This window comes from Spea bombifrons, chromosome 1 (genome assembly GCF_027358695.1).
Source record: "Spea bombifrons isolate aSpeBom1 chromosome 1, aSpeBom1.2.pri, whole genome shotgun sequence".
Taxonomy (NCBI): Eukaryota; Metazoa; Chordata; class Amphibia; order Anura; family Pelobatidae; genus Spea; species Spea bombifrons.
The window spans coordinates 150,326,432-150,398,520 of NC_071087.1; the positions used below are offsets into that span (position 1 = coordinate 150,326,432).

At 35.9% G+C, this 72,089-nt stretch overlaps 1 protein-coding gene across 2 annotated transcripts; it reads right to left on the reverse strand.

The window, feature by feature from the left end:
- Window positions 1-44,034: 44,034 nt before the first annotated feature.
- ISL1 (ISL LIM homeobox 1) lies at window positions 44,035-53,055 on the reverse strand. 2 transcript variants are annotated; one of them, XM_053448073.1, is made up of 6 exons: window positions 52,801-53,055; window positions 51,765-51,954; window positions 49,852-50,111; window positions 47,852-48,138; window positions 46,316-46,483; window positions 44,035-45,447 (listed from the first exon to the last, which is right to left on the reverse strand). In XM_053448073.1, exons 1-6 carry the CDS (start codon window positions 52,826-52,828, stop codon window positions 45,331-45,333), a joined length of 1,050 nt encoding a protein of 349 aa, XP_053304048.1. In that variant the 5' UTR covers window positions 52,829-53,055; the 3' UTR covers window positions 44,035-45,330. The 2 variants fall into 2 exon arrangements, with proteins under 2 accessions (XP_053304048.1, XP_053304047.1); XM_053448072.1 differs by having other exon boundaries at window positions 44,035-45,462.
- Window positions 53,056-72,089: the final 19,034 nt, after the last annotated feature.

The window sequence follows — 72,089 nt, forward strand, 5'->3', positions numbered from 1 at the left end:
GAAGACATTTTTCAGAGCATTTGCTCTGAAAAAAACCTCTTCTTATAATCGGGCAAATACAGTAATCTTCATTATATCACAGAATGGATATGAATTCCATGGTAACTTGGCCTACTGCCCATTTCCCTATTTCTTCACTATTTTAAATAAAGATTATTTTATTTATTTTTTGCTAAAAATGTCATAGCATAAAACAATATTGGATTGTTTTATCTTTTTTCTTTTTCAAAAGTGAGAATGACATTTGGACATAAATAGTGCAGATAGCAGTGCTCGGGAGCAATGCGAAGACTAGATAATACAGTGAGAGGTAAAAATACACGGAGTTCACAAAGAAGATAATTGCTTGTCTGCCCGGCCTACGCACCAAGACACTTCAATTAGTTGCCTGATAACTGTGAAAGACAGAACAAACTCCAAAGCCGTTTACTCATTTTAAAGAATTATGCAAGATACCCCAGAAATCACACATAAGTGTTATTAAATAAGAACCCTGTCCAAAGATAATTGACGCTGACTTTGACTGAGTTACAGCAGCATCTCAGAAAAGGTTAACCCACATAGATGTTTCATGTGCATTAAATACTAAAAAGAACAGAAACCTCCTCCATCTTGCTTCCTCTGTAACTGTTTCATTACACACACACACACACATATCCCCATTTATTGATATGTATAGATCAGCTTAAATTCATTACTTTTTCAAAATGTATTATATACTTTATTAAAATGTGACATACACCGATAACCAAAATATGTAAACATATGTCCAATAAAATAAAAATTTTAAAAAAGACATTACTTTTACAGAATTTACTGAAAATTGACTAAACAAAAAAGAGATGTGTGAAGTGCAATCCGGCCTGGGCTCGCAAGTTGCTACAGGTGTACTGATTTAAAGTGGGGTGTCACGTTGCTATTCTAATTCCTGCTACTTTGCAAAGCATATTGATCCTTTTTAAAATGTGCCTTTATACTTTATGTGAGAGCTGCCATTTTTTGCCACATCATAGGTTGCTGTTGTGTCCCAGATTCATCACATTTTTGGCCGTCACTCAGACTTTTGTGCTGTTCTATGGTGCCACATTAATGTCTAGTTGGGTTTCAGGAAAAGATAGCAATGTTCTTCAACTGCAAACCGTTTTAGACTGCCACTAAAAGGAATTAAACTGTCAACCTGGAGCAACCTATTGGGGAAGGTAAGAAGGCAGGGAGGATCAAGGGAAAAAAGAATGGGGTTCAAGGAAGAGGAGCACAGAATACCTATAAAGAAACTCTTCAAACAACTGAGCACCTTCTATGTTTTCTTCAGGTGTATAGAGACTTTAATAGTGGAATCTTCATGTAAGGTAAAAAAAAAGAGTTAAAACAACATGTCTTCTTTATGGCTCTTACATCAGGATCTGATTCAAACATTTTCCGCAGATTTTATTTGAGGTTTCATTCAGTCCAAAATGTGTGCTTCTAGCACCAAGACACATCTTGAACTTTCCAAAAAGAGGAAGAGATGATAGATTTTCATTTACCCAGCATATCCATGGTTATTTCAAAAATGAGAAATGCTGATGCATTATGCCATTGTCTTGTGTTGGTTTTTGTATAATAAAGGCGGTTACTATGGCGAAATAATGCCTGAAAAGTATTTTATTACTAGGTAAGGCTAACATGTCAGAAGATTTCGATGGGTAGACAGTGGGGTTATATTTATATAGAGACCAAAGGAACAAAAGCAATACTAGTGGTCTTAATGCCAAAGAACCAAGTAACAATAAGAGAGAGATGATGACTCTACAGGGGGGAATTGTCATGCAGATACTGATAACAGAATGCTGACCTGTCCAGGTGGGAGCTGTTCCAAGGTGGATTTCTAATACATATCCAGTATATTGCTTAATTTAATCAGTAAACACTTTTACATTGGTTAAGTTGGTGTACTTAACTGTAAAATGTGTGTTTTTTGGGAAGTAAAGAATTCACTTTAAGTTTACAGCAGGGGAGAATGTGTTGTCACATTTTTAATGAAATGTTAAGAATTACAAAAAAGATATCAGAATTATAAGAGTAAAATAGTACTAAAGAATACTGTATTTTTACAAATAAAAATTGGAACGAAACCTATAAGCTAAGCTAATGCTTTATAAAAACTAATTTTAAACAGATCATATATTTCCACAAGCCATTTGCTTTGACCTTTTTTCGGAGTCATATTGAAACGACCATATTAAAGACCCTCATATTCTCATTTGCCCTTTTGTTCGGTTTGCCATTGCCTTTTGAGAGTTACTTGGTGTTGTACCCTCTTTCTTTTTCTACAAAGCATAAGAAAATGTCACCTGGTTAAATAAATAGTTCCAAACAATACTTTTGTTTTTAGATTTTTTATTTTGGTGATTGCATACAACTATTATTTTTACACAGGGTAGAAGATAAATGGAACAGTCTCCCATCAGATGTGGTAGAGGCTAATACAGTGAGGGAATTTAAATATGCATGGAATCGGTATAAAGCTATCCTGAGTCTAAGACGAGATCAAGGACTGATGAAGAGTTGGGTCTTACTTCAGGAAAAATGGACAGACTGAACGAATGGCTCTTATCTGTCATCAGATTCTATGTTCTATGTGTCTGTGTGCGTTGCATCCTGGGAAATGTTAGAAGGAAGGGATGGTAGACCTTTGACTCCCGTAAGGAAGTATAGCCCCATCGATTTCTGTTTGGAAGGAAGTTATTTTGTTCAGATATGCTATAACCGCTTCCCTATGAAACACAATAATTGTTTATAAGACACAAGGATTGTCATTGAGTTGTACGAACTACACTACAGTGTTAATGTTAAATTGATGAGGAATTGATAGACTGCATTATTACGACATCCGTTTATATTTTTCACATAGTCTCTTTTTTCATGTATTTTCACAAAAACCATAATTAACCTGCAGTTAAAAGCAGAAACACCATCTGTGAATGAATCCAGCGCCGAAAATGCTACCATGGAAAGATATCCAGTTCTTGCAAAATAACCTTAAGTAGTAAAGGGAAGACAAGTATTACAATGACAAGAGAAATAGTAGAGGCCTCGGGCGCTGGACATCTCTCAACAGTACAAATGTTGATTTTAAAGACTCAGAAGACATGTTGCAGTAAGAAAATCCCTGTAAAGAAAACGAAAGTAGACTAAAAGGTTAAAAGTTACACAATAACACGGAAATTCTCCTACAAAACAATGGTTAAAAGGACTCCTGCAGAAACGTACCGAGAGACTTATTCGAAGGCAAATCGGTTTTAAGGAGATTCTATTTAATTGTCCGACTGGAGTAACTCAAGTAATTAAAAGGTTCTTCAACTTAATGTAGGAAGTAGTTATGTTGTAAATCAGAGGGCCGTATAGGGCAGGGGCAATAATGGAGTTTCATGTTAGAATTAAAAAGTAGCATGGAGGTAAAGGTATTCTACTCACCTGACTGCAGAATGAATGTTCTCAGGTCTAGGTGTCTACCTTAACGTGGATTCTGACCATCCAGGGCTATAGTAAGTAATTTTAGCTGTAGAGGTCCCACAAGAAAGAGACTGTAATAATAAAAACAATCAAAAATATGACTTAGTATATGGAAACAGAGACTGACCGAACCTGTAAGGTTATTGTCTGATGTGTTTTGCTCTTGGTATCATTGACATACTGAAGCCACTTGTGTATTTACACAGTTTGGCTCAAATAAACCGCATTTTTCTGATGAATTTGGATTTCTTACACAACCAATCCTCAGGAAAAAAATAAAAATAAAAAAATAAAACAATACTGAGACCCCCCATTCAGAGTTTCTGTGTGTAGTGGGGCAGCCACGTCCTCTACTTCCAGTAGAAGGCTTTACATGTGACTTTCGTTACAGATTTCTTTCTGGAAACAGTGAATGCCACTGATTAGTCAGTGACCAATAAGCGGCTCCTTTTTCTGTATAACAAATCTGAAAAGTGTATCCAACAGGCCCCCTTACTTGGCTGCCTACTATCACCATAGAAAGTATATACAGTATATATTTCGACAGTGTCTAGTCAGGATGATGGTTATGGGAGTTGTAGTCTACAAATGCATGGGTGAAAACTATGTGATTTCTAGATTATCTAGAAGTTTAGATGATATTTCTAATTATGGTATTTGACCCAATCTTATGTGTGCTTACCTTGCGATATGTTGTGTACTGTCACCTAAATGGGCTTCATGTGCATCTATAGCTATGTCCAACCATACATATAGGATAAGTTTACTGAGAGAGGATTGAGGCTTTTAAGAAAGCTATGTTGTTTTGTCCCCTTTATTTGATTCAGAATATATGGGAACTAGTGATTTTTGAAAGAAGAGTAGATTTGTGCATTCATTTTCGTACAAATGCTTTTTCATACCGAATTTTACTGTTTTACTGTTTCGTCCGTTCATCCGTATAAAGAACCAACGAATGCAACATTGGACAAAAGAAACGAAAAACGGATGTGCGCAGTGCAAAATATTTGTTCATCTGTTCCGTCACTGCGTCCTCCCTTTCAACTACACTAAGAGGAGGAGTATCTCGTCATTTTGTCTGTACTAAGAGGAGGGACAGTGAGTGAGTTGATCTTCGCTTGTCCAATCAGTTCACTCCTGTCACATCATGCTGAGAGCTTGTCCAATGGCTGTGCTGCATCTTTAAAATAAATAAAAGCAGACTAGTAATGAAGAGCCTATATAAGAGCAGAGCAGGCAGGGGATCCGTTCATTTCACTGAGACTGTTTTATGTGACACTGCTGTGCTGCATCTGAGCTGAGTAAGCTGAGCCTCAGCCTGCCATTTCTCACAGCATCAAAGACTCTCTAAAGTTTTGGTATAATTAAGATCATTAATTATTTTTACTAATTAAATTAAGATCATTTCACCAGTCCACTATTATCCTTAACCATTCCTTCTATCCATTGGTTTCAAATTCCCTATTCAACTTCTTCCACAATTTCTTGTTTCCATGGCAACCGGACAAACGACTGGGGTTTCCAAAATGGAAGATGTTGAACGAATTTCATCCAAACCAGAGACAGAGACGGACTCATTTTTCTCTCCGAAAAGGAAAAGGAACATGAATTTTCCGCCGGCACTAAAGTCTACTAATTAGACTGTCCAACATTATTTCTGATAACATCACAGGGTCTAGGAAAAGTTAACAAATCACAATATCTACTTTATATAGAAGTAGTTAGAATTGTATTCATTATCCTTTGAACATCTCACTATGCTCCATGGACAAAGCAGATGTACATTGGTTGTCAGGCCCCTATGTGAACCGAGAAAACATGCAATATGACTGACATGGTGAAACTTTAAAGTTAGGAAGACGGGATATCTGATGGATGATTAACAAAATAAACATCATTTATCATCTGAAGCCTTTCACGATGACAATCAAACCTTAACCCACCCACTGGGTATCAGTTTTACTGCAAAAAAACTTTACATTTTCAAATTAGACTATCCATTTCTGCTGTAAAAGAAATGGATATCAGCCTGAAAAATCTGCTTTGCTCTTTAAGTTACTAACTATATCACTAATGACAGCAGGGGCAAATACTGAGGATATCAGTAAATACTACAAACCTTTAGATCCCATGACTTATATCAGCAGGACTTTAAAGATAGCAAGATGAAAAAGACAAAAAAGGAACTCAGCCTTTGCCAGTTTGCCTTTGTGCAATTAAACTTTGGGTTTCATTCAACCAGTCCTGGTCTATGGCCAATGATGACTACTAAATATAATACAAAGATGTATGGGTGCAATAACTGATCATCCTACCGGAAATAAAGTGTTATATAAATGAGGTTTAATAGACAATGGAGATGATACAGTATATATATATATAGTATATGGATAAAATGTTTCAGAAAGCAACAGTCACACCCAAAAGTAGCTCTGTGAACTCTGAACCCGAGAGAACGCATCTATTTTATGACTCTGAGAAACATATAAAGTGTCCAGGACTGAGATTCCAGGTACACGGCTATCTTTTCAGTGCTAGGATCTTGTCTCTATGCCACATTAAGAAATCCAGGCACTTTGTGACAAGTAGCAGCTCCCTACAGCTAAATATATATTCTATTGTTATCATTCTGTGATTTAGCCACCGTAGCACATATCTCCATATTGCACCGTCACACTTCTATTTTAGATCTGTCTCTCTAAAACTGTCACACATTCATTATGTTGGCCCCAATGAAGAGGACGGGAAGTGGAAAGGAGAGTTTATCTGTCTGATCAGGGTCTGTTTATATGGGCCTATGTGTGATTTAATACACAGGCTGGCAATTTTCAATTCTATATCACCAACCGTTTGTATGAGGATAATTGGTGTAAATGAGATTAGTGGAGGTCTCAGACATTGCAACGGCCCATACTATGTTTGGGCAAGTCTGGTTAGATGATGTCACATGCTGTTACTATGTGACATCAAGAAACAGTTCTGATAATAATAATACAATACGTCTCACATACTAGAAACAACATTTCCACATTATATCTTTATATTACCTTTTGTGTTGGTTTCCTATTCACAAATGACTGCTTAATTACTGTAGCATGGCACTTTTCTTCGTAGATTTTTTTGGTAATGGGGTACCTGTTTAATATCAAAATATAATGGTATTGAGATTGAATTTTGTGTAGATACACAACACAGGGAAATTGTAACAAAATTTGTAAAAAATTTGTAAAATTAGGGGTACTTTATTGGAAAAAGCTTGACAAAATGAAAAACTACATAAAATGGAAATTCAGGGGTATTGGATTTAGCATGATTAATATGATTAACTGATTTATCTTTATCCTTAACTCATTACTCACACACATTAAGCATCTCAAAACATTTTTTAACCTGGCAAACTGAATTTCATATATGTATAATAAGATGTGACTTTATCTAATTTTCCCCTTTTTTAAGTTACTGCTCTTTTTTGGTGGCAGATGATTAACACAGAAAGTGTCAAGAAAGGTGGGCTCAGGAGATCAGTCCAAAATAGCAAGTTGATCAGTTATGCTGTTTTTATTACCTTTTGCTATGTATCAGCTTAGCCCCTTATACTTAAATCAAAGTAATTACACAATTTTTATTTGAAAGCCAAAATCACAGGTTAAGGGTAGTTTTCTTATATCTATGGAGGTGCTCTTTTTCACAGTTATCTTCTAAAGTAGAGGGGTTCTAACTTTCTCTAACAAACTACTATTCATTAATTAATAAAATAGAAAGGAGTTGACCCACCATAGATTCTGAGATACAAGAGTTTTCCAGCAGTAAAGAGTTCAATTCATAATACCTCTCTGTTATTTATCCTTTAACCAATTTTATTTACGAGTACAAATGTTTTCCCTTAAGCCCAGTCCCTTATTTTATGAGTAAACCTCCCATGTTTTACCTTATTGAAAGCTTTTGTAGACTCTAAATAGACCACATCTAAGAATTTACTTTGACCTAAATTCCTGCTTACTCTTTCGTGGAACACAAAGAGCTTAGTTAAACCAGATCCATCCCAGATAAAGTAACTGTGACTTCCACTAATAGTTTTTTTCCCCTGGAATACTTGCCTGTGTGTTGTTCAGTTGTAAATCTCTTTCATGAACACCTAAACACTGAATGCCAACTGTTTCTAATAGAGGTGTCCGGCAGCTTCATCTGTTGGATCCACTATGTTCCAAGGCAAATGTTTCATCGCCAATTCACCCGGTCTGAAAAATAAATATGTGATAATCTCCTAACAAAATTAAAAAGCTCAACAAGCAAGGTAGTTCTGTGCTGTAATAGGATACATACATGGAATGGGGGTTGGGTGACCTAATTCATCTATTTCTCCAGGACTTGTCTGCATCGTTTGAGTTCTTCATCTATGTGGGACGTCAAGATCTAACCTTCCATTATACATGGCCAATCTGGTCCTTCTTGCAGGACAAGTTGGCTGGAGTTGGTGCTTCACAAGGCATAGTGAAATTACCCATTGTGCAGCTCTTCGGAATAATCTTAACAGTATTAAATTATATTTTTATTTATCATTAATCAGGAACACCACCATCTTAACCCCTTAAGGACAATGGGCGGTCCCTAAACCCATTGAAAACAAGGCATTTTGACCCCGTACATGTACAGGCTTTGTCATTAAGGGGTTAAATGGCCTGTTGCTTTGTTAAGCTGCTATGAGGTCTGCAGTAGAAGAGTTCATGCCTCTAAACAAAAGTATTTTAATATTCTGAACAATTTGATGGATTGATGAAATTGATTGTTGGAATTGACATTTTAATTCTTACCCTATTCTTCCTTGTGAAGAAGTGGTTCAAATGATGAGTATATTTTGCTGTCGATAAGATTGCAACAGAACTTCCCAAATAGATTAAGTTTCAGAAACCAAAAACATATTATTCATAAATTGCCATAAGGGAAGATGTTAGGAAACTCTAATTAGTCTGTTACCAGTGCTTTGTAATTTTGGGGAACTGCGCTTCTATTCATTTTCTTAAATAGGTTATTGGGCTGTGTACTCTTTATATTTGTAGTTTAAGCTTTTCTGGAGATTTTAGAATTTTTTTTAAATCCAATTTTTTTGTAAATAGCTTAAAATATTTTGGCAGTAACTCAACACAGGTTATGGAATCCCTTCATCGTTATTTATTGTCAGTTTCAGAAACATATAATTATATTTTGTAGATGAGTTAAAGTACATAAACAGAACATTTATATTGAAAGAGACATTTTTGGAGAATTATGGTAAATACAGTATTAAGACTTCCCCTATTTTTTACTTCTCTATGGCCATATAGCCTAGAGATTAGTCTACATGGTAGGGGCACAGGTCAGCTCCATGCCTGGAATTTACAGGGAAAACCAACAGTTATCACAAATATCATTTTTCTTCATTTTCTTTCTTCTTCATAGTTCTTTATGTAGTTATATGTACATACCAAAAAAAGAAAGGGGACCATCGGTTGCTATTGTTTTATTTTATTTTTTTTTAAAGCATGAAGCTGCCAGATATTTTTTTTCACCAAGGATGGAACAACTAGAGAAAAGTTCCCTTCCACAGAGCACCAGGATCCTAAGGGCTTTTAAATTTAAACTGCTCCTGGCCATAGTACTTTAAAACTTTTTCCTGGCATATAGAACATTAATGTGATTACTGCCTCCTAAGATACTACATCATCAAAACTATACCAAAAACACTGGTGGAAGAATATACTACATTGATTATTAAAGTATCATTGTTGACCTTATTTGCATGCGCCTACCCATAATCCCTTGTGGTTGTGGCAGCACCATGAGATTTCTGAGGGAAAAAACACGTCTTCTGGCTTGTCTGGTGTCTGTAGATGAGTGTTTAATAATACTTCTACTGCCCCCTTAATTTTAAGGGTTTTCCATCACCTTTACCCATCATAACTTTTGTTATTGGTATTTAAAGTATTTAAGGACACTATTTTGTTGTCATTTTCCTTTCTAATAAGGTCCATTTAGATACATGGGATTATTAGGAAAGTTCCTAAGGTTCCTGGGATTTTTGTGTTCATTAGGGTAACTGGATAGAAAAAACAAAATCGTTTTGGATGCAGGGCTGTGAAAAACATCTGAATCCATCACAAAATATCTTGGGAAACTGCCAGGATGACATTAATCAATGGTTGACATCATGGGGCTTTAAGAAAGGACTTGTCACAGCTCACATTGGCTCAAATGTTATTACAGCCAATGAGTCATGCCTTGAAATACTTCTAAAATGATATTAGGAGAGAGATAATATTTGTATATCACTATATATATATATATATATATATATATATATATATAATTGTTACACAATAAAAGTACCAAATAGGCAGCTTAAGTGTACATGGACTACCAACACAATAATATGTGACAGGGAGCCCGGTAACTAGCAGGTAAGCTTATTTATTATTTATTTATTATTATTATTTCTTGAATGTTCTGTATTTGTAATGAAGTTATGAAGCTCAAAATGTTTCTTCAGTAATAATTACAGTAAATAAAAAAACCTGCAAAGAATTTATGTCAATACTGGATATGTGCTTTTGTGCAGTTAAATATTTTCCAAACGATGCAGTTGGGAAAATAATCAAAGAAAAAATGTGTCTGTTGGTAAAAAAATATATTATTATATAGCGCCATTATATTCTGCAGACCTCTAAAGTCTAAATCTAATAATAAAATAGCCTAACATGCTAATGTAAGCTCTGTAGGGTAGGGGCCTCTTTTCCTAATGTATTCACATGTATTATACCCTGATCACTGCTACTACTACTACAGTACAGTAGCAATAGGTCATAATATATGGTACATACTGCTGTATGTAATATACAATTGCACTTATTGTACCACACCTTTATTATACTTTATTATACCTATAAGATATCAGATATGAACACACAGATATTCAAAGTTGTATCTACGAAGCAATCCCTTGCGTTTGACTGACAGTAATATCAATACAGAAGCATTTGCAGCCCCTTCCATTAACATACAACCTAGAAAATTAGCAAAAGTCATTTTTTTTGCATTTATCCATATTTTATAATGTTATCACATTTAACAATTTATAACATTTAAATAAACAAATACAATGCAATAATATGGTTTTTTTTTCCAGAATTTATTCAATTTTACTGAGAGAATGATGCTCATATATCAGGAGTGGGCCATGTGCTTAGTTTCAAAGATGGCAGCTATATGGGAAAAGATTACAAGCATATATATATACGTACATTCAACCTATCCGGCTATTAGACTTTAGTGTTGAACTGCCGACTGTAATTTAATGAAACCATAAATTAAACTGTCATACATAATTTGGTGATTATCCATATTATCCATTAGGGATATGACAAGTGCAAGAATTTTTGCTATCAACCTCAATGCGTTCAAGTTATAGAACAGATACATAATAAAAAAACTTATAGTGTGCAAAATTATTCTATCGTATAGAAGTCATTTTTTCACAACTGTATAATCCACTAATATTACATTTCTAAAATGAATCTATCACATAAGAATAAAATGTAAATTTAAAATCTCATGTTTTCTACTCATTTTTTGTGGCAAACTTAGGAATTATGATTTGGCCACTTGCCCAAGCAAAAGGAGCCTGTGCAAATTATTCACTCCTAGATTTCAGTTAAATATTCTTTAAAATAAACGACAGTGAGATTCTAAAGAAATAAAGATGGCCTCTAAATAATGTAGCTCAAAGGGTGATGTTCCACCTACTGTGCTGAACTTAACCCCTTTTAGGACATTAGGATCATAAATTCCATAAATAAGTCATTGATTATGTAAAATGATGTCATATTTTCTGTAATTAACAGCTAATTGTCACGTGGTACTACAGTAGACAGTCCTAACGGCTGTGATACTTAATTGCTTGCAAGATCTTTGTAGCATGCAGATTCCTAGAGTTTAGGTATTCGAATGCTTAAGAAGGCTACGGTATTCTTATGTGTACGTGTATATCTTCCTGGTTGGAGTCTGCTTACCTTTTGCTTCTGTAAGTCCAAATTGCTATGTTATGTGCTACCTGTTATGCCCTGTTTACCAAGAATATAATATATATATATATATATATATATATATATATATATATATATATATATATATATATATATATATATATCTACATATAAGGGTTAGCCTTTGTGATCGTTCCTTTAAGCAAAGACATGGTGCTATAGATAAGCAGTACAGTATGTGGGAATATGAGAAGACTCCAGAGGCTTTATGAAACACAGTAGCTGTCATGTCATCATAATCAGCAGGCATGTCCATCAATAGCTAGAGTCCGTCTGGAGAGGAATTCCTCTTCCTCAACAGACTAAATCAACAAATAGTGCTAATGGCCAAGCATGTGATGGCTTCGCTTTCCAGCAAGAACAATCAGCTGTTGATCAGCTGTTAATGTTCTCAGCCTTTCATGTATGCAATATTTTTACTCTGCTGTGGATCGCACCTGTGGAACTGTTACATATTTGTAATAATAGTAAGTGTTCATTACGGTAGTTCACACGTATTTACATTAAGGTGTTTGCAGAATACCGAGGATTGCCCCGAGATGTTTTAAAACACATTGAAAATGTTGCCTTTTGAAGAATGCCCAAGACAGAACTTGTGAAAAGGAAAATCATGTTTCTTTCTGTATTTATCTTGTAGGGATTTTAGAGAAAGTTTTTTTTCTTTTCTTTTTTTTTGTGTATGTAAAATTACGTGTTAAAACGCTTTTGCTTCCTCGACAGGCCCAATGCTCGTTTTAAAATCAATGGATGGTGAGAAGACTAAAAATGAAATAAACCTTTACGCATTTTTTTCACTATTTGCAAGAATCGATAATGTGAACTTCTAACCTTCCTGCTGTGGCTAGTAGTCTTTATACAGCTAAATATAACATACAGTATAAGGAAAAAGTGAACTACATTATCTACAGAAGAAAACCTGACAAAAATACATGTGCTTGTCCTGAAATTAAAGTGGAATTCACACAATATACTTTTTAGAGAAGTTGCAGGTTCTTGAAGCAGCAATCCGTCAGAGCTGGCGGAGCTAGGGCAATGGATTCATTTATGAAGGTGGTATTAACAAAAGAGGGGGCCGAGCTGGCCTACTGCATGGCAAAAGCAGGGCTGTGGTCAATACTGCACAAAGCATAAGGAAAGTCCTTACAAGTGTCCATAGTGATGCCTGTGAGGACCAAAGCATGAAGAGAGGAGACGTCTCTGCTCCAGCTCACACGCTACACACCATTCTTATCCACACATAAAGACCACCAGAAACAGGGACAAAAGTACAGACCAAGTGGGATCAAATTAGGTTGAAAAAGTAAAATGTACAAAAATGAACGCAGTGTATTTGGATTACATTACCTGCGCTTAACATAATTGTTATGATCCTAAATGCTTTTTATTCTGACAGTAAATATCACATTTTAACTGCAAATATATATATATATATATATATATATAATAGTCTAAAATAGTATAAAATAGTATTTCCTATGTTGGACATAAAAGCTCCTAAACTCCACATGTTACGTTGTTACGTAAGGAGATCATGAGAATATTCTTATATTCCATATGCACCCCTTTCCCCTCCAAATAAAAAATACCTATTTGGGAAGACTTCTTTAATGAGTGAAATTTTCCATTCAATTCCAGTATACAACTGTACCGTTTTTTCTGTTGTGTTTTTAAGCACAGTGTAGCACATTTGTAATATCTATGATATTGTTTGCCTCTCCATCTACAGCCAGTAATACCTACTACAGCCAATTTCAAATACCTCCCTAAATAAAATTTTCCTTGTCCCAACTTTGTTTTTCCCCAAATGCACAACCTTACATTTTTATAACGAGAAACCACTTCTACCTTCAACAGGAGTCTCACATCTTGTACACTGGCAACAAAACCATTTCTTACAGCTTTAGATTCATAGCACCTGCCAGGCCAAAAATTAAGCTGTACACTGAACCTTATGGGCATTCAATACATCTCTCTCTCTCTAATAATTTGATAAATAGATGTTTATTAACACCTTAATGACAAAAAAAATGCATTGTTTTCAATGGGTTTAGGGACCGCCCATTGTCCTTAAGGGGTTAAAGAAAGCAGAAAGGAAATCGGCCAGATGTCATAATAGAATTTCCTTTCCTTTTCTGCACCCTTTAATAAATTCCTGTATAATCAGCCATGACTCTGCAGGGGCTGTGATTCTGTGAAACAGATAGTGGAATAGATAAGACCAAATGCTATTATTGAGATTCCGATTAGTATAATACACTGGACAAAGTGTAGCCTTCTCCAAAAATAACAATCAATAAAAAACTGGCGAGAATAAGAAAGAGAAAACGTATTATGGCTTTGTTCAAAAGTAAATAGAAAGGAAAATGTATTAAAATGCAAGCTAATTACAAACATTCTTTTTATTGTCTGCTTCCGTTGTGTGATTAATTCAAAGGAAAACCTAATTTGTTTGCTATGTGCGCTCTTAGATCTTTAGAATGAGAACGTGACTAGTATACCAGGAACTTGTCTAAAAAAAGGTTCCACACCCCGAGTCATAACACACCACCTTAATATGCCCTTGTTCCTTTGGTTTGTTCCGAAAATAGGTCTCGCCATAGATTAAAGAAACTCATATGCATATCCCATGCATATTTAAAGTCCCTAATGGTATGAACATCTACTGCTTCTTCTGGGAGACTGTTCCAAGTACCTGCCTCCTCTCAGTAAAGTGAAACCATGATATTACATATAAACCTCTGCTCTTCTAGTTTTAGATTATGACCTCTTGTTCTAACATTTCTCCTCATTTGCAATAAACTTCCCTTTTGCAGTTTATTATATTTAAATGTTCTATTACATCTCCCCTGTCTTCTTCTCTCCTCCAAGCTATACATGTGTATCAACTTAATACATGAGCACTTAATGAAGGTGCCATGGTTAGAAGAAGAAAAACATCACTTTTCCTCCTTATTTCCACTTATGGGAATGTGACAAAGTGAGCTGTATTTCATCAAACTTGTTAAGTAAACCAGTAAACCATACATTTACTTTTAAGAGATCTCACAGGATTTGAAGTGAGAAAGTAACTGTATCAGGCTATACTATCAATACATCAAACAGAACAAAAATATGTAATTGTTCATAAGTATTAGTAGTAACAAATGTAAAGTAACTGTAAAGTAATTCACAGCGAGGGTGCTAGATAAATGGAGCAGCCTCCCATCAGAAGTGGTAGAGGATTATACAGTGATTTAAACAAACACGGGATGGGTACAAAGCTACTTTGAATCTAAGGACTGATTTCATATTGCGACACCTAACCCTTAAACCACCAGGGACTTTGGTGACATTGCATTCTAAATATATAGAAATTAGTATGTAGTTGGTCCACCCTTTGCAGCTAAAACAACTTCCTCTCTTCTGGGTGCAAAGTCAGGCACTGATGTTGGACGAGAAGGCTTGGCTCACAATCCCTGTTCCAGTTCATCCAACCATGTCTTTATGGACCTTGCTTTGAGCACTGGGGTACAATCGTGCTGGAATAGAGAAGGGCCTTCCCCAAATTGTTTCCACAAAATGGGAAGGAAAATGTCTTTTGATTCATCACTCCACAGAATGCATTTCCCCTGCTCCAGAGTCCAGAGGCGGCTGCTTTACACCGCTCGATCAAACGCTTGGTTTTCTACTTGGTGATATGAGGCTTGCATGCAGCTGCTCGTCCATGGGAATGCATTCCATGAAGCTCTCGTCGTACAGTTTATGCGCTGATATTAATGCCAGTAGAAGTTTGGAACTCTTCAGTTATGGAATCAGGTGAGCATTGGCAACTTTTAGGCACCATGCACCTCAGCGACCATACGTGACTTTACGTGGTCTTCTATGTTTCAATAATGTCACTTACAGTCAACCGTGGAATATCTAGCAGGGATGGAATTTCACAAACTGACTTATTACAAGATGGCACTTACAAGCCATTTGGAGGCAAAGATGGCAATGACAAACTGTTTGGACATTAAGATGGCACTGGCAAGTTGTTTGGGGGACAAATATGGAACTGGCAAGCTGTTTGGGTACAAAAGATGGCACTGACAATCTGTTTACACACAAAGATGGCACTGGTAACTTATTTGGGGGACAACAATAGCACTGACAAGTTGTTTGGGGAACAATGACGGCACTTTGTTTGGGCTCAAGGGTGGCATTGATAGACTGTTTAGCCACAAATATGGAACTGACAAGCTCTTTGAAGACAAAGATGGCACTGACTGGCTGTATGTGGAGAAAGCTGGCATCATGGAAAGTGGGTGACATGTTACTTGGTGAAGTCTCGGGCCCAAAGAGATTAGTTGCCAAAGAGAGTGGTTGCCATAGTATATGGGTGCGGTTAGAAATGTATACAAAAAACTAAATACTGTCTGCGCTTCTCACCCTAATAAAGTGCAGACAGTATTTTGTTTTTTGTATACATTGTACAGCCAACACACTGTATTTGCAGCATGCTCACACTGTTTGGTAGGCCTCATATTATACATTTGTATTATTTGAGCCTGAGACTAGCTTAGCGCACCGACATCTTTTCTTTTCGCGGTTAGAAATGTGTTTGCCAAGGCTGGGGTTAGCAATATAGCTGCACCCATCTGGGGGTGCCAAAAAAATTCTTGCAACAAGGCCCAATGACACAAGGGTCAGGCCTGACAAAAGCGTTAAGATTCTACTAAGCCCTTTTTATTGTGCCTCCCAGAGAATCCCTTAAAAAGTAATTTAAAAACTCGTTGAGCTACTTCTGGATCAGAACACAATGCGCTAAAGTCTGAATCTAGTAACCCAAGCACAAGGTGATGCCCTGATAATCGCTTGGAGATTAGTAGAATGTTTGGGTTATCCAATTTAACAGGTAATTTAGAAAATTAATTAATTAATTATGCATGTTCCCACTGAATAAGCAAAGTTACCCCACTACTGGACTATAGCTAATTCAAGATTCTGGTCATTCATTTGGATGAAGTTTGTTCTCACCCTTTTCATTTTATGGTGGGGTTAGAGCTAATGTAATTTTATACAGAAACCGGTTATTAACTGTAATTTCTGCATCAATTAAGACTCCAATTTAGATAAATATACTGTTTCCACGTTGAAGTCAACAATATATATAATATATATTAAATGCCTACATTATGTGGGTATATCATAAACTCTTCTGTTCTAAGCATCTGCATGATCATTCCTCCCCATATACCTATCTGTGTAAGGATGTGTGAGGAGATGGGAGAGAACATCACATCAGATCAGATATTGCTGGCCTTAGCTGACCACAAGCTGCCACCAATCTCATCTTCCATGAGGTGTGGTCTCTCTTTTAGTCCCAAACTCCTCAGATCTCCTTTACCTAAACTCAGTATGTTTAATGCATATCACAGGTTCCCCCACCCACAATAATGTATATAGAAACACTGGAAAATGAGTTTATAGAGCACAGTAGAATCCATAGCTATATAACAACAAAGGAGAATACAAAACTAACAATAACATTAAAACAAACAATAACATGAACACATGGAACACTCACTAGTACAGAAGCAGAACAGGACCTTGCTTTGTGAGCTTACAGTCTATTACAAGGCTGAGGGGGGGGGGTGACACAGAAGGTTATGGTATTCCTAAACTATTATGATTGTTGCATTAAATATTGTAGATATACAACTCAATAAAAGTCTCCACAATCATCTTGTTAAAGACCACTGTCAACAGCAGAATAGGCCATCCTTTGTTTCCAAACCATTAAACTCTTACGAAATCTTTATCTGTGATGGATAATTATAGTTATAATCTTATCAGCTTCAATTATGTGGCTCTTAAACAACAATCAACTATATAATAAAATAACATTTATGTAGGAGATGATACATAATGGGAAAAATGTAGAAATGAATGTTCTTAGATGACACTTCTTATTTTTTAGCAAGGATCTCATTTGGTGAATACAGATTAAGAAAACCTTATCTCCTAATTACTGTTTTGCTTAGTACAGGTTTGCAAATCTCTTATCTGAACACAATTTCTACATTCCAAGTTCACTTATCAGATTTGTGGATAGGTAATTTGAGTAGGAAATGTCAACATGGACAGAGATTATAGACCACATGATTAACAAAGCAAAACACATTCAAGACAATCTGGTTAAGGAGAAAGAAGTATAACAGAGTCTCTATTATCATGAGCCCTTTTTAAGTTTAATTATTATGAATGTTGCGCATGATATTTCATCTTTTTATATTCATATAAAAATGCAACTATCCTCATGAAGACCATATAGAGAAAAACCCAATAATAATTGCCCTCTTGTATTTTTATAGAAAATCATCTAAAGGTGACAGTTTGGATGAAAAAAAGGTTCTGTACCTTGCTGTAATTAAATACGGTAATAACAATATAATTCTCAGTACTGTTCTATGCCCAGGAACATTTAATTGTCATGTGACAAAAAAGCTTTTTTTGCCATGAAAAACCCTAAAAAAAAATCTAAAAGGTTTGCATTGTGCCAGATGGCCAGTCTGGGCCTGAAGGTTTGTGCGCTGTTTTTGTGCGATTAAACCTTTTAGTACCTGTCTATGAACTAGAAAGAACGTTTCTTAACCCCTTAATGAGAAAGCCCGTACATGTACAGGCTCAAAATGCATTGTTTTCAATGGGTTTATGGACCGCCCATTGTCCTTAAGGGGTTAAAAGCTGGAAACTGAATTACAAAACTGGGGGAGCAAAAGAGAAATCAACAGAAACATAGAATTTGACAGCAGATGAGAGCCATTCAGCCCACCTAGCCTGACAAATTTTATTTGAAAACTCAACCCTTTATCAGTCCTTGGTCTTGTCTTAGTTTTTGAATAGTTATATGCCTCTCCCATCCATGTTTAAATTCCCTTACCCCACCCCTGAGTACCACTTACATCTACCACCCTCTCATCAAAGTAAAACATATTTGTATTAAATATAAGCCTCCGACCCTCTTGCTGTAGATTATGATCTCTTGTTCTAATATTTCTCCTGTGTTTCTCTTGTTCATTTTACTTCCCTCCTGTAAATCCCTTTTTTAGTATTTAAATGTTTCTATTGCATCTCCTCTTCCTCATCTTTCCTCCAAGATATCCATAGTGAGATCCCTTACTGTTCCCTGATAATTGTATCTTACAAACCATTCAGTCCTTCTCTGAAGTTTCTAAGCTCTCTCCAATGTGTCAATATCCTTCTGTAGATGAGGTCTTCAGAACTGCTCAGGCCAGAGGTCGGTAAAGCGGCAGAGCTACCTCCCTCGTTCTGCTACTGTCAAACAGTCACGCAAATACTATAGCATATGCTGCACAGCTTAAATTGTGAATATAAAAATCCACAATAATTACCAAAAATGTGAATGTTGAATTAGTATTTCTAACTTCTGGTTTAAAGGAACAGCAGTGCTTTGTTTGTCAGGACAAAAAATTAAATTTAGCAGTAGCTTGCTTCATTGCAACGTCATTATGCCAGGCCACTAGGTGAGATCAGTCCCAGTGCGTGTTTGACATACACATGCGCAGTACAGCTTGTAGTGCTGCCTGCCAAGAGGTTGACAGAAGCCACCAAAAATTAAATGAGCAGTGTTTTCTTTTGTGAAAATGTTTGTTTTACTGAAGGAAGTGCATGGTCTATGATATACCCCTGCATGAGACCTTTAATAAAGTATGCATATTAAAAAGGTAAGAAGACTTGTATGCAAAACAGCAGCACTCAAATATTATATAGAAAAAAATCAAATATTAGCTAAAAAGTATGTTGTTCCATCAAAGAGTGTACCAATGGAAGGCAAATTAGTCTCTAGAAAGATAGGGATGTTGTACCCCCAAGCATACCGGGAGACTTTCTAAATGTGCTAAACCTGAGACTCATGCAGATTCTATGTAGCATCTCATCAAATATATTAACCAAATTACTCTAATATCTGTCCTTATCAAAATCTTGACATTATATAAAGATACAATTAATCACACCTGCATTCAAGCAAGGATATCAATATCCTGTTGATTATTTCAAGATCTAGATTAACCCGAACCCAGCAAAACCTCCCTATCAAAAACGCTCAATATACTCAATATTTCTAGCACGATTTAGATATGCAGAGAATTGTGCATAAAAATATATGGTTTATTCAACCCGCCACCATTTCTTTGATTAAGTGACCCAACTTTCCCAGAGGCGTGGAAAACCATTTTAAGGTAGATTAGATAGAATTGAGATTGCTTTATTGGAACTGTTAAATCCAGAGTCAACAAACTGGAAGGTAATAGGATTGTGTTTATTGGGTATGTGATAGTTTATGTAGATAAAGTCATTCTTTACTTAATTCAATAGTGTGTGAATCTATCTCACATTCAATCACCTTGCAGTGTATGCCTATCTGATTGGAGGCGTCTGTATGCATTAGAAACAAAAGTTCCTGCCCCTCCCAGACGGATAGAACGTATCAAGGGAGACTGTAAGCCCTCACTCGGTATAGCAAGTTATTAAGAGAAGGACAAAGATGACTTGATAGAAATGTTTGATTTACCAAAGTATAAAATCATAGTGCGTTCTATAGAAAGAGGGCGTCTAGAATAAGAAGACATTCTGACTGTGAAAAATATTTAGTGTTCACCCATGAAAGCGTTTTCCAGCGGAAATAGTAAGGCATAATAAATTGGGAGAGTCCAAGAAGCCCTGGCAGATGTATTGCTTTCCTAAGAAGGAAATAAGATCAAGAAAAGAACAGGAAGGCCGGATAGGCCGGTCGATTCAAAATCTATGCTTTTAGCTCAGGGTCATTTAAGGTGGAAAAAAAAGACAGTCCGTCATGTTCAACCTCGCTATTGATCAACATGGCAACAAAATAATACATTGAAGTCATTTCGTATTGTGCCTCAAAAAGGGGAAAAAAGTCTTCCTGATTCAAAAATGTCAGTCTGATTTCTAACGGGATCAATATCTTGATATCACTTCAGAAGAACACATAAAATACCACAATAATTCTATAACTTCGAATGGTGATCTTTTCAGGCATCTGTATTTTTCACGTGGATCCAACAAGTAAAATAGACCAGTACAGCAAACAGGACGGTAGTCATAAGTGAGCTGCGAAGAGTTAGCTATGGTTCTCCTGGGTTCCAAGTCAAAGTTTTGTTTACATTCTGAGGGGGAAAAAACAGGATATTCCACTACAATGTTCAAGAAATTACAAACATTGCTTTCTAGCCTACAGGGAAGGTCTCTAAAACTAAGTTGGTAATTAGGGCCTAACCTTTGTTATGAATGAGATTCAGGACACTCCCAGGTGCCCAGGGCCCATGAGAAATACATATTGAGATGGAGTCAGACTTAGTGTAAACACTGGAGATATTGAGACTGTGGTCAGGCCGGGTGGGCCAGTCCAGGACATCAGCGTTTACCTTTTCTATGCTTATCAAGGAGGCCTCATGCTGCAAAAGTATAGCATGCCAGTCATTTATCTTCCATTGGCCTTAAAGGGGTCTCTTAATATTCCAGTCTTGTACTGAAGGTGGTAGTGTTTGGAGAATTGAAGGGGTGGAGGGCAATGATCAATTTATCTTTATCCCTCCACCAGGCCCTGGAACACCGTGGAGACTGATCACCAGGGTATTCTGCCCTACGAGGGAATGCCTTTCTGGACCTGGTGCCGTTAGACCTACGCTTTGTCAGCCTAGGCCAGAATACAAAACTTGTGGAGGGCCTACAACCAGATGCTTGCCTGAGGAACTTCTATCAATAAATAAGACTCTCCACGCTATGAATGTGTCAGTCTTCCTTTGCGCTGCATAAATAGAGCAAAATATTATTTATTGGAATCTTCATCTCTGAGTGCCCCCAGTTTCTCAGTAATAACAGATAAAAACAATAAATAGCTAAATCAAGAATTAAAAGGGCTGTGTAATAGCGGTTTTCTAACATGAAATAATGATTTCAAATATTTAACCTTTTTCATTTTATATTGTTGCAAGGAGCATTTAAACCTGATTTTCTGGGTGTGAAGTACACAGGGTCTCATTCATAAATCATTTGTCACAAATGCGGTGTATTTTAATATCCTTTGGTTGCTTACGCTGTATGAAAACGCTGTGAACATCAGGTTAGCAAATCATAAAAAAACACATTCTTGAGAGCTCTATCAGAAATGACATCACTTCACATCAAACAGAAAACTTCAGGAACGTTGTAAAATCCTGATGTTTCTGAGGTTTCAAAGAAAGTCTATGAAATTTAAAGCGCAAGAGATTACGTAAGATTACACTGTGTCACTTTCATAAAATATGGCTGTGTGTTTTCCAACCGGTGTATGATGTTTTCTCAGTATGTTATGTATTAATAGTCTATCTTTTTACAACGTTAGAGAATATTTTAACGCAGGCAGATTTCGATGTGTGACAATTCACAGAATTTCAGCCTATGTGCTTCACCTGGGTTGAACTAATAGTAAAAGTGATATATGATTCCTCCAAATTCAGAGTATTGAAAGTGTGAGGATTTAAATACGGATTTAAGGTTTGCTTTTGTACATAATTTAAATGTGCTGCTAGCTGGAACTATATATTGAATATTCATTTTACTTTTTAGTTGGTATGGGGCCAAACTTTGAACATTCTAATAAGATTGTGATGAACTTTAAGAGTTACATAGGAACTCAAGAACATCACCTACCTAAGAGGCATCTGTGGCATTCCACCCAACATTTCAGATGTCCACAGTGGAATGAATATCTGTTGAGGGATATGCCTGGAGGCGGGAGGTGGAGGAGTGGAGGGCCAAAGTTGGAGAGGAACCATCACATTTTGAGCTTCATAGTGTTGTGAGGGGGCCGTGTGGGAGCTGCGATAGAGGTCTGTGATGCTATAGCACAGACCTCCATCAATTTTACAGCTTGTGGCCTGGTTAGGGGAGATCAGAGGATCACCCTAACTGGTCCATGATCCCTGTTCCCTGCTACACAGGCTTCAGACTGTCTTGTAAACCAAGAGGCAGAAGTTCTGCTAGTTAGTGTAAGCAGTGAGTGTCATTTCACCACCGTCAGGCTGTAGAACACAAAACATTTATGCCACAGTTACTATGAGTTTAACACATCAAGATTATGTCCCAACATTTGCTTTAGAGATATATATTGTGTCTGCATGGGTTTGAAGCCAGGACTTTATATCCATAGGCAGAATCTCCATTCAGCATGCCACCTGACGAGGCCACCCCATCCTTTCACTGCAGTCCCTTGTGTGATACCTGCTGGATACACTCAAAGCGACCCCCCTGTAGAGTGCTTATGACCTGCACCTTTTACATATGCTATTTAATCCAGTCTCTTGCTTGTATTCCCTGTTAAGTGATACTTAAGCTTGCTATGTGACCCGCTGTTTTAGTATTAATGCCTTGCCTATTTATCTGACTACAAACGTATGTTGTCTGCCCCTTAACATGCACAGAATAACTACACTGATTCTATACTGTGTTCCTAGACCTGATCATTTACCTGCTTCCACTGCTAAGGTGACCTGGTCCTCTATAATGAATAATTTCATATCTAAGGAATATGTCATAAACCTCACTTTTGTAACTATACATTATACAGGGCCAATCGAGCTCTTCCTACAGTAGAAGCTCACTGCTGTTGGAGCTTCGTCATATATAGTGAAGTCTCCCTTTAGTGAATAAACCGTAGTGTGGGATCCCTGACACGTACACTAGGTAAAGCTGGGCAAAACTGCCCTTGCTGTTCTGTGGTAACTCCAGCAGAAGTGATGCCATCCTTTATGTTTCATGATTTATCACTTTGCCTTCTTTTTTATAGTCCTTTACATATTTTTTTTGAGATCTTTCAAACAATGCAATTTTTAAATTGATTGCTAATTAATTTATGAATTAACTTTATGTTTGTCGGCTCATTTACTATATTCACATAAATGTATGAGTCTGATAAGGTATTAGAACCTCATAGCAAAATATTTATGTCTACTGTCTTTCCTGTGCCAAAACATTGAAATGAACTAATAGGCACAAAAAAAATGTATGATTACTCATGTCATACCTATGCAAATCCTAATTATTTTATATGGAACCCTTACTGGGCAATGGGATAGCCACTCTACCATGTCGATGGTCAGCTGACACTATACTCATAGTATAGAACAACCATCCATGATCCATGAATACAGAAACACAACACAAGCCTGTATTTCCTAACGGCTGATCACAACAGGAACCAGGTTATGCCTTTGTCAACCTTCTTTAAATGCAGAGAGGTGTGAAATCTATTCCACACAACCTCTAACCCCTGGATGTCTAATCCTCTGTCTGCTTCTGTCTTCTGAAAAGAACAAGAATTGGGATATGCAAAAGACCACTCAGGCATTATTGCATTACTGTTTACTCCCAAAGATTCTCTGAGCTCCTTCAGAAGTGGTTGTCAGATATGGATCTACTTCCCAGATGTCCCTGACTGAATAGAGACACCGTTAAAAGGATGGGAAGTGGGTGAAGCATGGGCAAAAAAGTGCGAGGAGGTCAGTTATATTGTGCAGAGAGGGACAATCAAGAGTCACGTCAAACAGCCGCCACTCATAGCACTCAGGGTATGAAAAGCTACTGTGGTGAAGGAAATCTACAAAGAGGCTACAATAAAGTGTTTCATCACCCAATAATTACTTGATTATTGAATGTGAGAAAGTGGCTCAAATATTCAGTCTCGGGAGATATAAAAGAATTATACTGATGATCATCCCACCTAAGATTACTATCTGCGAGTGTGTAGGTAAGTCCTTTCTCTTTCAACCCAGGCAGTGATTGGCTTAATTTTCTGAATATCTGCCGTAACCAATAAACAATAATATTAATAATGTAGCCAGTGCCATCCCAACATGCACATTTTGTATGAAGAAACTAAGTCATTTCAGGGCCTGTATGAAGTAATCTTTAGATGGAGGAAATCCTCCATGTGACAGAAATCTCCTCATGCTCTTCATCGTTGTAGTTAGAGGACGCATCAAAAGAGTCACCAAGATTCCCCCACAAATATTTTATTGGCCCTCCATTTTATCGTGCCATGAGAAATGTTTTTAAATCACACCATAGCTCATCTTGTTAATTCTCCAAGGTGCTCTTCATCTTAACCAAAACTCATCTCAACGTTCCCCCGATTTACCCATGTTAAAAAAGTCTGTCTCTTTCCCATTATGTCCAATATAAAAAAGCCACTAGGTGCCCCTTAATCCATGGACACCATATTTGTTTAAAGCACACCAAGTCCTTTCCACAGGGCTCTCTATGATAAAGAAATTTACCAAGGCCCAGATTGTGAGGGCCCACAGTCCCTGTAGAGGACGAGACACATTCAGCTATGCTGGCTGTACCCAGGAAGGACTGGAACGGCACTGGAGCAGAAAAACCTCTAGAAGCTATATAGCAGATATCACAAAATATGGATAAAAAGTGTGTTATTTATGCAAAGCCACTAAGTGGATATTCAAATCAGAGAAAATGGCCACATTAATCATTTCCCCTGTCAATAAACGTAAATGTATGTCAAAGGTTCTAAAATTCTGTATAATGTTCTAAATTATTTGAAATTTTTTTTGTAAGTGAGAATGTATTTACGCTACATATTCAATACGTGTCAAAGTATGTCAGGATAGTGGACAGCATACTGCAGCGATACGTAATAAGAATAGTAATAATGATGTAGCGTGCATTGCCATATGATATGTAACTTTAATATTAGACATATTCATTTGTAAATAATATTGCAAAAATTCCTGTGAGCTCCAACGAGAGGTTATAATAATGCTGCGATCTAATTAGAAAATCGCCGTGGTTTCCTTTCATTTGCAGTTATTCCTCCCTCGCTTCAGGACTTCTAAACACTTTGGGGTGTAACTGAATCCTCATTACCGCACATTTGATGTCAGATTAGTTTAAAAAGAGATTTGAGCATCTTTAGTGTGTCAAGTGGGGAGGGGGTTTTATTACAACTAGTTTGTACGGATATTTGATCCGGCCACGAGACAGATTTGTGTCGGCCACAAAGTGTATGACTGATTCTCTCTGCTTTTCCTGCACAACAAATACGCACAAGTAGAGGATACTCATAACCACTTTGTAGGATCCATTACTCTCTTTGTTGGCCTCCACTAACCGCTAGTCTCTCACTACATAATCTCTCCCACTCAGTCTACCTTCTCTTCTACGACCACCGCTCACTCTCACGTACATTCTTTTTTAATCAACCTACATTGGAATATTACCGTTCTAGCTTCTCTCTTATCCCTTTTCATTTATTTATTGCTAATTTTTGCTCACCTTGAATCTTTTCTCTCCCAAATCCTTTCCTTCTCAGCCCACAAATTCTGTTTTTATTTTTTCTCATCCTGGCTCAAAATCGCAACTTTTTAATGTACTTTTATCAATTTCTTACATCATCTAAAACATCTGAATCTATTTTCCTTATTCCTCTATACCTCAAATATTTCTGCCCCTCTCTCTAAATTTTTTATCTTTATATGTTCCTTTTCCTAGACTCGTGTACAAGCTTTCTCTACTTCTCCTAAGCAACTTCCTCCTTCTTCTAAAACTTTCTCTTTGAGAATTTGTAACCTTTTGTTCCGAATCCTATATTTTACGATTCTATACATGAAAATACTAATGTAATTAAGCGTAAAGATTAAATTTAAGGAAAACAATACATTTCTATTAATTTATACCATTTTAAGTTCATACCACAGGGAACGGTATCACCCTGTACTCAGGATCACATGTTCCTCCTTATTACATTATCCCTGCCCTTTTGTAAAGTTGGTGATTGCTCAGGATTGGTTTAGGAAACCTTTAAGGGAAGTTAACCCAATGAAAAAATAACGGGCTGCGGGGTACAATTGGCTGAAATCTATACGTTTTTGGTAAGTAAGGTTTACTATATTTATAAATTGCAAATCCATTTGTTTTAGTGCAATGTTCTATTAATATTGCTATACTTAAATACGGGCATATTTTTTTCCAATATAGAAAGAAAGTTGTTTTTTTCCCCCTAATATTTACCATTATTGGTTATTTTCTGTTTTATATCCTGCTCTCATATTATGGGAAAGAGATAGTGAAATTCCAGCACGCTGTATACATATCACAATAGTTCTTTTCATTCTGCCAGATACCATTCTGGGTAACGTTCTCTGCCGTGTAAGATTGATGGGGTCTTAACATAACTGCAGTTTATCTACCGCTCAGCACACTGAACAATTTCCTCACTGTAAACCCTTTCAAATAGCAGTCCTGGAGCATGTGCATTAATATGTCAAATGCTGAAGTATGAATATCCTTGTTTCTCCAAATATTTTTAGGAAATATTGCGAGATCTTTTGTCTAGCTTAGCTGTGTATAGTCCATTGCTTACTATCTTAAGCATTATGCTATATTCTGAGATAATATATTACATTGGGATGTTTTATTTTCATTGCATATTACTGTTATTCAGAATGGTCAAAAGTATTGAGAAATCTGACTATTACGACAACAGTGACTTTTATGACCTTACTTTCTGAATACATAGACATTAATATGAATTTGGTCCCCCCTTTGGAGCGATAATAACTTCCACTCTTCTGGGATGGCTTTCCACAAGATTTTGGGGTGTTTCTGTGGGAATTTGTGGCCATTCATCCAATAGAGCATTTGTGAATTTGGGCACTGATGTTGGACGAGAAGGCTTGGCTCGCAACCTCCATTCCAGTTCATCCCAAAGGTGTTTGATGGGTTTGAGGTCAGGGCTCTGTGCAGGCCGGACAAGTTTTTCCACACCAAACTCGTCCAACCAAGGCCCCTGTTGGTGTAAGGGTCAAATTCCCCAATACTTTTATCCATATGTTTATATATATATATATATATATATATATATATATACACACATATGTACACACAACTGTTGTAAGCGTTGGCTTAATGTTGGGCCCTTAAGTAAAAAAATATAATGCTGTACTTTTTTGTGAGCTCCTAAATCAACAATATTTGACAAATAAAAGTGAAATAAGTTAGAGATCAGTCTGGCTGTTTTATTTTACCGTCTTTGACAGCTTGGAATTGCTATTCCCTGAAGTCACTAACAGTAGAATTTAAAAATTCCACTGGCAAGTTGCCCTTGAAAAAATGGTTGAGGCGGCCCTAGATAATGTATAGTTCAATGAGTAAAGTGATTTTCAAGAATTCTCACCAATTTACCTATGCATTGTACAGGGCCGGCCAAGCTCTTCCTGCAGCAGGAGCTCACGGGGGTTGGACCTTCATATTATATAGTAAAGCTCATGGGGTAAAACCAAAAGTCTCCTACCAACTCTCACTTCAGTGAATAAACCTTTATATCTCGAAAGAGGGCCACATTTATGTAGGTGAACTTTGCAAATGTGATGATAGATATGGTCACGTTACTTTATAAAAGGTGCTGTACTGCATAACATTCAGGTTATTCCAACTCATTTTCTACAATCCATTGTCTGGTATTTATTCCTAAAATTACTAATAGAAGATACACAGAAAAAAAGATTATTTTATTTCTGGATGACATATTAAATGTAAAAAAAAAAAAAAATCTTCTACTCTACAAAGCAATATTTTTTTATTTATTGTGTATCTTTTCATTCTACTATGTGTTAATGATACCCAACGAAGAATGAATGATTCTTAGTGCCATTTCCCTATGGGATAGAACTCACCTGGTTAATATCTTAAACAAGTTTCAGGTCACTTGAGCCATTACATAAGTATATTTTCCATGAGGATATGAAATTGATCCTATCCACGAAGGCAGCTCACATCCCAAACACTTGACAAACTCCTTCAGCAAAGAATAAACTAAATTTCCGGGAGTCCTTGTCACTTGGTAGGGGTTCTCTCTAAGAGCAATGGATTATTTGGGTCATTGGTATAACTTAGAGGTTGCAGCTGCTTCCGGATTTTGCTTCCAGAAAATCAGCACATATCTCTCGCGTTCTCTATAAACTACCGGCCATTGTAGTGTCTGGGTAATGATGCAACTACCACCCCGATTATAGTGTGAAATGTGCTATCCCTAAGGGTACCTTACACAGTTATTGTATCTATTTTACTTTATCCCATGATGCTGTATGAGAAAAAAAAGAAACACTAAGAAATGAATAGATTATGTTTAGATCCTAATTGAAGTAATCTGTGCCTAAAATTCCGTCCTTAACGTATGCATTCCAGATGAAGGTGTATCATTTAACCTAAGTGGATCACTAATAGGTGCTAATCACTTATTAGTGATGAGTAATGAAATCAAGTGGTAAGTAATGAAAATTCATGCTTCTATGGAAGATGATTTAACAACAATGTCGGTGCCCTAGTAGAGGCAGCTATCTGTCCAACAGCTTATCCAAATGAGTAGACCTCTCGACACACGGTGACAGTTTCAATAGAGTTCTTCAGGAGGGGAGTGTTAGACATCAATGAAGTTCTTGGGAATTCATTTGTTTCCATTACAGTTTCCATTTTTGTCAAATATGCTGTGCTTACAAACTGCTTTCCCACCACTTGCTCCAGTTTACTAAATTGTGCAACAAAATACATCATGATCATTCTTGTCTCATACTGCTAAGGCTGTACACTATCGCACAAGTTAAATTTAGTCTAGGTTGAAAAAACAATATATAACCTCCTTATCTCCGATCAGACACCTTCACCAGACTTCTGCAGAAGGGACAGAAGTCCCCATGATCCCAACACAGAGCTAGAAAGATAAGACAGGCTCCCTCACTTAGGAAATCGTTCATCAGGCTTTTTGGATATCTTTTCAGCTTTTCAGTTTAATCCCTACATGGCGGGCCCTCTTTATTTAGCTGTTTCGTCCTCTGAATCTTTCATCGGAATGTTTTTGACACAAGCCACTCACATGGGAAACAGGACACAGAAATGGACTAATTTAGCTTAAATCATCTAAATCAGTCAAAAAAACTCCTGGATAGAAATATAGTAAATTTTTCCAGGTAATATTGATTTAATAAAAAAAAAACAAAAAAACACGAATCATCTTTTTCAAAACTTGACAAATACTAATGTAAAATTAATTTAAACATGAAATTTTTAATATTAATTACATGAACTACAAAAATTCTCGGCTAATTAATAAATATACTATAGAGCTTTCTATTTACTTTAAACACATGTTTAACTAATAATGTGAAATTAGATTTTAATATATTCTAAACCCAGATTTGTGTGTACTTTTTTATTGGAGTAACTATAGGACTAACTTGTTTTTTTGTTTTGTTTTTTTATGTTTAGGTTTTTTATCTGTTCTCTCATCAGAATCCTTATCTTCACTTTCAAATTACAATGTTTCAATTGAAATGCAAGAAGCTTTATGAACTGAACGTATTTGACACAGTTTTCATTTCTACTTTCTTTGCCGCACTCCTTGGTTCTCTTGTCACATCTTGCAAGAAGATTATGTTCTGTTGCAGTGGCCACGAAGACTTGTTGCAATCTTTCAAGCATTTTTTTTATCATAACTATTCCTACACTAAGTTACTAAATAAATAAAAAAAAACTATTGACTTCAATGTGTCCAATTTCTGCATTTGTTAATCTTGAAGGCAAATTATGTTCAAGTACCATAAAACAACATGCCAAATAAGATCGAAGATAAATAACTATTTTTACTTACATATACTGTTTCCATGACAAACACATGTTCCAGCCAATAAAAACTCATATCTAGTTATTTGAATGTCTCCATAAGCTATATAAGTGTTTGCACAACCATTGGGCCTTTCCTGTGTTTGGACCTTTAATGGCATTTATCACATGCTCAGAAGCCAATGTTTACATCAACCCCGCACTTTTATTTTATGCAACTTTACCCACTCATTTCTACTTTCAATACACTCTGATTGCTAGGTTATGAGGGTTTGCCTGGGGAGGACCACCATTGCCAAGAAAACGGCCATTACCACTGCTATCCCCAGCTGCATAGGGCATTTCAGGTCCCAAAAGCTTATGGGCCTCTACGTCTTTTTTTATGTTGGCCCAATAAAAAATATAACCTTCAGCCAAAGATTTATGTCTTTTTTCCTAAAGATTGCAGGCTTGCATTGATATGTCTGCCAAACTGCTTGAGGGAAGCAACCTGCTTGTGTTACCAAGAATGAAGGCCTGGCCTCCTAAAAACCTGACTTGTAAGAATAAAACATTTTTAAAATGTATGTGTCATTCATTAAAACACCTAAGAGGGGTCCTTTAAATTGTCTTACCACTGTACGCCATCTATTTTTAAACTAAACACACCAAAAGAAAACTAAAAAAATACAATGACAGAACAAAGTCATAAAGTAACAAAAAAAAGCTGAATGAGGATGAGAATGCTACATTTTTTAAATTAAATTGCAATATTTCCTAGCCTTTGGTCCTAAGAGCAGTTTCTGAGAAATGTCTGAGCAGGAACCTATTGTAAGGCACAGTGGGAAGTGATAAGTGCTTCCCTATAGATTGTTAAGAAAATACTTTTTATGATTACAGTGTCTATAAGTTGTGCAAAATATTTTATTTTTATCTCAAACTGCCAGCGGTGGAATTCATTCTGGTTTAGACATTTACAAAAATTACATTAAAAAAAATCTGATTTAAAATTACACTAGTTGAGTATCAAAAAGTCCCCATACAGTATATAAACACTTTTTTTAATATACTATTATTATTTATTATTTATTTATTTATTTATTTTTTTTTTTATTATTACTATTATTATTTTGCAATAAAATATGCACATTTACATTTCCCATTACCTTTGCTCAGAAGGTAAAATATAACAACATGTAAAGACTAGCAGCTTAATTAAAGGTGCTTCTAGAATGTTTAGCGAATAATACTAAATCTGAGACATATTTTCAAAGCATTTTGAGCACATAAAATAACAGAGAAACCTAACACATATAATAAAAAAAAACAATAAATGTGAAAATAATACTAATAATAATAATTGCAGGAAGAACCCCTGAATAAGAAAAAAAGGGGGCAAAAAAGTAAGGCAAAAACATTAAAAAGCTTAATTCCATATCATCATCCACAATATACCTAGTGCTGCAAAAGGGGTATTTTCTGACTTCACTGTCGGGCTTAAAGCCAGCGGAATCTTGACAATATTCACTGGTGAAAACCAAATGAAAATATTTTTATTGCTTAACCAGTTACAATGTTGCAAAGTTAATTTCACAAATGATGTAGTTTCACTTTGTTGTGCTTCCTGCCACCAAAATTATATAGATTTTTATTTGTTAATGATGGGAGGTTGTTCCATGTATCTACCATCCTCTCATAAAAGCAAAACGTCGTTTAAAAATGTTCTTTGTGGATAGACTTGAAGAGGAGGACTGCTCCTCAGCCTTCTTCTCCTGCTCCCCTCAGCCAATGAATTGTTCCCCTACCCTACTTTGTACCTACCCTGCAAACAAGAATAAAATTATATATCTGGTAAGGTGCAATTGTGTAAAACATGCTAGAATGTACATTAATATTATATATCTAAGTGAAACAGCACCTATAAAGTAAGATTTTGTTTAACATCATGTAGTTCTCATACTATAAATGTATATAACTCTCCTCTGTGCCTTATGTTGTATTCATATATCCAGCTTTAAATGGTTCCAAAGAGCCCCTTGTAGATCACATGTACATGGGAGGGACAGGCATCTCTTCCGATAAGGATATAATTGGGTCTGGAGGGTGGCAGGAGTGCTTGACATACATTAAGAGACAGTGCCTTCTGAACAAGTAGGACCATTAGTGGAATGACTTGTAATCACGAGAGGCCTCTAAAGATATAGTGGCTATGTTGAAGACACCCATGTCATGACTTGTAGAAAAAGTAATGTTTGTGTTTCTATTCAGTTCAAAATTGCATTTTATACAGTACAGTACATGCATTTATTTATGAATTTTATAATCTTTCTTTCTCTTATATATGATGTACATACACACACATACACACACACACACATACACACACACACACACACACACACACACACACATATATATATAAAGAACACACATATAGTTTTATAAAATAAGTATTTTAATATGCAAAAATCGATATGAGATAAAAAAATGGACATCAACACAATATATAACCTTCTATCATGATCTAGCCACCCAGTAACACAGTTTCAGAGCTCTAGTATACTGTATACTAGTAATTTGCTCCAATTATCATGATAAATATATATATATATAGATATATATATATATAAACAATGTGGTATTTCCAGTCTTTTGCACATTATATTATATAATAATGCATTAACTCACATATGATATACATTTAGATATCACATATTACATATATTATAGTAATAAAACTTCTTCTCTTTTACTGTTTTGTAATGATGACATCACAGGAATGGCTGATTATGAGATGTTTTCTTACATGATGAGATCATAGAAATAAACAAAGTTCTGTTAGGGTTTGTGCATAACCAGTAGGCACTAATAAATATGTTATATTTGTCATTGCTTCGCTTGCTCCGGAACTGGTAATTGCTTGCAGTTATAAGAAATGTGCATCAAATCAGAGTAATAATTGTGAGGCCTTCACATTCTCAGTAAATGTTTGTTCTAAGTAATGCCTTTTTCTTGTGCATTACTTGTTTTTGTGCATCCTTGGTCTTCGTGTGGAAGTCAACAAGATGTTCCACCAGGAAATAATGCAAAATGCACCGTGCGTACGCATTCTTTTGGAATTTCTTATCATAACCTTAAAAAGAGGTTAATTTCATGTAATGACGATTATCTTATATTAAATTACATTAATAGAACACCAGCAGATTCTGTAACATTATTCATTTAGGGAGAATAAGAAATAAAACATAACATTAAACATAGAAAACATAGAAACATAGAAGCTGATGACCCCATGGTTGGGGTGAAGGTCAGAACAAATTAGGGAATTCCAGAGAACAGGTACAGCACACAATCCTGCAGACATGAGTGGGAAGAGGAAGAGTCATGACAGATCCATGCCATGCGCAAAATAAAGAGGGCAGTTAGGAGGGTATTTAGAGGTAAGAGCAAATATATAAGGGTGTATGCCCTTTGAGGATATACTTTGGAGTTACAGATATAACAAACTGCACATTACTCAGTGATACCCAAAGTCAGTTGTTTAAAACGTACATGTTTTTAGTGAAATTGTGAAAATCTGGGTGAGGTGTGATAGAGTGAGTGTGTCAGTGTGAGTTGTGTGTGTAAATATGTGTCTGTGTACTAGAGTCATTGTGCGTTAGTGTGAGAGTGAGTGTGTGTGCTAGTGCATATGTTAGATACTAAGGGAAGCAAAGGGCCCTCTCAGCTTTTCTTGCTCTCCATGAAAGAAGGTGCCAGCCGTCCCCTACCCCTGCATTATCACCCTACTGTGCTGTTTGTACATACAAATATCAAACATGAATGTCAGATGGAGTCTTGATTTCTCTTACAGATGGAGAGAGGTAAATCATCACGGTCCCATATCCCCATGGTGTGGTGGAATGTATACAGTGATACGGAGGCACCAAAAATGTCCATACATTGGACACTCACCACCAGGTTCCTGTTAGGTAAACAATAATTGTAATTGCGGTTGCTTTTGTGTGACATTACAATAAAATGTTTCCTGCAAAATGTATACATGAAAGAATTGTTTCTGGAAAGCGTTTGGGCCTTCAACACTACTAGGAATGATGTTGCTTATTCTACTTTTAGTTATAAATATGTTACATTCACCAAAGTAGGTGGGACTGCACCTTTAATGCTGTTATTAGTCTTGTTTCAAGCATTTGACAGATCAGTTTTAAAAGAATAGAGCAGCACATTGTTACAGCCCAGTAACATGAGTCAAATGACTATGACACAGGATCACTTTTCATCTGTCTGCCTCATAAAAGGTTTTTGAGAAATTATAGATAATGTACAAATCGTATATATCATTATCACGTAAATAATTGTGTTCATATTGAGGTAAAAAAAAAAATAGCTATCCTGAACTCTAAAACCTGTTGTGAACGGCATATATATTTAAAATATTATTACATTTTATAATAATGTAATAATATATTGTTCCTTTTACCAAACCCTAACCACAATATATATCCCCTACTAGTTGGTAAAAGAGTTGAAACCTACAAATTTTCACAGTATATCTGTCCTCCTTGACTTTCTGTCACCTTGAGTAACCAGACCTGTGTGATCACCTAAATACAATATGGATATCTCTGCAATGGATGCCTCTAGACGATCTTGATGGATAATGTGGGCAAATCACACGCCTACGCCCAGCAGACACATTCAAAATGTAGACTCATTTCCCTATTGGTCGCTCCCACTTTACCTTCCCTTGACTTTGTATTGATTGGTTGCTTAAATGTTTTAAGTTGAAGGTTTTAATTTTACACCAAAGTAAGCCAGAGTTATTAGAATGAGCATTTCCATGTGCCTGGTGAGAAATAATTGTAAAAAGGATTCACACAACATTGGCTACCTTTGTGGTCTCTTGGACCCTGGCCTTCTACCTGCAGGGATACACATTTACCCCTGCTTGGATCTCCACTATGTGAATAATGTGTTGCAATTTAGCAAATAGTTTAATGTTTAAAGTTATTACTGAAAACTAAAAATCAACTAATTTACAAAGGACTCAAAATGTTTTTTGCAGCTCCTTTTGAAAAGAGACATTTACAGAACTATCTTTCTCAATGGTGTACTCTTACACTTGCTGCATTAGGAAAAAACCTGGAAAAATTACAGATTACAGATGAAACAAAGTAAGTGCAGAGATGGCATCTTGGAATTCATGTTACCCAATAAATGTCACAGCAACTAATGTTGCACAATTTTCATATAATGGTAAACCAAAGACGAACCATTTGAATTATAAGCTATAGAGTCATGATTTTTTACTATATATAAGTTCTCAGATCTAGAGTGAACAATGCCAAACCATTAATTTTGGTTATTATCAGATTAACACCATTCTGCAACTGCTGAAGTGAGCTTTGAGAAATGACAAGCAAAAACCTGCCATATTTTAGTTGAGAATTTCCCAAAATTACCTATAAATTAATATTTTTTATTTAATTGTTGTCTATTTTATTTTTTGATATATATTATATTTTATACATACAGTTTTGATGTGCTACAAACCCTATACACAATAAACTATATAAAGCCCAGAGCATAGATAGACTAATGGTAATACCAAAATGGTCTGGAAAATATTAAATTGTGTGCCTTCCGATCATGCCCAGTAGGAAAAAATAATTTCCATGTTACCGTATCAATTTTTTGTAGCTGATGTGTCAATGCAACTGAAATATTGGTTTGGGTTTGACATAACATCATGTGCAATTGCACATCATCTATTGGCAGTTTTCCTTGGGGTATTGGTAAACACTATATTACATCAGAAGAATGACCAAAATGCTTAGTGCAGGCCAGAAAAAGCGAAATATGTTCATGTCTGAGTCAGCGACTCCTCAGCATTTCCGTTCACAAAGCAACGATTTGTGACCAGAAGCTCTGAACTGCAACGTTCAATCCTATAAACGTTCTCTCCTACTTCCTAGAAAAAGTATGTGCGTCCAAAAAAGCATATAAAGTATGTCCTGGGTGCGACTCCGTCATTAATGTGTAAAGAAAAAAGAGCACTCACAGGAACTGAATAACCAATAATAACCAAAAAAAGCAACTTTTTGGCCTTCCTGAGAAATGTGTGAGCTTTTTTCTAGAAAATCTTGAAAAGGAGGAGAAGGAGGCCGAAACATTAATCACGTGACTTGTCGAGGTTAAATGCTTATTTTAATTTTATGCGTGGGTAGATGGGTACATAGATAAAAAAAAAATGCCAACATGGCTGGACTGTCGATGACGAGGTGCCCCTGTCACGTTAAGGCCAGTGGCCGACAAATGGTCAAAGTGCACTCGCCTGCTGCATATGCGTTGCCACACATTACATTTCTATAGTCACGCAGGGTGCTGTGGGCCAGTACGAGTTACTATAAAGTATATAATATTTTATTGCTGTTGTAGGAGTGTGGCCATGCCTGACCGGGTTGACTTAAATCTACTGATGTGGGATTACCTGGTTGTAACTTATTCATTTGTTGCTTATGCGCCGGATATTGATGTTGGGTATTAGATACTTTATCGCTATACTTGTATTGATCTGCTCCAGATTACGCACATGGCCGCCATATTTGTTTCACTATATTGTTTTTTATTGTGTTTGTTTTTTATATTCAGTGAACGTTGAATTGGCCTCTCTGTGTATGTATCTCTTTGGTGTTGGAAATATTGTATACACTGGCTCACATGTGTCTGTAACACAGCTCTTTATCTTACTATATATGATCTACATAAAAATATATTCTAAAGTAAAACCAAATAAAATACTTAACTTTAAAAAAAAAAGTGTACAATGTTTTCAGTATTTTAGTGTGTGTGCACTGTATATTACTTGTATCCTTTTGTTTGCTTGTTGAAAGTAAGAAACTTTGTTCTGTTCATCTGGAGTTTTGCCACGTCAGCCACAAATATGTGGGTTTTCTTGATCTACTTATAGAAGGAACAAGCACACAGGGAATCTGGGGGCCTTCAAGCCAAATGTGCGGTCACACAATTATTCTTTAGTTTTGATACAACAGAATCAAACCCAATGGAGGATAGCCATTTCTATAGACATCATTAAATAGTGTAGGTGAAACAATTTTAACTAGCAGTGTTAATGGAAAAGCATAATTAATGTAGTGGAATTCTTAATTTCACTGTAACCCAAAAACAGCTCACTTCAGGGACTGAACCCTTAGGATTATGGGGTCCTGGTCTCTTCTATTAATAAAACAAGCTGACCCACTTTTACCCTGTTTACCCTTAAACTACAAGGATGAGCCCATGGTGGGCTCATCCTTTAGCAGGATCTTTAGCTTCTTGTAGGACTCTACAAATTAAGTTTCCTGCTCCTACATGCGCTTGCTGCTTAAATAGTAAAGGGCCCTATGGCTGCACCCCATTCCAGCTCAGTGCCCTATGTAGCTCCCTCCTGTGTCTATATTATAACGTTTGCCTTGGATCAGCGCACTACTGTTATCAATAAATCACATTGGGCCTTCAACTCATCAACGCCTCCAGTATTGTTTCTATTGGCAAAACAATTAACTATATAAAGTAAAGATTAGGAATACATAAAAAAAAAACAAGTTACTGCTATAATTATTATTATTATTTCCAATAGTAAAATGATTTCATTATAGCGTGATGCTTGTGACGACAAACCTCCCTTTCGCACACAGATTGGGCTCCTTCGAAAAGCAAACAGGAACTGTAACAATGTTTAAGCTGCCAGTTATACAAATGTTTCTATTCCATTGTATGTATAGTGAATTTGAATGTTTATTTAAACTTGTTTGCTACCTAAAAAGAAAAACCCGCATTCCGTTATCAGTTAATACCCAGTTTTAAAGTAGATAAAACGTATTTAACCATTTCAGAATTTGAAATGCATACACTGTGTATTTGTCGGTATTCGGGGTTAAATAGGGGATGTCCATTGCCCTCTAAGGACTAATAAGTTGAAACCAGAAGTTCTAAGCCATGTTCCTGTTTATAGGGAAGTTTATTTGGTTAACCTTTTCCTTATCAGTTATGGGGTCAGTTATGAGTTGCAGACCTCTCTAGCAAGGAAAGTGTTAACTATACTCTGTGATCCAGCACTTAAGTTTTTATAGCCTGTGTATTATACTAAAGTCTCTTAGTCTAGAGCTGTAGCCTTGATGCTTTCCAAAGCTTGATAAGAAAATGGTTAGTGAGATAATAAACACTTTTCTATATGTGACCCCCTTTGATGTTTGTCACATAAAATAACTTCACTGAGGTGTGACAAACCACTAAACCCTTGTCACAAAAAGAAATTTCCTGCAAACCATACAATGCATCCGATTGCTTGCAAAGAATTGTCATTAAAATCTTTGGATCTGCATTATCATAAGTATTTTTTTTGCAATATCTTACTCTTAAGTACACTAATATCCTTTATGTTATAAGAATGTACCTTGATCTATGACATCATGGCGCCGCTTTCTATTTTTTTTTTAGAGGTAATGCTTGTGTAACAATAAAACAATTGTGTTTTCTGATTTTATTTTTTTTCTGCATTTTTTCAGGATAAAAAAAACCCAGTATGTAGCAGGGTACAAATGTCATTAATGGATCTGTTTCATTCCATGGTTACTTTATTCCACTGTATATATAAACAAAGTGAGAAAAGAGGCCTCTGTCTTTGCAGTGGTTTCCCTTAGTATATGGAGGGAAATATTAACCATTAATCAACTTAAAGGCTGTTTGGTTACATAAAAGCAATCAAAGGATAAACACAGGAAAATTGTATATTATATGATTAGATCTTAAAGCAGTAAAGGCTGGCTTGGTAAAGGCAGGGGTTAATAGACAAAGAGAAAGGGGAGTGTCTTATGGGCTTTGTTTATTGTTTGTATTGTTTATTGTTTGTTTATATTTTGGGCGTGGCTATGATTACATTCTATTTGACAAGTCAGTAAAGTCTGCACTTTATGACTCTATTACTTCTTTCCTGTATATCCCCATCTATGCAACACTGAGTTTTAAAGTCTCTCTCTGTATCTGAGGAACTGTTGTATTGCTTTACAACAACACACAACACAATGAAATACAATAAAGTGGGTCTGCTTTACACAGTATCCCCACTAAAGTCATCTTATAGGTTTAGTAATCTGTATGTATAATTAAAATAAGGGCTGCTTTGCTGCCAAAGAATTATATATGTGTCATTCAAACAATTTATATTACTAACGTAAAAATATACAGAAATCTCATATAAATGATCTTTTTTTATGTAGCCTTAGATATACACACAAACATGCCGTATATATATAGAGAGAGAGAGACAGAGAGAGAGAGAGAGAGAGAGAGATATTAAAATCATCAAAAAGATGAGCATTGAAGAAAAAAAATTATATATATATATATATATATATATATATATATATATATATATATATATATATATAACAGATATAGCCATGCCTCCTTTGCAGTCTTTCCTCTTCCCAGCAGTTCTAGCTTTTTATCGTTTCCACTGCTGCCCATTTTGCTATCTCTATACCTGCTGAGTCCAAAGCTTTTCAAACAACACCTTGTATTAGTGACATATCAAAATAAACAGCATATTTTACCCATGACTTCAAAATGTATAATCAATGGGGGGCAGAGGTAGTAGCCTCTCATATAGTGAGATGCCAGATACTAATTCCCCCAAAAAAACCCTCTCCAAACAGGGGCATTTAACATCATTAATCACGTTTGCTTCCTGCTAGTAAGTCAGGTTCTGTATTAGCATTAGCCTATTATGCGTCAATTATATCAGTGTGCTTATTAATTATATATCAGGGAGTTAAAAGCATTTCAAAGGTATGGGGCTTTCCCTATAAAAATGTTTATGATATTAATTTATCACCAGGGATATGGAGTGAATGAATTCATGGGAATGGGGAGACTAAATACTGCAAGGGCTTTAGCACTGGCCAGGGTAAGTAGACCTGCAGGGCTTGGTAATGGACGGCCAATGGGTCCTTCTGCCTTTAAGATTATATAACTGAATTTGATTTATTTATATTTACAGATTAGATGTTAAGACCGAAGCATTACTCAACTAATGTTAATATAATTTACAATAATGAAACCAGGCATTATTACTGTTTTTTTTTTCTCAGTACAAATTGTGTTGGTCCCTGATGAAACTCCTTATAAAATAAAACAAAAAAATGCTCTCCTTTATTTACTCCCCACTAATAACCCTATGTGTGCATGATTACATTTCTTCTGGCCTGGAGCCCTTAGATAAAATTCCATTTAGGAAATTTAATTAAGAAAAACCTAAATGTATATAGGATTAGACACACACACATACATATATATATATATATATATATATATATATATATTAGCCTTTGAAAGTAACAAGGTATTGGTTGTGAAGGCAACTTGTAGTCCACCAAACCTGTGCTAAATAAAACTTTTTAGTGGCTCTCTTTACCTTGCAGGCTCTGACTGAACACTAAATGGATCCGTCACATCATGAAGGATTTAGTCTATTTATCTGATAAAGTGGTCCATGGGCTCCTGTGAGTAGGAGAGCCCTCATTTCAAGAGAACAAGTTTTTGTTTACACTGAAGAAATCTACATCAAATATATGCAACATGGAAGCTTAATTTAAAAAAAAAAAATCTGACCATCATAGCAGAACATTTTTTTTGTTATAAATTCTATTTAATGCTGTGTGTCTTGTAAGTGATGCTTGTGTGTACAGCTCCCCTTTACTAACTGTTATCCTTTGGTGTGTGCTCAGTGTTGTGAGAGGTTGAGGAGTGGTGTCTTCAGGCCCTTCTCTTGCAGGCATGGCAGATCCTATAGCTGTGGGCATTAAGACAGTCTCTTTAGCCTGATTCCAAAGACTGATAAGGAGCCGCCTAGTCACTAGCCCTGTCTAGACTGAGGACCTCACAAGTCAAACTTGTTTGGATTAGTTTTAAATATCTCCCAACCTGATCAGCCTCCTTTAGGAAGGGAAAAGACACAAGCTAACACCCTATTTTCCTCTCCCGAGGGACTGGATTATTTGTACAAATCCCAGGGTCCCAAGATTTGAGGTGAAGTTATTGCATTTGTAAGAATGAGAATCCGATGGCAGTGTCACTTGAGTTTAACTTGAGCCTGGATTATGAGAATATTAGTGTTATAAATGAAAGAGATGGGAGGGGGTGGGGGCACAGAGGACGCTACTTATGCAGAAGATTTATGTGACCTTCTCAGGCTAATAAAGGGAATCCATCAAACCTTCCCACCGAAGTAAGGACTCACAAGGACTGAAAAGGGGATATATATATATATATATATATATATATATATATATATATATATATATATATATAAATATATAAATATACACATACATACACATATATATGTGTGTCTATAAATAATATGTATGTGTGAGTAAGAAAATAGTATTCAGGAAGGCTTCATAAATATCATAGTTAACTAAAAACATGCTGTATATCATCATTTAAGTACATTCTTTAGAATAAAAAAAAATCCCAGCAAGTTTAGGATCATAATACATGAGAAAAATAGTATTTGCAGAATTGGACAATTAAAATTTCATGACAGGCTACAATAAACAGGAAAAACAGCCTTTCCAACCCCATCATCATTACACATCAAGATCCTTCCTTCTCTCCTGCGCTCCTCCCTGAGAGGTGCAGAGAGATCCCCCATTAGGCTCTGGGACATTGTTAGCTGCTCAATTTCTGTTTGTGGCGCCTCAGCTCAAACACTGTCATTCAGTGGCTTGCACTGTTATCAAGAAAACAACAATCTAGAACAATCAGTAAACAGGATTTACTTCCAGCTTCTTCACTAAGCTCCAACTATTTAGTTTAACCCATTCTATCATGCGCTGATTCCCTGATCAGCAGAGAGTGATAAGAATCCGATGTGAAGGTATCTTGAAAATATTTGAGTGTGTAATTGAAAGTGCTATATATTTATATATATATATATATATATATATATATATATATATATATATATATACGCACACAAGAATGAACAAATCAATTATTATTTCGTGATAATATTAAAAATAGTAGTAAGCAATTATCCCAATAAAAGCGAAATTGCATTATAAATATTATCAATTGTCACTGAATTATAATGTATAGGTATTGCATAATAATAATAATAACAATAATAATAATAATAATAATAATACAAATATGTTTGGATCCATTCTTTAGTATAAACTGTACGAGGTTTGTCGGTATATTATTATGAATACACTGATTTATAGTAAATCTATTTAATATTTAAACTTCTGCTACTGTCACAGCAAAGACCTAACATAATAATAAAGACAAATATGTTTTCGTGCTATTTGTATGACAGTCAGAAAAAAAAATCAGTCTTTTGTTTAATTACATTTCGGAGTGGCCAAATGTTTAATTAAATATCCTAAAAAATAAAAATAATAAAAATAAACATAATAAATAAATATTGCGATTCCTCAGTAAGCGTCTGAGATTATACGTTAGGTCTGCTACTGTTATTTTCGCTCTGGTATCCGTTGTGTTACCAGATACATATTTTTTTTTTTCTTTTCATTGCTAAATTTAAAGACATGAGAACAAATTATATGAGGAGGAGGTGATGTGTGAATTAACGCAAGATAGTAAAGCAGACAAAGGGTTAAATCGCATACAAGACGAAATCTGCCTGCAAAGAGAATCTAGATTGTTATAACATGTTTCAAATTATTTTTTGGAACTACATAAATACAAAGAAAATCAGTTAAAATGAAATCAAATTCCTAAAAAAAGAAGAAAATTAATTAATGGGGCACATTTAATATATATATATATAGATCTAGATATAGATATATATGTGATTCACCTAATGCTATCCATCCTTATAAATGTACGATGCATTTAAATTACATAAATGATAGTTGCCGTTCATATTACTACATTAATGTGGAATTCCGAAAATAATGATTAAAATACATCTGATATATATTTAAATTGAAAATGCATAAATAATCATAAATAAGCATCAGGTGGGTAATAGGCGGTCAGATGATGCTTTAGTTAGAGAATTAACTGCAGGGCTAAATTATTATTATTATTATTATTATTATTATTAATATAATTATTATTATTATTATTATTACTCTTCACAAAACATTTCACAGAATCATTCCAAATAAAAGATGAGATTTGGCGATACTCTATATTGAAAAAAGACTATACCCGGTAAATGATTTCAAGTAGCAACTATATAAATTTTTTTTCAAAATGCTTGCCTGTAATTCATAAGGTTTCATACGTTTCTAAAATGAATAGGTTCCCACTGACCAACGATCATGAAACACTTCCAACTGTGAAAAATATCCAAGTTCCCCTTTAAAGGGTTAAGTTTTAAGATGCTGTGTGTTTTTACCCTCCCTGTTCACCAACCTCCCAAATGAACCAGTGACCCCCATAAACATATAAAAATATAGATTTCTTACACAAGAATTCATCCTAATTTTAAATAAGATCATAAATACAATTATCTGGGAATATTTGGATGTGAAATAATCTGTGGAGTTTTTGTGTAAAGCTGTTTATCTCAGAAAAGCAAGGTGGATTTGCAGGAATTCTTACCCAAGGAGATGAAAAAAGGGGTTAAGATATCATTGTCCCCTGCTTACATATTTGGAACCAACCATAGGACAGAAGGATATAACAGTCCGAATATCAGGTCTAATATTTAAAATATTAAAATATATACTTGGATATTATTGGGGATATTTCTCTATTTTGGATGGCATTTTGGAACATAATTTATTTTGAATTTCTTACAACTGTAAATATATTTCTTTTAAAGACATTTAGTGCTGTGTTGCTGCTTGTGTCTTAGAAACATGTGCCTTTAATATATTCCCTGACTGAATTACAATTACAGGGGGCATATGAGGGGTTTATTTAGTAAAAGATTTCAAGAACCCTTCTCAAGTTAAAACCCCATGATCATAGCCTGTTCAGTTACATTTCTAAACATGGCTTTTTATTTTGCACAATGGGAAGACACATAAGACACAAGCGACTTAAGACATAAAATTCAGAGACCACAATACAACCTTTTTTTTCTTGATTTTTTTTTTTTTACTTCAGCAAACAAAAAAATATAGTCAAATAACATGAAAAGTGGCAAGTCTTTCGACAATAAATAATAAATTACTTTATAATTTTTGCAATGCAAGAGCAAACAAAAAATGTTTTCCTTTTTTGTCTCTTTATTTCCAGAGAGAAAACAGTCGTTTGAACCAATAACTATACACATCTTTGGGGGAGAAAGTTCTTGGATGGACAAGAATCACACACAATCCAGAGAAATCTGTGGCAAGAGGTATACCTTGTTGTTGCAATGCTTTCTAGAGTTGGTTTGGGGAAAAATGTATTTGGGGAAAAAAAGCCTTGTCTTTAGATGCCTTTTTTTATTTAGGTTTCAATTTTTAGACTTAATGAGAAAGATAGGAGGATCTCGAAAAACAGTCACATGCTATGATTTCAGCAGCTCCCATTGTTAACAGTTTAAAACATTGCAAACCAATTTGAGAAGGCTTCCAGGTCTAATCCTCAAGTGATACCTCCAAGTCTTTGTCCATTAGTTGGGATACAGTCTGGACTGGTCTCAAAACCTTTCTAGCTCCTGTTTGGCAATGCAATGATTGAATGATGTTAGGCAGATAAGCAGCACCATTCGAATTAAGACGATCTTTCTTGGTATCTCTCCATTGTGGTGTGTCTTGAGATGTTCTAAGGGACAATTATTAATCCGATTTTTTTTTAGAGATCCTCAGATATAAACCATCCTTTTTTGCCATATCATGTTCTTACAAAATTCCTAGGACCATTCTTTAGATGTTGGATGTCATTTAATTCTAGTAATATCCCATGATTGTCTTCACAGTGTTGCTACCATACCATCTTCTCCAGATGGTCTCCGTGCATCTTGTTGGGTTTCCTATCATCAGCTAGGTTGTTAAATACTTTGATGAAGTCCAAACCTATATTCGTCCCGTTATTCCAGCAATATTGGTGGAAACCACATAGTCCATACTCCTCATGCCTCAATAGGACTGGCTACCATGCTGTTAGGAGTGTCCGGTAGCTGTGAAGACATAGATGCCACTTCACTTCCCGTGGAATTAGATCCTGGTCCTCCTTCTGAAAAATTAACCTGTGAGAAACAGGTCTTCAATTAGAAGCAGAACCCCAAAAAAAAGAGAAAAAAAGAGTGTGAAAGAAGGATACTTCATGGCATATGATATGGAGATGGTAACGATTGTCTAAAGAGTGTCTAAAATCAGAAATAGAGGTCTAGCTCTCAATGTGACCAGACAGCATGCAATCATGGAGCTAGAGTCCCTTAACCCATATGTCCTCTTAATGTACAAATATCCCAAAGGCTGATTTTCTATTAACACGCAATCTTAATTATTTGACAATGGATAACCAATTATTCTCCAAATATTATAACTGCCAAAATACCCATTCACTTCACAAACCCCATCATACATTATATTGAGTGGTAAATGTAGAGTGCTGGTATATATCCCCCAGTTACAGGTCAGCCAAACGTCCCTTTTATATAAAGCCCAAAAAACATATTTAAAAGACAGCACTCTGGCCAACAACTCTGGCGTGCAAGGGGTTAACTACGAGCATCACGGCTGCTTATGCATGCTTGACAGTACAGTTCACTGCAGACTAGAGATTCTTAGAAAACGAAACCCTTTATTGTAACGTCATACTATTAGTAAATGCCCCAAAATGCTCCACTGTAGAGTAAACTAGTGCACCTTATGGAGTTAGCTCTTCTACCAGATGTTTGCATAAAATGTTCATGGAGAATTTCTTCTATACAATGAAGCTACATTTATATAGCAGTGGCAATATGTGGCAAATCATCACAACCCTCAGCATGCTACATTTGTGTAGGACTACATGCTGGGTCTCCAGTAGCTGGGTTGCTAGAGGCTGTCAATTCCTTCTCTGGATCTAGGCTATGTACATTTATATACCGTATATATATATTGACAACTCACCAGTTGTTGGAAAGCAGGTTGATCAATGTCACTCTGTAATGCAAAGTCACTCAGGACCTTCCAGGGAGGCTGGTAACTCTGGACCTCCACAGGGTTCGCCTGTAAACCTCCATCGTGTCTTTCGGGACTGGAAGCCACCATAGGGGTCCCTGTCATCCCTTGAATATTCTGAAAAGAGAACATGACATGTCAATAGCTTCTAATTGCTACACACTAAGGGACAATGGAAACACTTTGGAAACATCATATAGGTGTCAACTGTCAACCATTTCAGACCCACCAGGAATATCTTTCACATTCTGATTTGCCAATTAACCCTTCGAGTGTCTACACGCGTGGAAGTATATCATTTTGATGCTTTAAGTAAAGTTCTGCCAGTAGGAATGGAACCTCTTTGAATTCGGAATGCCCAATTTAAAGAAATGAATTCAATTCCAAACGGAGCTTTATGATTGCAGGGTTAAATCAATGGGTCATTTGTCACAAATTAAATTTTTAAGAATAGAAAACACAGCAGTTTTTGAGGGTCGGGGGCATTAGATTTCAGATAATGGCCATAAGAGAGTATATTAATTAGGCTTTGCAGTGACAAGCTATATGTAGGAGACACTACCTGCTCTGGATGATGGATCACTAGTATCTTCCCCTATGCATGTCACATATAGCTCCTGGCTATAGGTGAATATACCTGCATGTTTGCTTTTTGGATTGATGGAGAAAATGTTGCAAATCTGGAGTGTATCACTGCCAAATTCGTATTAGGAACACAGTAACATTATTACTGCTAAACTGTTAATGCACGGGGGGGGGTTACTGCATCAAATAAGGGTGTAACATGTAAAGACCAAGTTGACATAAAGAAAAGGCAAAAGCAAACCATTGCCGGCAATCGTGGAGTTAAACGTCCATGACTCTTTGACAAGAGTACACAGGTCACTAGTTTAATCGCATGAGTGGATGGGGGGGGGCTATACAAGGGCTGCTATGCCCATATGATTGTTAAATGCACCCGTATATTTATGGAAACATTTTTTTATGGAAGGTAGTTCTACTATTGACCAAGTAGAATAATGTATATTTTTCCTTTTTTTAAAAAACAATGACAAAGGACCATACACATAAAGACTGCTTTCATTAACATGATTCCAGACTGAGTTCGTGGCTGTACATTTTTGAGATCTAAATATTTAGGGATAAATCGCAGAATGAATCATTCAGTCCGAAAATGGAGCCTGACAATATATCTGCAGTTAACTAAATAATATCAATTGTATATCATCCATCTACAGAGTAGGTGCATTTTTAAACAAATGTGCCAAAGCTGTGTGGGTCAAATACATATAGTAACAATATGCGTTTAACCCTTTAAAACATCTGTGCAGAGATCACAGTAGGTAAAGGGTAGAGACAATATCAATAATTCTGCCTCCAGTATAAGCTACTCAAGGAGTATTATTCCCACCATTTTACTGTCTTTAAAGTGTTAAAAAGTCAGCATCAGGCCTGCTGTATGCCCAGATAAAAAAAGTAACTTACAGTTTTGTCGTTGGGTTGCTGCTGCTGGAGCTGCTTCATCATAATGCTTCTTTTTTTGTCCTTGCACCTCTTGTTTTGAAACCAGACTCTGATGACCCTGGGACTAAGGCCAGTCATTTCCACTAGCTGCTCCTTCATTAGAGCATCAGGCCTGGGGTTGGCAGCATAGCAGGTCCTTAAGGTGTGAAGCTGTTTTTCATTAAGCACTGTTCGGACCCGGGTGGTCTTCTCTGGCTGTTTGTGGACGTGGGGTCTGAGGGCAGGCTGCCGGGCAGAAATTGGTTCTGCTGTAAAGTTAATGAACCAATAATAAGATCATTTATGAACTTGCAAGCAACTACTCAAATACTCTTTGCAAGCAATTCATTGCTTTGTCTATGTTATTTTCGTTTTGCCTTATGACATAATATAACATGATGTTCTTGCTAATATAATATATATATATATATATATATATATATTTCTATACAAAAACTAGTTTAAATTACTTAAATATATGGAATTTATATCCTATATAATTCGATATAAGTGTAGTTATTTACCATTTTACAAAAGGTTCAGTGCTCACAAAAATTAACATTTTCTAAACCAGCAAAGATTAACTCCTGCAGCCCATACAACCCATAGAGATCTAGCTGTATGAGGTGCTATTCAGCCACAGCAAAGCGAAATAGAAAAAAAAAATACAATACCAATGCAAACAGCCTTTTCTCCTTAAATATTAGGTTAAGCTGATAAGAAGGAACAATAAAACCCACACAAGTGCTGTAAACTGCTTTTGTTTCAAACTTATGTGGTTACAATGTAAGCTTTTCTGTTTGTAAAAGATATACCTAGATACCTAAACACTGAATAGCCACATTAACTCTTTCATATCCAAGCTGTTAAAAATATCTTCAATGTCTACAAGATTCTTTAAAAAGAAAGATTTTTTTTATGTGTACAGCTCTTTTTTTTTTTTTTTACTGACATTTCAAGCCACTGAGAAATGTGGATAAATGTATCCAATCTCCGTTCAATTAGTCATAAGTGGGCTGGAAAATTTCCTTTTGAATTAAAACAACTAGTTTATCCAAACTCTGCTATGTGATCCTTCAAGTTTTTTTCTTCTTCGTTTTGTTTTCAGCTCTTACATTGAAACCATACCATTTTCACAAACAGTGACCTATATAAGCAGCCTCTCCTATCTCTTAGATGTAGTATGAAGTTACAGTACCCAAATCGAAAATAAAAAAAAGATTCTCATCAAATCACAAGATATGTTTGAAAACTACAGGGTCCCTCTAGCAGGCAATTACTGAAGATTAGCTTGTTGACAGTTTAAAATTACAACCTAAGAGTCTATCTTTATTTCTTTCAAATCTATCAATTCCTGGGAAAGATTCTTAAAGAAAAACTAATATTAGAAAAAATATATATCTGATACTAGGAGAAAAAAAATCAATGCAAACTTTCGGTGAAAAAAAAAACAAAAACAAAACAAAATACCATGTGCGCTTAAATTTAGTGCAATTTCTTAATTGCAGTATATTATATATTTTTATTATGGCAAGATGTTTTATATTTTTATGTTCTGGTTAAACAAAATATATATATATATATATTTATACAGCAGATATATCTATTGCGGTGGATAAGGTAATAAAATAAATAATAATCCTGTTTTATAGGTAACACCTTTTTATATGAAAAGTTGTTGTGTTAACCCTTTCTCTGCTTAATTGTGCGTTGTGTTACCACCAGTTCGCATTGTATATAATTCACTTTCAACGTCTTCATTAAACATTGCAATTCATCATTTTTTGCACTAAGGAACAAAATGAGAATAAAAATATAAAGCAAATTTCTCTTTCTTTAGTTGTTTCTTTAGATGCTAGCCACAGAAACAAGCCACAGTTGCAATTCTTCCAAAGGGTGCTGAGAAGACACCTTTAGTTGTCCCCTTTCTCCTGTGACAGACATTGCAATGTCAGGTAATGTGATCTGGTAGGAGGAACTACCTGCCATCTGTAGGGGTCTTGCTGGGTGTAGGGGACTGAGAGGGTCGCTGCCCCCCAAACTGGCCCTTTCCACCACGTCGTGGTCCGCCCGGCAGAAGAGACCATCTTCCCGTAAAGCGAATTCGTCCCCCGGGATGAGTTGGCGACTGCAAGCCACGCATCGGAAACATTCGATGTGATACACCTTGGAACGGGCCCTCATTACAAAGTCATTCTTACTGAAGCCGATATTACACTTAGCACACTTGATTCCATATAACCTGCACGGTGGAGAAAAAAATAACAATGAGAATGGGGGAAAAATACAAAAATTGGGGCAAAATTTACCAAAAAATAAATAAAATAAACTATCAAATCACACACTTTGCCCTCTTTAAACTCATATTTTCAAGCAGCTCCTTGAAAGTCCTTGTTCTTATCTGTACTCTCTCTATCTATATTTATTTTACCATTTTTTTTGTGCATGTAATCTATTTCAGACAAGGTTTTCAGTGCATGAACACCAATCTTTATCTACACCTTCAAAGACACAAAAAATCACCTACCCCATAGTATGTTACAGCAGATACCTTACCAATTTCCTGGCCATATACTGTGCCAGATAAGCAGAATAATATATATTGCTCTATATATTCCTATATAATGTCAGACCTCATCCCCTGGGTTTTGTCTTGTAACAAAGTCGATGATATTATATATGTTTATTAAAAGATATCTTACAAAAAGATATTTGTGAAAATGATAATATCCAAATCAAAACACAAATTCGTGTTTTCTAGATCTTGAATCCTATATGTGATAAAGCCTATTCAGATTAAACCTGGAACAACAAGTCTATTTATTAAACTAAATTTTTGGTATATGATCTGAGAAAACATTTATTCTACAAGGCACAATAGCACGTGTTCAGAAAAAAAAATATAATTAAAAAAAATATTAAATATATTAAATTACATAGAAAATATAAAGCGTTTATAGTATAAAAGTAAAATAATACAACTGATTATAAGAAAATGTTTCATTTTGGTGTTAAAACTATTGTTTTGTTAAAATGTTTGTTTTTATTCAGTTTTTATATCTGCTTAAGATTAAAGTCTTTCCAAGTCTACATTTTAATACAGACTGGACATTGTGGCATAGAAATCTAAAGAGGTTAATGAAAAAACGGATAAGTGTTTCTGAAAGTTTTACTTGGGTCTTTGTGGTGTCAGGATTGGCAACTGGAGGAGTTTATCAGCTCCCAGATTTTAATGTGAGGAAGGAAGCAGCTCCCATTATCTAAATATCCCAATTGTTCGCAGGCAAATGATGGGCAATTTGATCTGTTCTGTCTAATTCATCAGCACAGATAAGATAAGAAAGGAAGGCCATCATATACTAGTGCGGGGTGATTTTTTTTAGGATTAAATGTCATTGATTTTATCCGAACTTCATCATTGTAATAATTATATGTCAATGTCAAGCTTCCAGAAAATAGTTAAATATTGATCCAAAGTTTTTTGATATACAACATATTTATATAGGCACATATAAAATATAATATATATATATATATATATATAATACATTTTAAAAATTGTTTTAGATCAATTCGGTATATAAAAAAAATTTTCCCCCAAAAATATGGCGAAAACATACAACCTTGGAAATGCTCAATTAGAATACATATCAGCAGCTAATAGAGAATTATTTAATAAATCTAAATAAAACAGATTTTACCTGTAAACAATGCGTCTGGATACACTTCAAATGTATGGGGATAGTATCATGCTTTATATTATATGTATTATATTTAATATTATATTTATAACGTATATTATTATTTTTATATCATTTATATATTTTTGAATGTATTTGATGTACTGGTTTTACATTAAAATTAAAATATATATATAATTTCTAGGTTTGCATACCTGATATAGTCTCTTTTACAATAGGTTTTGCCATCCCTAACAAAGCAAGTACAAGTCTCATCCAGATACTGATTGCACTCTGCACATTTGAGACAGGCTGCATGCCATTCCAGATCCGGGGAAACTCGCAGTATGTACTGATCGTGAATCTGATTACCGCAGCCAACACACAGGGAAATCAGGCGCTTTTCTGCAAGAAAAATAAATACAGGATTGACTAAGCGCTTACTCTCCTACAGAGATAAACACACTTCTAAAGTGCCTGCACTGGGAGTCTGTATGTGTGTCCGTGTTTTTAGTTTTTAGACAAAAAGTATATAGATGATAGTTGATCTGTGCCTTCATCAAATTATTGCGATAAAAGGGAAGTGGATACTGTATTAAATGGAGTCTGAGCACATGAACTTTAGAAATATATATATATTATATATACCGTATATATAATATATATACACATATATATATATATATATATATATATATATATATATATATATATATATATATATATATATATATATACATATATAGTGCATGTGCAGGTAAACCAGCTGTGCAAAAAGTGCATATATATATATATATATATATATATATATATATATATATATATATACATACACATATATATATTCCAGCTCTCTTGTGATGAATGCATGACAGCATTTAGAGAAATAATAGAAATCTAGAAGTTCAAATTAAGCATACTCAGTACCACGATTGCTGTCACATGTAATGCTGTGTAGCTGAGTTGTCATTTGCCCCCAGCTAAAGCCTTCACTATAAATATATATATTGCATGCAAATAAATGCCACCTGCATTGTCATTTAGCACCCAGCACACCCCCTATTATTGCACCAAACTGCATTTAAACCCCCTGCATCAGGAATACAGAGGATACATCATCAATAAACAGCTCAAACACCTTTCTCTCTGCACTGACAACACAGGGGTGAGTTTAACCTGAAGCTGCCACATGCAGGGCAAGAGCAGGCACTGGGTGAATGGAATCAGAACAAGGAAGAATACGCCACTTACTTTTTGGTGGGTCTCCCATATCACCCATATCTGTAAGTGGGTGCAATGTCCACAGTGAAATGGTGTCAGCTTAGTGTATCCCCAGAGACAGTGAAATGTTTATGCCTTAGTGCAGTCTTAGCCCTGGATGAGGAGCTGCTGCTGTCCTTGCTGAGTGATTGTATCCCCCTTCCTTCTGCAGATCAGTCCAGTTTCCTCGGAGGAGCCGTAGTGTGGGAGTCACTGCTGATCGGGCACTCTCTTTCTTATCTCTTACTCAAACTTCTCTGCTCCAACTCAGCTCAATCTCCATTGGTGTGACGTAGAGTGCTGCGACGTCATAGCCACCACCAGCTGATTGGTTGAGCCGCACACCCAGCAGCTGTCCTCATTATCGCATTTCAAGCCCAGTATTCCTGTGTGAGCCACTAGACCCTGCTACAACCCCCCATGCGCACACACATACACACACACACACTGATTAATATGTAACTCCGGGTCTCACCTCTCCTCAGATCTCTCTTACTTATTATTTCCCATGCAAATGGCAATATAAACAGCTCTTATAGCGCTGGCTGTACATGTGTGGGGGATATCTCCATCACACACAAACACACAGTGCATGAATTTCACTTAATATTGGCAGATCTGAAATTAAGATGAGCTCACATGTATGAGGATAAAGTGCAATTCTCACGTTTTTATTCTCTCTCTTAGTGGCTGGAGCTATCACAAGTCTTGGTGTAAATAGTAGATTTAAAGATGAAGGTGTGTGCATCATAGCAAGGGTCTGGATATTTAAATACAGATTTCATGACTGGGATTCAGAGTTTGGGGCCATGTAATGCTTCAGTCCTAACTCGCCTGGAAGACAATAGAGGTGACCTCTTTAACAATTGTTTGGCTAAGATTTTCACACCCGATAATTAATCCTGTTCAAATGCGACAAAATTAGAAATACGATAAACTGTAGCTAATGGACGCTATTAAAACAGAAGTGATAATAATAATTGTGACCTCCTGAAATTCAAAACATTAAAAAAAAATACTACTACTAATAACAATAAAATAATAATAATAATAATAATAATAATTCGTGTAAAATAAAATAAAAATACAATTGTGTAAAATAAAATTATAATAGTAATAATAAATTAATAATCAGAAATTTGCAGGAAAAAAACCGGAAAGACCATGATTAACCCTTACCATGCCAGAAGGGCTAACGACACTTTATACACACAGACTGAACGCTCAGAAGACACAGTTTTAGTTGTTCCTGGCTCATTAGATGGGCTAGTATACAACATTTGGATTTTAAAATGGTTAGCTCCATGTCAGTGAACCAAGAAAACTCCCCATAAACTGGAAAGAACAAAGATTATGGCACAGGGGTTTAATTGTTATGGGCCCTCACATTTCTATGTAATTCCTACCACTACCGAAAACGGTCTGTTGGAAAATATGCAATACATATCATAAGGAAGAATCCAACTATTCAGTGGCAACCTATTTTAAAGCATTTCTTTAAAAGCGTTGTTTTTTACTCTGTACTTAACTATTGTTTTGAAGGTTAAAGTGTGGTTATGTTTTTTATATGCGTAATAAAATAAATAATACTATTCCAAAGTTAAAACCGGTTTGCTAATTTATATTATGACACCGAGGTATTGGCTGTTCTAAGCATTTTTATTACAGATACTAAACAGTGCATTCATTGTTATATATATATAAAAATATCCTCTTGAAATTGTGATTGTGGCATAAATCAAGCAGTGATTAACAATTTAGACATTTTTTTTCAGGATTAGGTCACAACAGCGACCTCTTGTGTTCACTTTGGAAATGAGCCAATTATGATAATGCCGACACGCTTTGTGGCCTTTTGTGTAATGTTGTATTTTGTCTTTTCTAACATTGTGATCAGGGCGTATGTATCAAAATATCCTGACTTCAAAGCAGTGGATTCCATATTCCATTCATACAATTGATAATTACTATATATATATATATATATATATATATATATATATATATATATTACTTTGCTTACCTCATAGGGCATCTACACTGTATTTTCTTTTTCTTTTTAGATTTGCACATTAAACAAATAATCATCCATACTATAACTGTAAACGTCCTACATTTTAAGTAAATAAATTGGTTTATCCAATATTATAAACTATAGTTGTGATATCTGGACTTCCTTCTTGAGTGCCATAGTGCAGCAAGAACTTGTTAAGAAGGGGTTAACTGGTTCCTAATCCACCGCAGCAGCTTTTCAGAGCCCACATGGCGTCAAAAAAGGAGGTTACCAAAAAATAATCCCCCTTTACCTTTAACTGCCAACTTGAGGAGGAACAGAGTTGCTTGTATTGATTTTTTATGAGGTCCCTCCAGTTTAAAGCAGAATCCAAACTTCCTCTGGGCAGATAATCCACCAACACTCAGTACAATTGTTTTATTGAGCTCAAGCAGCAGATTTTATTCTTTTTTTTTTTTTTTTTTTTCTATGGGAATGAGATTTGTTTTCAGAGTCTGGTTCACAAGGGCAACTTTTTGAATCAGTTTGGCTCTGATCATTGTGTTTTTAAGCTTGATCTTTTGTAAATGATGTTGTTTAAAAAGAGAGAGGAGAGAAATGTCTCCGCCCTAACATGCTTGGATTGGGAAGAGAAAGGAGGGCTTTGATGAATCCTTAGCTATGTGCTACCGATTCGCTTGCTCTTGGATTCGCATTGCTCAGAAGGTGATTTAACTGGAAACATTCGAATTCGAATTCGAAAGAGTGAATAATGAGATGCACTGCCACTTTCAGTGAGTAAGGTATTTAGACAGCAAAAGGAACTCTTGGATTACTTACTTTTTACGACATTACTATATTCTTGAGTTAACGGGTGTTAAATGGGATTTTTACCTTTTTTTTCGTTTTTTCTTTTCCCTGCTTAGGAAATAGAATCGCGAATTCATTACTTGTGTTTCTGTGTTTTTTTCGCTCCTGCTGCTGACTCATGTCTCTTGGTTCGTGGATATATCAGCAATCAATACCTTCCACTAATCACAGGGGTCAGGGCAGAGGGGATTTTCGCTGCAGACCCTCCGATTACCTGTTTAGAGCTTTCAGTGCGTTCGCTGCTGGTTAACCAAGAGCGGCTCTCTGCGCTGGATGTACAGAGAGGGGTCAATGCGATCCCTGTCTCTATGCCCCAGCCCATCAACTAGCATTGTATATAGGCAAAGGGGACCGAAAAGTAGGCTAACTATATTGTGAATACGTGTGACACTATATATATATATATATATACTTACACATAAACACACACAAACGTATATGCTGCGCTGCACAAATCACAAAAACCAGTAGCATATTTTATTTTGTGCTTTAATTTTCTTTACATTTTTTTTATTGTAATATTTGGCTAGAAAAATTCTACCTGGCTCACTCGTTCTACATAATCTTATATGTAAAATATGTCGAAATGCAATACAATGGCTGCACTGAAAGAATATATTAATGTTAAATAGTATATGTAATAATATATATTAACACACAATGAGGTTTAACATGTATAATTATTTTTTTTAATATCATAGTTAATAAATGTCGAAATTGAGATCCAGATGTAAAACACTACAGACATTTTGGTACCCAGTGTTCATTAAAATTAAGTAAATTCTTATAATGCCTAGTGTTCAGAATTATTTCCATCTATCATCTATCTATCTATCTATCTATCTATCTATCTATCTATCTATCTATCTATCTATCTATCTATCTATCTATCTATCTATCATCACCATCATCATCATCTAGCAGGTTATTAGATGGGTTTGCACAGTATCTGCTTTAGACATGCAGAGGGTATTTGATTAATTCCCAAATCCTGACTCATGTGAATGGTCAGGGAAATGGCCCACATCAGCATGAACTATATCACAACACCACACAGTGTTAGGGGCTGGGTGAGCCTCTGGCTATAGCTGCACTGATACAATGTGATAGCACTTAGGGGAGCAGACTCCTGCTCCTACTACAACCCTGCGACAGCCTTAACTCCATCAATAAGCAGGAGAATGGGGAGGGGGGATGCTGGAGAGGAAGACCTCTCTCCCTCTTTCTGAAGGTCTGAATAAGAACAAGTTCAGTACCAAGCTGTTTCCATATTCAAATTGTATCCTATCTCCAACTGTTACTTATTGTCTTTTGTAAGAGATATTATAAATGTAGAATTAAGTTGAATTAATGAATGTAGTCAATATTTCAAAATAGATTTAAATTGCTCATATACTAATGTTATGTACTTTTTTCATACACCCCACACACCAACTAGGAGAATAACAGATCCCCGTGCAATATTTGAAAACTATTAATAAATCATTAATGTAAGTGTAAGTAATGAAATTAGTGACCCACACAAGGGTTTGAAAAATACAGGTATATTAAAAAAAAGAGAAACACACAGACACAGATTTCCCCTTCCTCTGTTACACTACTATTGTCCTCTAATTATCTTAAATGTATGTCCTTATACATCAGCATATTGAATAATTACATGCCACAAATATATGTTGTACTCAAACTCACATATGATCATGTAGATTTTAATGATGATCCATAGGAGATGCCTGCCTTTTAAAGGGATTTACAGGTTATGCAATCTTCCTTACACATCTACACAGGTTAAAGTAGATTGTAAAGATGATCAATAGGAGATGCCTGCTCCCCATATACATCTGATCATTACAGGTTAAAGTAGATTGTAAAGGTTAATAATAGGAGATGCCTTCTCCCCCCACACAGCCTGATTCACAGTATATGTACACAGTGAGTGTGCCTGCAGTGTATGGAGCCACACTCTGGATCACTGTGAAGCACAAATGCTCCAGACACAGTGTACATTAACAGCACACACGTTGAGCCTGTTCAAAGGAAATAAAACCACATATATAAAACATGGGAGATAATTTACAGCTACTAGGGCTGAGAGGCAGAGAGAACCATCTGCTATACTGCACAGAAAATAGAAGAGAGGAGTATTAATGGAGCCTGGAGGAATAGCCCTGTACCCTACATTTCTCTGCATTAGGTATTAAAATATCTCTGCCATGTAAACACAAATATAGGCATACAGGCTATGCAATTGTTTGCTTTTATATGACTTCCAATAGAAAGATGTGAGAAAAGCTGTAAATTAATTGATACATGTGTATTTAGTTTTTATATCATTTGGGAATGTGCAGCTATAGAGAAAATCTCTCTCAACAACTATGTTATGATATGATCATATTAGGGTTAGAGGAATGAATCGCCAATGCTTACAAAGTATATGAAGATTTTCTTTCTTTCTTTCTTTCTTTCTTTCTTTCTTTCTTTCTTTCTTTCTTTCTTTCTTTCTTTCTTTCTTTCTTGCTATCTATCTGTTTGGATCAACAGCAACATATTAACAGATATAGGAAACGCTAAACTTGATGGAGGCATGTCTTTTTTCAGCCTATATAACTATGTCACTATGTAACTATAAATCTTAAACACAGTTCTGTGATAGGGCACCTCCCATTTTTTATTATTAGTTTCAGAAAAGCTGACCCTGGCTCCCTGTCATACTACTGCCTGCAGTAATCAATAAAATGGATCACCCAGTTAGTCAGACTTCATTAGCATTGCCATAAAGAATCAGCTCAGTGTAGTAAATTTCCCAAAATATCTCAACCAACCTGCATTTACACAGCACTGTATTTTACACTCAAGAAAAAAAATCTTATTTTTTGCATAGGAGTTCCATTTTATGTGACTGCCTCCCGTTTCTAAGGGGGGAGGGGGGTGCAAGCCATAGCTACTTTTGTTTATGAATTTAATAACGCTAAATGTGTGAACCCCCCTCTGTTTTGGTATTATGGAGGGATGAAAATACATAGCTTGAGATTTAACTCTCTGACTAAGCCATATATAATGGTCAGGGGAGGCTAGTAACATTCAGAAAAAGAGCATGCCAAAGATAGATGCCCAATACTATAGTGACCCTAAACATTTGGCAAGGGCAGGAATGCTCAGTTTGCACAATCGGGTCCAATGCATATTTGCTCAGAAAGATTACATAAAAGGAGCAAAGAAAGGAAACAGTCAGAGTGTAAATGCTGTATAAACACTTTGCATTTAGAATTATAATATTGAATTTATCTTCTATATTTTGCATTTATTTACATAGGACAGTGAGAATATTTAAAATTTAAAATTGATAATAACATTAATGGACATCAAAACATACTGGTATAGGAAGAGAAGTGGGCCCTGCTCTTGTAACACGTATGATGTGTTGTGTGGAAGTACGTCTGAGTTTGAATAGAATGATTGAACTATCCTGATATAGCTATAACAGAGAAAAAAAACCATTTGATTTAGACTTCTAACACCTGTTACACTGTTATCATTCAGATCCGTCGCTGCATTCTTTGATCCATATCCTACGATTTAAGGAGAACCTACAATTAAAAAAAGAGTTGTGTGTTTTGCACTTTTATAATTCTGTTTTCTGTCATTCTGTTTCCGTGAAATGAGTGTACCCGGCTTCATTGTAAACTAATAAAATTCAAGTGACTTTTAATGTGGACAAATCTCTTTGGTCTAATCATTGACTGTTGAAAGGGCCGAGCAAAGGGTTAAATTGAAAATTGTATGAATATTGTGAGAGGTTAAAGAAATGGATAAACGCACACCAGAGTGGGGTGTATAAAGGTACCTTAAGAGGATTAAGGGTTTTTGGAGTGGGATATTTTCAATACAGTGAGAAATGGAGGTTTGCCATGAAAATTATAGCAGAATTCATAAGGTCTACATGTACAAGTTAGGCCAAAGCCCCACTACAATGCGAATACATTTAATCGAGTCTTTGGAGAGAGAGGAGAATATGATAAACCATATGGGGTTTAAGAGCAAGCAGGTGCCCTTAGTCAATTTGAACACATTTCGAGTAGGCAGAATATGAAGATATTATCTAAAATTGACCTTTGAACATTGAGTTACACTTTGGAGATTATTATAGCCAATTCAAGATTTCCCACATAGAAGTTCATTGAAATAATACAATGAACTCTTCTCCGCATGTGGCTGTGCTTTAGAGCAATTCGGCTTTACGAGAACCTGAACATTTTAGATTTTTTTTTTTTGGAGTCTGCATAGTAATTATGCCGCTATAACTTTCCTTAGCAAGATTCAGTAGTCTCTTTAGCTATAATTAAGGGCTGGATGTTTTCAAAATATGCAATTATGAAATGAAAATCATTTTTTTGTAAAACAGTTCAAGTAAAACAATGAGTTCTACATTTTGCTTTTTGCTCCAAATGACAGTAAAGAGAGTAACTGCTGATCATTGTGAACTTGTTCTTTATCAATATGACAAAGATGATAAACATGTGGAATGTCCCATTTGTTTGTACCATTTATGGCGGTCGATTAACATATTAGCAACAGGAGTCCCGGGGGTTATAAACATAACAGTTGTATAAGAGGAGTGCAGGCACATATCGGGCAGGGCATGGATGAGCAAGGCTTGGGGAAAAAAAACATTTTAAGGTTGGGGCTACCTCTACGCCTTTGCCACCAAGAGCATTGATGAAAAAATGACCCTCTAGGTACATATTGTAAATGGGAGATCAAAACTCTCCAGAGATGAGCCTAGGGCTAGTGCTATCTGGATGCAGTATTTCTTTAGAACCCACTCCCCTGCCACTGGTTGCATTACAGGACCCTGCTGGGTGCCTTGGTTAATGGAGTATCTGGGTGCCATCCCCTCCCTGCTCATACTTTGCTCCTGGCAGGAAAGTTCAACAAGGATGGACACAGGGCAAGGTGGAGATCTACCCTGGAGCGCTTAGGATAACTGCAGGTCTCTTGTGCTGGAAAACAACCGGCCAATGCAGATCTACCAGGTGGCCTGACAAGCAAGACTGAAGATGGGTTCAATATGCTATGATAAAGGACAGTAATATGGTTTATATAGTAGCAATGGATACTCTGAAGTGTTCTATCTCAACAACTTGGTGGAAGGACGTGACCCCTCATTCCCACAGCTTTGGATCCCACACAAAGTGTCAGGCTGGATATTTTAGTACATAGATATACATTAAACATCGGAGCAAGCCCCTTGTGACTGTGTTGCTTTTGCGCCAAACTGTTAAATACATCTATGATGTTATTTATTTGATTGCACAAATAATTAAATAAATCCCAAACATCTGGAAATGCAACCCTCACGGTGTTGGACATTCTGGGTCTAAAAATTCCTGCGACACTAAGAAAAACCCATATATCAAGATATAAAATATTATTCACTCAAATGTTATTTATTGTGCTGACAAACAGCATACACAAAATGCAAATTCTAATTGAAATAATTGAAAATCCTACCGAGTATGAACACATCGGCAGTAATTATGATCGGAAGATGTTTTCACTGTGGACTCCAATTAGCTATAAAAGGTTCATTAAATATCTGCTTACATCACAACAGGGTAGTAGGTACAGTTTGTCCATTTGCTCCCATGGTTTATTCCAGGCACACAGTAAGGGTAAGTTTTTCCTTGACTGGTAAATTTAAATACCATAGAGTCACCTTCACCCTGTAGGAAAGCCTGAGTTAACATTTTAGTTGACACATAATCTTCCCTCAACAACACAACTCCTAATCCAAGGGTCAGGACCCAAAAGATTTACTACGAGGGACCCCATAGTTAAATAAACCATACCGTTCTGAAAAGGCTTATGGACTATTGAGTTGTGGGCCATCTCTGAACAAACAGCACAAAGGAAGTTGTCAGGAGGTTATGGAACATATAAAAAGAATGAAAAAAGGTTTGGGTAGATAAAAGTAGAGGTTCATCAACAAGAGGGTTCTGTACATAAAGTAAGTTATCATAACCAAACAGCACACAATGGAGGAGAAGAGACTCCAGAACACAAACCCTCAGATAAGTTCTTAAAATGGCTACGTCCGTTAAAAGCTTTTCAAGAATGTTCAAGAATCATAAGAATCATAGTTTATAATGTTTCGTAAAAGCTACAAGCATATAATCTAAACTATTCTATTTGCTTTCTTGTATTTTTATTAGCAATGTTGAGAAGGAGTCAAACCGCAAAGTGTCTTTAATACAACACATTAGATATTAGGCCTCTTTAATGGTTCCCTTTAATGTGAGTTCCTACAAAAAGTCCAATCAGAATAGAGTGGTAGGAAAGAAATGTCCTCCCCGTAGAGTCTTTTAATTAATTTTCCAGGAATCTCATCAAAGCTTGTGCAAAAAAAAAAAACATTGCCTGAAGAAACCGTGAAATCTCTTCTACCGTGAGGTCCTGGAGACAGTGTCTGTAGCCCCACTGCCCCCTACAGTCCCCTGTATTAAGGAGGAGGCTTCCATTAATGACCATCCATGGACCAAGATGGTCCTCAACAACACCCAGCACAACAAACACTGCATTTCTGGTGTGCTATACAGTTAAATGATGCAGCAGCAAGTCATGGCTGCTTGTCACCAGGGGCCCCCGGGGCCAGGGCCGTAGGAAGGCTGAGACGGGAGGCAACTGTCTCGGGTGCAGCTGCGAGGGGGCGCACAGCCTCTGTAAAATCTCTGTAAAAAATAGCTGGGGGCCACAATTTTCCATTCTTGCCTCGGACGCAAAAGGAGCTAATTACTGATCTACAGATCTACAAATGCTTCTTTTGCCCCATTGGCCCTTGTCTGATGGAAGTTTCTTCCTGCCCTTTTGTCCCTAAAACAATCATTTTTTTTCATTTTTATTAAAGCTACTTTAAAAAACCCCAAATTATTTATTACCTAGACACAGTCCTGTCTACAAGAAGTCCCTTTTATCTGTTCATTTTTAGCATGAGACAAAGTGCGCATTTACCTGCAATCAGACTTATGAATATTTTTCACATCCTTCATAGTCTGGCTGGGAATAATAATATCTTATGTGAAACAGACATAATGTTGAGTGCTAAGATTTGATCAATTAAAATTCTAATTACTTAGAATAGTTTTCTTTAATTAATTATGAACCTCGAGTGAACTAATTAACAAAGGACAATTATTTTATTTTTATTATGTGACAATCTTTAATTTAACATGACTTTATTCTAAATAGGGAGATTAATAAATGTCTTCTATGTCTTGGTAGCATGAAGCTATATAGAGGTTCAAGGACAAGCCGGTGTTCTTAGTCACTTTGAAAACATCCCAAGTAGGCAGAATACTTTACTCAGATGGTGGTGGATAAGTGGAACAGCCTCTCAGCAGAGGTGGGACAGGTTAATACATTGAAGAAAATGTAAAAACAAATAACAAAAAAAAATGATTATGATGCAAATTCAATCAAAATGTAAATTTTATTTAAAAAAATATCTCAATGCTTTTTTGGAATTACTCTGAGGCCAGAATAATGAAGATGAATTAGTGGAGAAAGAGAAGCATTTCTCAGCAAACTTGCGTTATTCTTGCTTCTTGTAGTACTTCTGCAAAAGAAGGCCCGGTTCACAGAAAAGTGGGTGAAGAAAGAAGAACAAGAAGAGCAAAGAGAAGATGCAGAACGTAGGGAGACATTGAGAGAGAGAGCGTGAGAGAGAGTGAATGAGAGTGTGAGTGAGCATGAGAGAGTGAATGAGTGACAATGACATTTGTTTCTGAATGGAAAAAGCCCTCAAAGTTTTGTCCAAACCAAAATTCAGCTAAATTTGTTTTTGGTCCATTTGCACAAATCTAACAGATAGCAAGTAAATGGTTAAAATAGCTCTCTTCTTTCTACCTTTATTTATACTGTAAATCATTTTCACATATTGCGATTTAACTTTAAAATAAACACAGAAGCAATTAAAATACATGAAAAACATTCAACAAAGAACTTAAATAATACATAAAAAAGTATACATTTATAAAAAATATAATAGTTTTGCTTCGTCAACCTAGATTCTATTATCAGCGAAAGGAGCGTGGATTATTTTATGTAACAAGGTACTAGCGTAGTCCATTTTACTGGAGAATGGGGAGATAGAAACCAGTAATATATTTATGACACATAACAGAAAACAGCCCATTAATCCACTGAAAATTTAACACAGTTAGCAGCAAATCTCAAGTGCACAAAGTTGAAGCAGAGAGTGTAATACATATTAAGTATAATTTATGTAGGCTAAATTGAAGGAGAACAGGATTAAGAATGTTTTTTTTCCAGCCATGACACAAGCATGGTAAGCAAATCAGACTTATCCCAATAGCAGGCTGATTGGATAATGTTAGGTTTATCTTAGCTGTACCAAAAGAAGCATCTGTCAGTCGCAGCACATGACAGATGGAGAACTCTTATCAGATTTTTCTAAACCTGAAATTCTTTTTTAATTTAGAAATTGAATTGATGTTTAGACATTAGAAAGCCTAATACAGACTTTACATTTGAGATGCAAGTCTTAGTTTCTCGTAACCGTATAGTCTGTTTATGTACCATTTCGGCTTCAAGTCCTTATTTAAAAAAAATAAAGCGTGTAACACGTACGTTAAAATAAAAACATTAGGAATAGGTTAGTGACGCTTTAACCAATACTTTGCCGGGACACTGCTGTTTAAAGTAGTATATATATATATATATATATATATATATATATATAATAAAGTAGTCCATAGAAGACTGTGTTTTGAACATGTTGAGAGAGAGGTCAGTTAATTAATAACATTAGTTTGCTAGTTTATTTCCCTGCTGGTTAGTCAGGTGTATTGGTGTTTTGTTCGCGTTTAGATCGAGCTAGACTTTTGTTTGTATTTTTTTTGTATTCTGTTTTTTTTTTATTGCCAACCTCTCTAAAAATTGTGCTGCATGGCATAAGCTCTAGATTTTTGCATATAATTTAATCCCCTGGAAATTTAATACAGTAGAGGAGCGTGCTGTTAGCCTTGAATAGGAACTGGTAAAAGCCCAGGTACTGGCTACTACAACCCAGCAAGGGCAATAGTCTCTGTTGAGATGAGCAAGATAAACCACTTTCTGGCCACTCAAGTAAGGAGCCTCTCGGAAACACAATATGAGGACCGAGCAACATTAACAAAGGTCTCGCAACAAGTCCTATAATCAACAACAATTCACACTTTGATTGTGAGGTGCCTTATTATAGTAAATTACTTTTCACATAAACTGAAAAAAGAAGATGACATTGAGGCGTAGCTCACCACCTTTCAAAGAATTGCCCATTGAGATTTTTGGCCAGTGGGCAGAATTATTTGCTCCTTGTCTGAGCAGCGAATCCCAGAAAGCATATGACTACTTACCACATAGCCAAGCTCAAGACTATAATAGGCTAAGGTTGGATATACTTACCTATCTGGGAATAACCCCAGCAAGCCGGACACCGAGATACAACGTGTGGGTTTCTGATCCTTAAAAACCTACAAGATCACAAATCTTTGACCTACTCAGACTTGCTTAGAAGCGGTTGCAGCCAGAAGTTAGCCGTGGTACAATGATCGTGGAATTGGCGGTGATGGGCCTTCGATCATGTGAACCCACGCCGTATCACTCTACCATAACCATCCTAGACTGTGATACTCACATCTTCTATTGTGTTGGCAGGCTCGGTGCGGATAACCTACCTTTATCACAGCTGACACGGCAGATCGGGTGATTTAACGTGTGGCCGCAGGTTGGATACACACAGCCATGCACTGTGTGAGTGTAGGAGTGCAGCCACATCCAGTCGCATACATCATTTTCTGGCTGCTGGCCCTTGTGTTGACATTGGATTCATGAATTTTAACAGTGGGAGTCATTTGTACTTGAATATGAAGGTGACTACAGGTGTATTTGAGCTCTCCACCAGTTTTTCATATGTAACCCAAACAACTCTGTGTCTTCTCAAAGAAAAAAAAAAAAGCGGTGGAAAGTAGGGAATCTTAAGTCTAAAAATGGGGAAATGGAAAGAGGCAGTCAGATTTTGGTCAAAATGTGGGGAAGATCAAGTTGCCCCCTTTTTCGACTGCAGCTCTCCTAGAAAGGTAGCTCCATGTCAACTGGCCAAGGTGTTCAGCGAAGCAGAGACCCTGCAATGTCGAGTGTACTTGAGGAACAAGGCTACAAATTCTGCCCTCATTTACACAGCATATATACTTCCATGGTCTATTATTTCTCTTCAGCTTCAAAACCATATGTGATATATTTTTACATGACAATATTCCTAGTGCCTCACTAAATGCACGTGTTACTTTGTAATTCCCAATAAACACATACAAATGAAGAAATATTTTCTTTTAATTCACAATAATTCTAGTTAATGCGTTTTTTATTAGCCTTGCATTTAATTACATTCACCGATATTTTTTACGGTATTCTATACACACATATTTTCCTGGCTATCCTCTGGTGACTAATACATCTAGACCTGAGAACGTGGTCACATATAAATTAACCTTTTATATGGAGGACACACTTTTAATTTACACACCGTGACTTCTGCCAATCTAGATGAATACTTAATTAACTTAATTAAGGGTACACATTGTAAAGCCTTCCAAATATTAATGATAGTAATTTGAGTACTTACGTATTGTTGTATATGACTGTTTTCTTTAAGTGAGCTATTTTGGTGTTTAGTTAGAATGGCAACCTTTTAAGTTTAAAATGCATATTTGATTATTATTTAGTTAATATCTAAAGGTAGATTCTTGGGGGGCTGGGATTATATTCCTAGAAATGTTAGAACGTATCTTTAAATGTGTTACGACACTATATCTCTAAATATATTATGATACCAGTCACAATTGATGCTATATTTATTATACTTGGGTCTCCTCTCTCCAAGTTCTAATTAGAAGCTTCAAGTTTATCATATGAATGAAGAGCTTTTCTATTGCGTGCTCATGAATGAGAATTCAGTGGAGATGTTTATATCTTTCCATAATGTTCTCCAGTAGCAGTTAGATTAGGGATTAAACCATGGAGCTTCCCATCTAGGGTTGGACTGAGCATCTGGAAAACTCCTAGTGGGCCAAGGGTGGCAAACCCCTTCTACTACTGACGCTCGAGTGGCAGATCTTGTCCTTCAGTGGGTATCCACCAACAGGGAACAAGAGGGAGTGTAGCAAGCAGCTTCCTGTATCCAGCCGTCGGGTTGCACACACATCATTTAGGGGCCGGTGGCATTAATGTCCTGGGGCCACGTTTCTTCCCTAATCCAGCCTTGTTGCCATCGTACCTTCTTCTTGTCCGCCTGTTACAATGGCTAGAGAGTTGGGTCATGGAAATAGAAGGACAAAGTAACTTAATAAGATGTTCATCACAGAAACAGGCTTATACAATGTAAACTTAATTTAGTTTACGGTAATTAAAAAGAAATGACGAGAAATATTGCCACTCTTTATTTTTTTGAAAAGCGAATATGCTCACTTACATATAAATTGAAAATGTTTTGCCACGCTCCTCCCATCCACTGTTCTGTATGTCATAGATACCCTCCGAATGCACAGAGGGCAAAGTGGACAGCTGTGCACCCCTGAGGGTTTTTTTTTTTTTTTACTGTAGCCACTTTGCCCTCTGGAAAGACATTTCTAGCCATCTGCCATCCTGTCTGTAGACTGCAGGTTCCGGCACCCGCTGCCTTGTACTACAACTCAAATCACTCACAAACCCATGGTTGTTGTAGCTCAGCAATTGCAGGGTGGCTACAGCTACAGAATCTGTTATCTGCATAAAACTAGAATATCCATTTATTGTTATTATTTAAAACGTTAAAGTTAAACAAGTCGCTGTTAGATACAGTGTCCGATTGTACTGTCTGATAAATCAATTTATATTTCGACAAATACAATTTAGATAGATTCCTTTTAGCCTTGATACATTTCTTAATCCATAAACACTTTTAAGATTCATATTTCCCAATTACTTTTTTCATGTTCTATGATTTCAGAATAAAAGCACGTAAGGGCTATGATTGCTTGTGTTCCAGAGGTGTAAACAATAAAAGCCATTCTCTCTAATAAGAAAATCCATAGTTTCTGAAGATAAAGTGCAATTATTTTGCCCTGTTCCATAGCGTTTTGATGAAAAAATATTATGGGGTAAAATTGGAGTCTTCAAAAGATTATTATTATTATTAGTATTATTATTTTATATAGCACCATCATATTCCATAGCGCTGTACAATGGGTAGACAGGACATAACATGTAGTATATACCATAACAAGTTAACTTCAGGTGAGGAGAGTCCTGCTCAAAGGAGCTTACCTGATGATCATTTTTATACTTTTTAACAAGATATTAGCTCCACATATTGATGTTATTTAGAAAAAAAAACTTCTTCTTTGCACGAAGTAAGGCAATGCGCTTTTTCTTCAATTCAACCATGAAACTGCCGCATACCAAAAATGGTTTATTTCACTCAATTCAATAGCATTAGATATCTGCTAATCTCTTAGCAGCTTTTCTACCCCGTACGCCTTTGAGCAGATTTTTAGAGAGGCCACGATCTGTGTAGGAGAAGGTTGAACTGTGAATTTATTCAAGACACCAGATTTATGACCCCTTCTCATTTTAAATGTACCATGTAATTGTTAAATCCCTGGAAAACTTTGATTTAACATATCATCGAAAAGATATGATTGCATTCTTATATCCGACAAATTTTTATAGCATGCAAGGTTGCCTATATATGGAGAAAGTCCAAATTTTCCAGACAGGAATGAAAATGATCTGCTGAGGCAGGGGTCTGTTAGCTGCTATACTTTTGCTGGATTGTCAGTCTGTGCAGTAAATTACAAACAGTTCACATATTACTTTCCTTAAAATAAGAATTAGGTCCAAATAATATTTAAACACAACAGCATTCATAGGCATATTAAAGACAAAACATTTTTTTGTGTGTTTTGTCATATTTTATATTGTATTGTTTTTTATTACATATCTTCTACAAATTAAAATTGCGATGGGCTACATTACTTGTTCTGCTGTACAGCTCTGCAGAATATGACCGTTCTCTCTATCTCTCAATTGCGTTTATTAAAAACTCTTTTTTTCAGAAGTTTTCTTTCGAATTTTCTGATGCTCTCTTTATTTTTGGCATTCCATATACAAAAACGGAGAAAAAAAATGGCAACTGATTACCGTATTTGCTCGATTATAAGACGACCCTGATTATAAGACGACCCCCCAAAATCTGAATATTAACTTAGGAAAAAAAGAAAAAGCCTGAATATAAGACGACCCCAAAGGAAAAAAGTTTTACCAGTAAATGTTAATTCATGTAAACTATTTTTTTTAATAAAAGCTATGATTGAGAAAAAGATTTTTTTTGTTTTTATTTCTTGTATTTTCCAACCTGTCCCCCAGTTACGCACATCTGCCCCCAGGCTTGCCACTCCAATATGGCACTGTGGCCCATGATATGCCTTTTAACCCTCTATATGCCACTGTGCCCCATGGTATGCCTTTTGACCCCCTATGTGCCACTCTGCCTCCAGAAATGCCTTATACCCCTATATCCCATTCTGGCATTTAGGGGGTTAAAATGCATATTATGGGGCAGAGTGGCATATAGGGAGGTATAAGGCATTTCAGGAGGCAGAGTGACATTATGGGAGTTAAAAGGCATTGTATAGAGCACTCTGCCTCCAGAAATGCCTTATACCCCTATATGCCACTCTGCCATTTAGGGGGTTAAAAGGCATATTATGGGGCAGAGTGGCATATAGGGAGGTATAAGGCATTTCAGGAGGCAGAGTGCGCTATTAAATCCCCCCTTAACGCCACTCCAGAAATGCCCTATGCCCCCATTTAACACACACACACACCCTATACCCCCATTTAACTAACTAACACACACACACACACACACTCTCTCTCTCTCTCTCTCTCTCTCTCTCTCTCCCCCCCTCTCTCACCCCCCTTCCCCCGCTCTCCCCCCTCTCTTACCGGTGCTTCCAGCCGGGGCAGCGGGTTGACGTCGCCTTCTGCTGCAGCCGGAAGGATGTGTGGCTAGCAGCGGGGGTTTGTATGCGTCCGTCGCGTATACTTTCCCCGGCTGTCAGAGATCAAAGTTCCCCGCACCGGTGCGGCACCGGTGCGGGGAACTCTAATCTCTGACAGTCGGGGAAGGTCTATGCGACGGACGCAGACAACCCCCGCTGCTAGCCACACCTCCTTCCGGCTAAAGCGGACGTTGTCTACGCGGATCGCGTAGACGTCAACCCGCTGCCCCGGCAACGCAGTAGGAAGCAAGGAAGCACCGGTAAGTGTGTGTATGATGGGGGGGGGGTGAGACAGGAGGATCCAGGTCCCCTGCAGCAGTGCGGGGGATCTGGATCTTAGTCTCCTAATCAGACCTCTATTTGAGGTCTGATTAGAAGACAACCCCGATTAGAAGACGAGGGGTATTTTTCAGAGCATTTGCTCTGAAAAAAACCTCGTCTTATAATCGAGCAAATACGGTAATTTTTTTACTGGGACAAAGCAAACTTGCCGTTTATAAAAACAGAAATAAATAAGATAGATAACGTGATGATGGATGGTCTGCTGTCCACTTTTTAAATGTTAATCATGTCCAGAATAAAACTGGAATTTAGTTATTATCAACTGATACAAGATCTGGACTCTTTTAAAATGAAGTGGTGTATAGACGGAGTATTATGCGAGATACAAAATAATATTGTACAGTTTTGTATTTATTGATTGGCATTGTTTTATTGTATCTGTGTTAATATAATATTATAGGAAGTCTCTCTCTGTCTCCTCTCTATTTCTTCATTAACACACACATACAGAATATATATATAAATATATATATATATATATATATATATATATATATATATATATAATTAATAAAAATATATATAATAAAATATATAAAATATATATAAAATATATATAATAAAATATAATAAAAATAATATATATATATATATATATACATATATATATATATATATATATATATATATAATAAAAAATAAATAAAATTCATGCTCTCGTTGTGTAAATTTACTGTCATTGGAATTGGAGTAGCACCTAAGATATTTTCTAGCAAATTATATATATAAAATAGATATAAAATAAATTATATTTATATTATATTATATTTTATACATTTATATATATATATATATATATATATATATATATATATATATATATATAATTTCTCTGATATTATTATATATAATACATTTATGCAAGTGTAGTGAAAATAGCTGTAACACTTTCTTAAGTCTTTTGAAAGCACACTGCTCACTCAGCTAGTTTTTGTGCTTTTAATTTGAGAATCTGCAAATTCTCTGAAACAAAATACAGTTGGTGGAGGAATTTCTGAGTGCAATAAGATTATATTCCTTTCTATAATATCAGACGTCCCATAAGCACAAATTTGTAACAGTTTAGACACATGAATTTCAAAGCAGAAACTTCATTACAGGTTCATATGCAACGTGGTTTTGCATGAGCACTTCTATAGAATAATAGCAAAAACCCCTAAAAGCTTAAAGGATCAAATTTTACTAGAGGGTCATCTTAAGGTTATTAATTCTTTGAATGTGATCTTGATAGAACAGTATGGCAGAATGTTGTTCATATATTAATGCTAATGTTAAATGTTAGAGCAGAATGAATACTTAGCTCAACTTTTAATATTGAACTATTGAATAAAACCATGCATCAAATAAATAAAAAAGGGGTATGTATGTAATAAACAAAATCGCCAAAATGTTAATGATTATAATGAAAATAAGCATGTTACGTGTCCAATCCTTTCCATTGAACGTTTGAAAGTTTGTAGTGTTGTTGAGATATAGAAATAAAATCAAAATGAGAGAGAGGTGATGATTCTATCATCTGAAAAATCAAGAGAGAGAGAAAGAGAGAGAGAGAGAGAGAGAGAGAGAGAGAGAGAGAGGGCAGGAGAGAGAAAGAGAGAGAAGAGAGAGAGAGATCACGAGAATTCCTCCCTGTATTTTATGGTTTTACACATTCCCTAAAATTACCAGTTTAATTATTTATAAACATTTGATCCATTGGAATCCTTTAATTGTAGTATTAAAAATTATTTTTAAAAAAAACTTTATTTCACAGATTCCACAGGCTTGTTCTTGATCACAGCCAGCACTCCTCCAATCTTCCAATCAAACAATGTGGAGAGATCAAGTAAACATTTCGATCTCATGATTAAATGTCACAATTGGTACTGTGATTTTTGTGACGCAGCTGAAATTAAGGAAGGTAAAGGCGATCTATGTTTAGGTTATCAAGTTTAGAAATAAAGTTACCAGGCTCACAAAATAGCAAAAGTCTTATT

What these genes read in the sequence shown, in the direction of transcription:
- ISL1 (XM_053448072.1), bottom strand. Translation starts at nt 52,828, where the DNA reads ATGGGTGATATGGGAGACCCACCAAAAA. An exon ending in TGTAAAAGAGACTATATCAG is followed by an intron (nt 50,112 to 51,764) that starts GTATGCAAACCT and finishes TCCACCGTGCAG; the next exon opens with GTTATATGGAATCAAGTGTG. An exon ending in AGCAACCCAACGACAAAACT is followed by an intron (nt 46,484 to 47,851) that starts GTAAGTTACTTT and finishes TTCTCTTTTCAG; the next exon opens with AATATTCAAGGGATGACAGG.